This window comes from Adiantum capillus-veneris, chromosome 15, assembly GCF_014529385.1.
Source record: "Adiantum capillus-veneris isolate H3 chromosome 15, ASM1452938v2, whole genome shotgun sequence".
In the NCBI taxonomy this organism is placed as follows: Eukaryota; Viridiplantae; Streptophyta; class Polypodiopsida; order Polypodiales; family Pteridaceae; genus Adiantum; species Adiantum capillus-veneris.
In genome coordinates this window covers 1580107-1652195 of record NC_140945.1, presented here as the reverse complement: position 1 = coordinate 1652195, position 72089 = coordinate 1580107, and positions in this window count along the sequence as shown.

The window sequence follows — 72089 nt, the reverse complement described above, 5'->3', positions numbered from 1 at the left end:
ACCAATTAGCTCCATCATCACTTGTGTTGTCTTCACTCCTTCCTCCATAGCTTGAGTCCAAGAGCTTCCTTATTTTAGAATGTAAAGAATCTACATAAAATCAATACATATCTAGTAATAATAGAAAGGGGTTGAATGAGAACTTATGAATTACAACAAGATTAAGCATGACTTGAGAGGTGATTAGAAGAGGAACTTTGATGGGTTTTTGAGCTTGAGAGAGAGGAGGAAGGAGAGGAGGGTGAGAAGACTAATAGCTGATTTTAAAGAAGGTCTCAATGTGGAAAAGAAAGGGTGTGTGTGTGTAAAGGTAGGGGGGTGGTCTCCACCACAGTTGAAAAAACTGGCGTCCACCATTTTGGCCATATCTCCTAGACCGTAGATGCAAAAATTATAAAAAAAATATGGCCAAAATCGTCAGCTTGTCAGTTACAACTTTGATGAAGACAACTTTTCTTGGATCGGAGTGGAAGTATTTTTTAAAAATTCAACAAAATCATGTGCCTGGTTTCTTCCTTTACCAAGTCTTCCACTTGGGTCCCATTTGTTTGAATCATCATATGGCTCCAAAGCCATGATGATATGAGCCACTCATGACCCTTGAATCATGGGTGCATGGCTCCACAACCACATCATATCTTTTCTTTTCACATTTACATATTTTCCCTTCCCTTTACCACTAGGTTCTCCCTCTACCTTTCACCTCCGGTGAACTAGTCAATAAAAAATCATTTTTTTTTAAATTTTTCCAAGAGGTTGTTCTCACTCTTTCTTTTATTGTAAACCTCTAGAAGCAAGGAAAACCAACAAAATATGATAAACAAAAAGTTGTGATAGGCTCGGATCATAGCCCCCCCAAACCTGGCTAGGGGTATTTATGCCTCTAGCCTACTTTCTTTGATCTTGAGCTGACCTTATCCTGATGTGATAAGGCTTTAGACGCCATCCATTTGTCCTGGTCTTGTGCACTTTACCATCAATGTCTTGAAGTCTGTAAGAGCCATTTTTGAACTTTTTGGTGACCAAGAACGGGCCTTCCCATCGGAAAAGAAACTTTCCATCCTTACGAGTGTCGAAGCGATTGTCATATCGAAGCACCAGAGATCCCTTTTTGATGTCTTTGGATGCTAGCTTTTTGTTGAACTTTTCTCTGCGCTTCTCTGCTTCTTGAGAATAGTGGTTGATGGCTTCTTCACGATCCAATTGCAGCCTCTCTAGATCCATGATCCTTTGATGTACTTTCTCCTTTTGAGAGCCTACCTAGCTACCCAATATTCGAAGACTTGTTAACTTCACTTCAATGGGCAAAAGCGCCTCCTTTCCATAAACCAAATGAAAGGGTGTGTACCCTAATGTGGTTTTGAAGGAGGTTCTATAGGCCCATAGAGCTCCATTCAGGTGTTTGTCCCAATCTTGGCGCCTGGCATGTACCTGTTTGGTGAGAATTTTGCAAATGATTCCATTTACCTTTTCCACCAAACCATTGCACTGAGGGTAGTAAGGAGTAGAGTGTTGATGCTGAATATTTAGCTTCTTCATGAGTTCTCCTACCAAGTCTGCTCTAAACCCTAGTCCTCTATCAGATAGTATTTCAAGAGGGGTGCCAAACCGGCAACAAATGTGGTCAAAGATGAACTGACTCACATCCTTAGCAGTAATTCTATTGGTCGGCATAGCCTCAGCCCATCTAGTCATGTAGTCTATTCCCATGATGATGTACTCTTTACCTGACTGAGTGCGTGGTAGAGGCCCTATGGCATCAATTCCCCACTTCTCAAAGGGCCCATATACCTTTATTGGGTTCTGAGGTTCAGCTATGAGCCGTCGTGGTCCTGCTTTCTGACATTCATCACATGTTTGACACCAATATTTGACATCACGATGAAGACTTGGCCAAGTAAACCCAGCTTGTAGAACCTTTCTACTAGTGACGTCGTGTGCAAAGTGTCCTCCGCACATATCATCGTGACAAGCTTTTAAAATCTCTTCAATTTCACTCTTCAAAGGAACTCTCCTAAGCACACTATCCTTACCAAGACAATACAAGTCATCATTTACTATGCAATACCTGGTAGCCTTCCTAGCTAACCATCGCCTTTCCCCTGCATTCAAGTGTTTAGGAGCCTCTCCTTGCTCCAGAATGTGCATAATATCTTCCAAGTCCTCCTTGCCTTGCTGAAGTGGAAGTTTGATGGCCACTGCTCCCACTATTGACTCATTTAACTTTGATGATGCTAGGTGGTCTGCATCCTTGTTCTGGTCTCTTGGTACATGATGTACTTGTGCCTCCCTAAATCTCCTCATAAGAGCTTTTGCTTCTCTCATTTTAGTAGAGAGACGGGCATTTTTGCAAGCCCATGTACCTTGCATTTGCCTTACCAAAAGCATGGCGTCACCAAAAGCATTTAATCTCTTAATTGAATTATCGAGGCACCAACAAAGGCCATGAATTAGAGCATGATATTCTGCTTCATTGTTGGAGTGGACATCTTCTAGAGTGATCCCTTCACCATGGATCCTCTCTCCCAATGGGGATAAGACCACGATGCCTGCAGCTGCCTTATCCTTGGTTCTCTTGTATGCTCCATCAAAGTAGAGGCTATAAGCATTGACCAAAGCCTCTACAGCTGGAGGTGGTGGAAGTTCCTTTCTCTTCAAATGGCAAACTTTTTCATAGCACTTGTTTGTTAAAATGTCGGCTAAGCATGCTCGAGTTGTTCTTTCAACCTGTATTGTATAATCAAACTCTTGAAGTCGCACCACCCACTTTGCTATTTTGTCAGAGATTTCCATATGTTGTAGTGCATAGGGAAACATATCCTCCACAGTGATAATTACAAACCTCTTCGGCAGCAAGTATGGCCGAAATTTGGTTATCGCAAACATGAGAGCTAACACTAGCTGTTCCATTAGGGTGTAGGCCTTCTCTGTGTTTTCCATGAGGCGGCTAGCAAAATACACAGGCCTCATAAAGGAGGTTTTTGGATCTTTTTGTAGGAGGGCAGCACCAATGGCTTCTTCTCCCACACTAGGGTTTACAAAGAATGTTTCTTCCCAACAAGGTTGGAGGATTACAGGGAGTGACCCTAACATTTTTTTAATCTCTCTAAAATGCCCTTCACTTTCTTCACTCCAAATAAGCGTCTCTTGACGAGTCAGCTGTTGTAGAGGAAATATCACTTGGGAGAGTAAGTGTATGAATCTACTCAAATATCTTAGCTTTTGCAAGAAGGAGATTAATTGTTTGATGGAAGTTGGGGAAGGTAGATTTAGCAATGTTTCTATCTTTTCAGGATTTACCTCGATTCCATCAATGGACACTACATGCCCTAATAGTGTAACCTTGCTTTCCCCAATGTGACATTTGTCCTTGTTTAGTTGTCCACCCAGCTTAGCTAAACGAGTAAATCCTTCATCAATCTTGCCGAGATGCATACTTTTGGAGCTGTAAATACAAAAGTCATCTATGAAAACCCTTATGGACTTACCAAAGTAAGGTTGGAAGACCATGTTCATGAATCGTTGAAAGGTGGCTGGAGCGTTGGTGAGACCAAAAGGCATGACTCAAAATGCAAAACATCCCCATGGTGTGATGAAAGTAGTCTTTTTCTGGTCCTCCTCTACAATGCGTATTTGAAAGTAGCCAGAGTAGCCATCACACACTGTGTATCTCTCATGGCCTGCTACTTCATTTAGAATCTCATCTTGAAATGGGAGAGGGAAGTGGTCCCTCTTTGTTGCAGCATTTAGTGGCTTGTAATCCACGCACACTCGCCATTTACCATTCTTCTTTGGCCTCACCACTACAAGGGAGACCCATTCTGAATCTTCTACTGGGTATATGAATCCTGCTTCTAAGAGTCTCTTCACCTCAGACAACAGTGCATTTTGTTGCACAACTCCTAATCTTCTTAGTTTTTGTACTACTGGCTTGCTCCCTTCTTTTAGATGGATATGATGCTTCACTGCAGTGACACCTGTAATGTGAGTGTAATCAGAAATAAACAATGATGCATGCTTCTTGAGAACATTTACATAACCCTCCTTTTCTTCTTCCTTTATATCCTTGGATAACATCTCCTCTAGGCTGGCATCCCACACATTCTTCATTTGGATCCTTGGGTTGTCTTCTGATGAGGTAGTTTCCTTTATGGTGACGCCCATGACTTCGAGAGTGCTATCACTCTCTTCACTTGAACTCTCTTCCTCGTCCATGGATGAGGAGCATCCACTTGAGCTCCACTCATCAGCTGACGTCTCTAGTTCAAGGTTCTCTTGTCGCCCATTCTTTAGGTTATAAACCACCTTCCGACTATGGCCACCCATGCGAGGCCTCAACTCCAAGTCTCCTGTTGCCCAATCTTGCCTAGCTCCTATACCCATGAGCCAAGGTCGTCCTAAAATAAGGGGGTATCCTTCTCCCTTTACTGGCATCACATAAGCATCAACCTCTATAGTGATTCCAAAAACAGAAACTCTCAAAGCTTTCACTACACCCACACAAGTGACAGAGACATTATTGGCCATTTTTGCCCTAAAGTTTGATGATTCCATTACCTCTAAACCCAATTGATGCATTAGCTTTTCTGTCATGACACAAACCTCTGCTCCACTGTCAATGTAAGTTTTTGGAATCCGTTGTCCCTTGATTTGAGCCTCCACCAAAGGCACTATATCCTTGAGACCATATGCTTTGATTACACTTACTAGCTTACTTCGCTTTGCCCTCGTGCTCACCATTTTTGACCATTGTCGTCGAAGCGTTGGGGAGATATGAAGTAGTTGTGGCCAAGTAATCTTTGGTCCTTGAGAACTCACATCAGCTGTCAAGTCATAAGGTTGTGTCCGAGATCCCATAGGGAAATCATAGATGTCAATTTGAGACCTAGTACGGGTCTTTCTCTTCTTGGCTTCATCTTTAGTTGCCCGAGATGTACTTGCTTCATTGCTTGCATCCTTGCTTGTTTCTTTACCTACTTCATCTTGGACACGCACACGTTTGATAGGCATTGTAGCCACTTCATCTATCTTCATCTTTCCTTTAGCTATTTCTTCCTGGTTGCTTCTGCCCTTGAGGACCTCCTCCATCCTTATGATGCTCACATTTGGTTGAGTGGCAGGGGCTTGAGCTTGAGCACGAGGTGGCTGCAAAATTTGAGGTTGCGGTTGCTCTTGTGCTTGAGCTCTAGCACGGGGTGGATTTACTTGTTGTCGAGGACCTCTGACAGGGTAGTCATATCTTCTGGGATGAGGGCAGTTATACATGCCGTGGCCAATTTCCCCACAATTGTAACACAACATTTCCCTTGCTTGACGTCGCATTGGTGGCCGATTCCCACCATTTCCCTCAATAGGCCTTCTTGCACCGTGCACAAGATTTACTCTCAACCCCTCTAGCTGGTTTGTGAGATTGTTTATTTGTTGGAGCATATCTTCTTGTTGACCTCTATTGAGGTCTGGTGCATTAGGCACATTTGGAGGTATGTGAGAAGCTTCCATAGTTGTGATATTGCCTCCCAAAGCTAGCTGGCCAGCTTGGGCTTGATAGAGAATCTTTCTATTCTTTTCCCTAGCAATTCTTAAGGCATCTTCAAAAGCATTTGGAAATTTGCCCTTTACCTTCTCCCTTATCAAGGGGTACAAACCTGAGATAAATCGATCCTTTTGGAGGCAATTGGGAGCTCGCTCACCAGGGTTTAGTGAGTCTGACCATTGCCCCCAAAGTTTCAGAAAACCTTCCTCATAGGTTGCATAACCATGAGGGTCAACTTGATGAAGGGACAGAAGCCGTTGCCATAGTTCTTCTGCCGAATTGGCTCGTTGAAATCTTCGTAGGAAAGCCACCTTCAATCCCTCCCAATCAATTCTTTGGGTTGGATCTAGAGCCTGGAACCATACCCTAGCTTCTTCTTTGAGCACCAAAGGAAAAGCTCTCAATTTCAATGCTTCGTCATCCCTCCCGGAGACAAGGAAAGCCATCTCCAAGTTATCCAAAAAATCCCCAGCATTTTCCCCACTACGCCCAAAAAAAATTGGGAAAGCCATCATAAAAGTGGGTTGCCTTCCTCTCAATACAGCACAAAGATGAAAACGTCTAGGCCCAAATCATATCTTATTAAGGGTAGAATAAATGGATTGATAGATGCATTAATCTCAGCTAGACGACGAGGGCCTAGTAAGTCCCTTATGATGTTTTGGAACCTAAGCTTTGTGCTAGCTATTATATGCACAGTTTGTCTAACAAGAGGTTGGAAAGGTCCATATAAATCCCTATGATTCATGGAGTATGCTTAAAGCAAGATGAAGATGTGAACATCAAAAGATACATTATACTCCAAAATGGGAAATATTATAGGGTCAGGGGACAGCAATATCTCTCTCAACCTCTCAGCTCCAAAATAGAAGACCAATCTTTGTTGGAAAAAAATCTTTCTATCAATGCGCACATTCACCCTAATATTCTGAACTGATTGAAAGTTGTAGAAAATGGGATTGTTCATTGGTGCATTAATTACAAACTTCCATGAAGCACTTCATTGAAGTTGAGCTCTCTTGGATCCCACCATTTGAGAGATGCGAAGAATTTGCTCACCAGTGATTAGCCTAGCTTTGGTGTGACCATCTTCAGCTTTGTAGAGTTCATAGGGTTCGATGGCTACCCTCTCAACCACCTTGAGCCTTCTTGCTAGTAGTAGTTGGAGTGCATCACCATATGTAGCCTCTTGCCAATACCGCACCCCATTGATGTGTAGCTCCCCCTCCAAAAACTTGTTAATACCCGAGTTTGAGAGTGCTTTCACCACCTGAAGTCGAGGCTTCAAAGGGAGTGTCTTCACACTAGCCACAAAGCACTCAACACAATTTTTTGACCTAGGGACTTGATGACTACAAGATTTTCCTTGAAGCAAAGAAGGGTGTGTGTAGTTAACTCTCTTTACCCGCATACGTGCCGTTTGTCGATAAAGACGCTTCTTTTCTCGAGCTTCTTGGGGAGACCATAGTGGAAGTCTCGGAGAATTTGATGGATCTTCCTTCATAGGATTGATAGAGCGCTGCTTGAGAACTCCTCAGTGGGGGCACCAATTTATGACGAAGGAAATTTGGAATGGCGGCCTCTACACCAAAACAAACTCCATTGCGCCACAAGGGAAATGAGATGAGGGCACCACCTAGTCTTGGAAGCGTGGACTAGGACCGCTACACAAAGAGAGAGAGAGAGAGAGAGAGAGAGAGAGAGAGAGAGAGAGAGAGAGAGAGAGAGAGAGAGAGAGATCACTATGAATGAAGCATTAACCGTGGTGTGTGTACAAGGAATGGATGACTTCAAACACTCCCAACACAAATAGCATATAGATTACCAAACAGTCACTCAAGGATTAGCCAAGATCACATCAAGCACTCTCACACGCATATAAAACATTTCTCTTAATTAACATAAGTAAGAGGAGGAGAGGTTACTAGCATGAAACAATTTGCACTCTAGGATGTGCAAGAATAGAGTGAATGAATGAGCTTATGGGCTCATGGTGAGTGATACAAAGGCTCAATGAGCTGAGGGAGGCTTTAAATTACAAAGGGGAAGGCCTCTATATATAGGAAAGAGAGTGATTAGGAGTGAGGTTAAGATACAAGTGTAATTTGTACAAATGAAGCTTGATTAGGGACATTCAACCAATGAAGAAGCTTCTTCCAAGTGATTTGTTGACCAATTAGCTCCATCATCACTTGTGTTGTCTTCACTCCTTCCTCCATAGCTTGAGTCCAAGAGCTTCCTTATTTTAGAATGTAAAGAATCTACATAAAATCAATACATATCTAGTAATAATAGAAAGGGGTTGAATGAGAACTTATGAATTACAACAAGATTAAGCATGACTTGAGAGGTGATTAGAAGAGGAACTTTGATGGGTTTTTGAGCTTGAGAGAGAGGAGGAAGGAGAGGAGGGTGAGAAGACTAATAGCTGATTTTAAAGAAGGTTTCAATGTGGAAAAGGAAGGGTGTGTGTGTGTAAAGGTAGGGGGGTGGTCTCCACCACAGTTGAAAAAACTAGCGTCCACCATTTTGGCCATATCTCCTAGACCGTAGATGCAAAAATTATAAAAAAAATATGGCCAGAATCTTCAGCTCGTCAGTTACAACTTTGATGAAGACAACTTTTCTTGGATCGGAGTGGAAGTATTTTTTAAAAATTCAACAAAATCATGTGCCTGGTTTCTTCCTTTACCAAGTCTTCCACTTGGGTCCCATTTGTTTGAATCATCATATGGCTCCAAAGCCATGATGATATGAGCCACTCATGACCCTTGAATCATGGGTGCATGGCTCCACAACCACATCATATCTTTTCTTTTCACATTTACATATTTTCCCTTCCCTTTACCACTAGGTTCTCCCTCTACCTTTCACCTCCGGTGAACTAGTCAAGAAAAAATCATTTTTTTTTAAATTTTTCCAAGAGGTTGTTCTCACTCTTTCTTTTATTGTAAACCTCTAGAAGCAAGGAAAACCAACAAAATATGATAAACAAAAATTTGTGATAGGCTCGGATCAGCGTATGATGTCTTTTGTGTCAAAATGGTGCTTTTTGGTTCCAGATAGCTTGTAGATATGTTAATCAACAATCCTACAAAGTTTCAATGAGTTTGGAGTTACTTCAACAAAATTAGGACCAAAAAATCAATTTTATGACCTACTTTGCGTCTTTTTGGTTTTCCTTGGGTTTTCTAGCTCCAATTCTCATGATACTTGGTTCATAGGATGTGATTAACATGTGGAATGAGGCTATGCACTCAAATGTTGAAATGGATGTGAAATTCATGTTGTAAGACATCATACGCGTATGATGTCTTTTCTTGAAATGTTGATCTTTTTGTGCAAAGAATGCTTTGTGCTAGTGTCCTAAGCCCTGCTAACTAGTTTTCAACTTAAAAAGTCATCAGTTTAGCTAAAAAACCCCCTTATAGGCATTTCAATCTCCGAAGTCGTCTTTTTGTCTTGGAGTTGAATTTCTTCAACTTTTCTTCTCGAGAGTTTCATTTCCAGCTCATTGGATATGTTGTGAAGCCATCTATTTGGTTGAACTTGACTTTGGCTCCCCGTTCTCCATCTTTCTCCATTTGGTTGCCCGAAAGCGTCTTTTTCACCATCGGTAAGTGAATCAGCTTTCTTTTGGGTTTTGCTTGCAAACATAAGTCATCCATGTATATTTGAAGCTGCTTGTGAAGTTTCATTTCATTCGGTCGTCAATTTCAGCCGTTATGCCAAAATGACGCTTTGTGTGTCCGCAGCCGAATCGGTTTTTCCGACCTACTTTTGGTGGTCCAAACCTGGAGATACTCTATGGTTGCATTGTCCTCGATGTTGTTGAACTTCCTGTGAAGTTTCGTGTCGTTTCGACAACTTTTTCCTGTTTGCCTCTTGCAGGCTCTGTTGACCTAGGGTTTTTCCAGTCGTTCTTTCTTGAGCTTTGAGTGTTAGAAACCCATCTTCTATACTAGGGTAACCCACCTATAAGTTCTTGCAAGGTTTGGTTAGGTGTTTATGCCCCTACCTAGCATTCTTCCCCATTCCCCGTCTGCTCTTGTTTCTTGGTTTTGGTCAGTTTTCGCGACAAAAGTTAACGATAAGCATCAAAAGCTTATGGCAACGAGTCTACCTCTCATGTCTGGTGTCCTCTGAGCTCTCGTAGCAGTCGTAGAAGGCTGTAGAAGGTTGGATGCTCCTGTGTGCTCTTTGCTCTCTCCAAGAAGGTAATAGTGGAAATGAGCTTGAAAGTGATGTGAAAAATACTTAACTTCGGACTTCTCGGATCACTTGTTACCAAATTTGACATGTGCTCCTATCTTGTCGTGAAATGCACTTTAGGATTTGAAATTTCTCAATTTGGACTCCGTTTGACCTGTTTCTGAGAAATCTGTCCACTTTGCCAAAATTCTGTCATTTCGGGCTTCCCGCAACTTTTCCCGAATTGTACTCAATTTTTACCATGGGTTTCCCTTGTCATTAGGATCATCACCATCTATTCTTTTCTTTTTTCTGATCTCGTTTCACCTGCTTTTTTATTTTTCTTTTACTTTTATTAAGAAAATCATAAAAAATAAAGAAAAATAGCAAATTGAAGCCAAAACATTCCAAACATACACAATAAATAGCTGGTAACCCTGTGTATATGAATATACACTTATTTGTGATTTCTGGACTACCACTTTTTAGCTCCAAACACACTCTTATTTAGTGATATTTATACGTCTAGAGACCCAAATTCATCATTTGATCTCTTCTTGTTGCAAAACAAGGTATATAAGGGCATAAATATTATCAATATCCGCAATCAAACATAAAAATTGCAAAATCATGTAAAACACTGCCCTTGTAATATAATTTTTGTTTTTCTTTATTTTTGTCGCTTGTAGTTGCTTTGTAGCTCCTGTATACCTGTATACCTCCCCCCCTCCTAGTCTGAGTCCTCCTGGACGACTATGAATTGTCTATGGGCGAAGCATTGTAGTTGTTTTGGTCATAAGTTCCCACTGCAATTGTAGAGCGATGATACAACAGTCTTTCCAATAAAGCTGCTCTTTGTTTGATTGAAGGATTGGTGGTCGGGTTTTGGGTTGGTTTTGGCACTGCGGTCGTAGAATCAGTAGATGGATTCTTCTTTACCTTGTTGTTCTTTTGCACAATCCAAATCTGCTTCCGCTTCACTTGTGCTTGCCACAAACTCTTTGCGACCCAAACCTGCTTTGTTCTTTGTGTTGATTTCCTTGCCTTGAAATACCTAGGAGTTTCCGTGGATTGTACTGAAGGGAGTTCCTGTTTAAAAATCCTTGGGATCCAAATTTTCTTGCTATAGCTTTGTGCCGTCATGAACTTCTTTGGAATCCAGATCTGTTTCACTGTCCTTGATTGTCTGGAATCACTCTGTTGTCTAGTATTGAAGACTCTGTTTTCCACCTTTGTGTTCTCTAGCACAACCTTTTTTGGTCTCCATACCAACTTTGACTCCGTTTTTTCCCAAGGTTGAGCTGTTATATTATTGCTTGTCTTCCTTATCCACTGTTGAGAATTCCTTGTCGAAGAGTAATCCGGTTGTATAGAAACTTTTGGTTGCCATTGCTTCTTCTTTTTCTCTGGTTGTTGTTTACCTTTGTTCTTGGATTCTTCCTTTGGAGTTGTCGTTGATCCTTTGGTGAACTTAATTGATTGACTTTCACCTTCGTATTTGATAATCACTGATTTAGAACTCTAGTCAATCATTGCATTGTATTGCTTCTGCCATGGTTGTCCTAGCAATAATGGATGTTGTGTAGCTTGATCTTCAACCACGTAAAACATATGAGGATACACATACTGGTTAATCTGTATATGTAAAACTGTGCATCTGACAGTTTTGATTGAATTCTCAGAGTAACTCTTTAACTCTTGCTTGGCAGTTTATAGTTTAGTGTCATTTGTCAATTGTCTATACAAACTGAGTGAAAGTAGGTTAGTTTGAGCTCCTGAATCCAATAGTGCTCTGGCTTTGATTTGGTTGGTTCCTACTTTGCATTCAATGATGGGTTCTTCTTTGTCATTATCCATTTCTGTTATACTGACTGCGTTTATTCGTATTGCTCCTTCATTGCGCTGTTCTTGACGTAGTAGTTTTCTTTTCTCCATTCTTTCCTTTGCCTCGGCTTGCGCTTCCTCCACAATCTTTTTCTTTTTCTGGACACGCATCTTTTCTTGATGTATTTTGAGAAGCATGTCTTGGGTTAGCGGCAAAAGATACTTTTTCACTCTGCATCCACTAATCCAATTGGGCATTTCTTCTCCGTCTAATGTAGCAAGCTTGACGGCTCCACTTGGTGATAGATCTTTAATCACCAGAGGTCCCATCCCTCGCTTTTTAAGCTTCTTAGCATGCTGTTTCAGAGTGTAAACTAGGACATAGTCCCCAACCTTAAACTCTTTAGTCCGCACATGCTTATCAAAAAATTCCTTTTTTCGCCTTTTTTGAGTGAAGATAGAAGCTACTGCTTTTAGGCGAAGCTCGTCTAGCTTTTCCAGGTCATCTATTCTATCAGAAAGCTCATGCCGTGTCCACTCTAGATCCTTAGCCACCCTTAAGGTTGAAATAAAGAATTCTATTGGTAAGATAGCATTTAGCCCAAAAACCATGTTATATGGGGTCGTTCCTATTGATGTTTTATATGCTACCCTATATGCCCATAATGTTGAATGCAACTTCTGGTCCCAGTCAGTTCTCGACTCAGATACAATTTTCGTGAGGACCGTGCATATGGTTTTGTTTGTTGCTTCAGCTTGTCCGTTTGCTTGTGGATGATACGGGACTGATTTCCTATGGATTACCATGAATTCATCTAGAAGGATCTCTATCACTTCATTTATAAAATGTGTGCCTCGATCACTCACAATTTCTATTGGCAATCCATATCGCACAAAGACGTATTCATATAGAAATTGTGCCGTGGTCCTGGCATCTGCTTTTTGAGATGCCTTTGCTTCGACCCACTTTGTTAGATAGTCTGTAGCCACAACGATGTATTGTGCATGGGTCTTATATGCAGGAGGTGAAATGGGTCCGACATAATCAATCCCCCATTTTGCAAAAGCTCTTGCCCCCATCATTGGTCTAAGCGGCATATCATCTCTTTTAAGTGGTACTTTGGTCCGTTGACAGTCATCACACCGTTTAATGTATTAGCATCCATATGTAATGTTGGCCACCATATTCCTGCGGCTAAGACAAGTTTTGCTATCTTATCACCTGCGAAATGGCCTCCACCTACTCCTTCATGAGCTTGCTCCAGGATTATCACATACTCAGACTCTGATGCGCAAATCCTAAGCTGGTTGTCTTTACCTCTCTTATAGAGTTGATCTCCTATTAAAGCGTAATCTCTAGCTTCTGTCTCTACAGATTTCTGACGAGCTTTTGACGTTCCTTCTGGGAAAGTTCTATTTGTGAGATATTTAACAATATACTGACTCCATTTCGGAGCGATCATTATCTGATATAATTTCGAATACTCTGCTGGCGGTTTTGATGAACATACAATACATACAGTGACATATTCATGTACGTTTTCTTTCATTCGTGGCCAATAGACTCCCGATTGTAACAAATTCCTATATGTGTTCCTTCTTGAACAATGAAATGCACATTCCTGAACATGTGCTTTGCACAGATATATACTATATTCCTCAGGATTGATGCATAGTCGTAAAACATGATCATTTCCCAATTAATACAACCTTCCTGCAACCAATTGAAGATTCTTGGATTGCAGAATAGCAATATGTTTCTGGTTGTATTCTCTTCTATCGAACTCTCCTCCATAGGTTAATAGGTTAACGACATTTTGAGACCACTTCGGTATCATTTCTATGTTGAACAAGTACGCGTCTGGCATGTCGTCATCTACTCCTATACGGTCTTATCCATTCGTCAATCGCGAAAGATGATCAGCTCTAAGATGTGTTTTTCCTTTCTTTACTACTACCGTGAAGTCGAATTCCAGTAAGATAATGAACCATCTCACTATTCTCCTGGTATTGCATGGTTTATTCACTAGGTAGAGCAAGGCTTGGTGATCCGTAAAAAACACAAACTTGTTGGCTAGAAGATAATGCCGAAATTTCTTCACAGCATATATCATTCCTAATCCTTCTTGCTTTGTTGTGGTGTAATTCTTCTCTGCATTCTTGAGCTGTCGACTGGCGTAACAGATAGGAAAATCCATGTTTCCTTCTTCTGGCTGAGCCAGAATGCATCCTATTGCATATGCCGAAGCATCTATATGCACATGGAATATTTTCTCCCAATCTGGTGATTTCAAGACTGGAGCAGTAATGAGTGCCTTTTTCAATTTCTTGAATGATTCCTCACACTCCTCTGTCCATTCAAAGCTCACTATTAGCCTGTAAAGTTGTTGGCCTATTATAGCGTACATGTAAATGAATCGTCTATAATATCCGCAATGTCCCATAAAGCTCTGTACTTGTTTCGCATTGGTTGGTCTAGGCATATCCACTATAACTTTTATCTTCTCTAAATCCGTGGATATTCCGTTTTGTGAGACAATATGTACCAGAATTCTGCCCTGTCGGACCATAAATACACATTTCTCAGGATTGAGACAAATGCGATATGTCCTACATTTCTCAAATACTTTTCTTAGGTGTTCTAGATGCTCATCTCTCAGAAGAGAATGTACACATAAGTCATCCATGTATATTTCTAGAAACAACCTTAAGTATTCTTTGAAAGCATGCGTCATCAGCCTCTAGAAGGTTGCGGGAGCATTGGTCAGACCAAAAGGCATAACCCGATAAGCATAAATTCCCCACTCCGTTGCAAAAGCTGTTTTATGTTGATCTTCCAGTGCTATGGCTAGCTGGTTATATCCTGAAAAACCATCAAGAAAAGAGTATGCTGTTTTCCCTTATACACGCTCTAGAACATGATCAGTTATCGGCAGGGGATAATTGTCCCTGATTGTTGCAGCATTCACTTTCTTTAAGTTGACACACACTCGCAGTTTTCCGTTCTTCTTGGGTACTACCACAATCGGAGATACCCAATCGGTGTGTTCAATCTCGTATATGAATTCAGCTTCCATTAGCTTATCTATCTCTTCTTTGATTCGCTTAGCAAATGTATCATTATATGTGTATGGTCTCTGTCTGTTAGGCTTTGCGTCTTGTTTCAGTGGGATTGTGTGTTGGCATATCGATGGGTCAACTCCCTTTAAGTCCTTATAAGACCATGAAAACACATCCCTATACTCTCTGAGAAGACTCAAAAGTCTCTCTTCCTTGCCTGGAGACAAATCTGTGGCTATGTACACCGGTCTAGGTGTCTCACCTGGAGCTGCTAAATCAACTTTTTTTGCATCCTCCGGTCCGTCATAAGATTCGTTCTCCCTTCTCTCTCGAATAGGTTGGGTTAATACCACCTTCCTATCCTCTATTGTGAATTTCCTATAGTGAGAGGGAACATCCATGTTTTCCTTGATTTTGGCGTTTTCGTCCTCTCCACTCTCAAATTCTGTCGTCCAAACTTCTTTCAGAGTTTTCTTGAGCTCTCTGTACTTGTTTCTACGTTCTAACTTGGACTCCGTGTGTTCTCTATTGCGCTTGTTCTTTTCTGATTTTTCTGTTTCTGTTTTCGTTCCATTCCTTTGAACTTGATTTCTTGAGCCTCTTTTGTCTTTTCGTAAGCTCTTTTGATCATTGCCTCTCATTCTTCCAGAAATCTTGTCCTTAACACAATCTTCCGCCTTTACTAGCATTAGGAATTGATTTTTTCCTCTTATTCTAAGCATCGGATTGGTTCTAACCCCCTTTGTTTTTCTCTTTGCTCTATAGCGTTTCTGGCGTTGTTTAGTTTGGTTCGGAAAATCATAAAATCGGACATCCGTTATAGTTTCTTCGTTTCCGCTTGAATTGTCCGTTGACTCGTTGTCTACTTCATTTCCCCACTCAGGATGATCGGGAATGTCGTGAAACACCTCCTCGTCATCTTCCTTTTCCAGTGTATCGTTCTTTTCAGTTTCTTTTTCGAGTACAGTTCTCAACATGAAGTACGGAACCACGCCGTACCCGTCCTTGTCGCAAAATTTCGTTGTGGGACCATCCGGGATTGCACAAACATCTAGGGTTGCTAGAATGTGTATCCATTCTAATGGTTCAAGTGTGTCCTCTGGAAAGGGTTCTCCTATGTAAGTTTCCTCTTCGATGGCCCTTTATAAAACATATTCTTCTCACCTCAGACTTCCACATTTCGAGGCTCCACACATCCATAACTCCTTGGGCTTACCTAACCAAGCTGGAAATTCGGATCCCGCCAAAGTAGCTGAATCAAACTCCTCTACCAGTGTTCGGTTCACATCTTTGTAGCTATGGTCTCTCAGGTTCACACGTGTAGTGGTTTCCATATTTCTCAGGTATATGTGATCGTAGCCCCAATCTTGGACCATTTTCAACTGTCTCATGAATGGTCTTCCCAATATGATATCATAGTTATTCTCCTTGCCAAAATCGACAATAGCAAAAGTATGTTCGTATTCAATGCCGCAAGAAGTCACTACGACTTTCTCTAATAACCCCATAGGTTTCTCCATGTAACCATCTGCTAATTGGAGTTTCAACCTAGTCTTCCTTATTGCTGGTTTCCCCCATTTTTTCTAGATTTCTTTTGTAGCAATGGCTACCCCAGCTCCGCTGTCTAGTATTGCCATTGTGTTCACTCCTTGGAATTCAACTGGTAAGTTTGTATTCCCCTCTTCACCTTCGCAATACTCTCCGAACTTGTTTAAGGGTACAGGCTTAGCGTTCTTTTGTGGTTTGCTCAGCTCTTGTATACCCTCTTGCAGTCTCGATGTTGGGTCTTTTATCCCAAATTTCTCCAAGCATTTTCCTACAGTGGTCCACATATGTGGTCTTAACCTCAAAAGCTCAGTTAGAGTGATAGTGCATGTCACTGGTGTTGACAAGATCTCTATCAATCCTTGCGAGTCCATGACTTTTTCTGATGAGATTCTTCGTGAGGGAAGTGCTCTAATCTCGGATTTTGCTTCATACTCTCCTAAGTATGAAGGTAAGGTTTTCAATGAATGAGGTTTGCTCTCCATTGTTCTAACAGAGCCCCCATCTCCCCAGTAAGATTGCAGATCCAAGTCCACTTGAGATCCTGCCTCAAATTCCACTATGGGAGGATTCCTGATGTCCTTTTCCCAATTTGTCTGATTAGCTTGGCAACTTAGCTCGTTTGCAAAGTTTGCCTCTCTCACTTGTTTCCAAAATTCATTGTAATCCTCATCTCTTCCGTAAGACCTCTGTATGACTGGATGAAAACTCTCTATCTCCTGATCGGTTGTGTTCAATACTATGTGGTCATCCTTGTGTGTATTTTCAGGCTTTTGTGCACTGGGAGTCTTTTCAGCTATTTGTGAAATGATAGTCTCTTGCTGAATTGGGTTTTCCGTTCCACAATTCATTGTTTCTCTTGGTGGTTCTAATAAGGCTTGTGCAGTCTCGATCATTCTCTGGCACATTTGAAGTCTGTGCTTTTCCAATTCCGCGTTTGGGTATGTCATCCACCTCTGTTCTTGTGTTTGGTTGTTCTTTAACCTAGCTTCGTAAGCTCTCATCATGCGTCCAATGGTTCGTGTACTTTGTCGACTAGCACTGATCCCCCTGAGCTTAAGCTCGTTGTTTCTTTGATACTCTTTTGTTTCGTTCTTTCCGGGATCATCTCTCGTTTCCCGTTTTGACTCTCAAGTTTTTCTAATCTATCTTTAGTTCGCTTTAGTTCCTCAGCTAGAATAGCGTCTTCACGTTCTTTTCTCAACTTCATGCGTGCTTTTCTAGCTTTCCATGTGTTTCTTTGACTCCGCGGTCCTTGACTAACCACTTCGGTCGCTAACTTTCCATTCTCAGGTTCTCTAGTGGTTTTCTTAGCTTGAGCTCTAGTAACAACTTGCGTTGGTATCAGAGTTTCATTTTCAGACCCACTGCTGGTAGGAATAGTTTCTAGCATATTCAATGTCGTCTTTTGCACTTTGTTTGGATTCTTTGAACAATCCTCAATGAAGTGAGTAACCCCACACTCAGTGCAATAAGCGTTAATTCTAATGATTTCCGTATGTGGACAAACATTCATCAGATGGTCACCTCCACACTTGTAACAGGGTCCTAGTGTTGGTCTTGGTCCCATTTGATTCGTCCTTTGTGGATAGGATGGTCTTTGTCCTGTTAACCCTCCATGATCTATGAACATCAATGTTCTTGTGTCCAAATTGTATCTCTCTTCATCAGAAGCATTTATAACTATTGGTATTCCAACATTCCCAATCATGCCCCATGGTTCTGGTTGTTTGGGTTCTTCTTGTGGGTAATACACAGTTGGAGACATGTGTGCACCAGATTCTTCATAATAGGCTTGAACAGGCACTAAGGCTTGTTCTTCCTGATTCTCTAAGGTTGGTGCATATCTAATGCCCACTCGTCTTGCTTCTGGTAAAGGTGGTTGTTGTCCCAATACCTGTTGCGGTCTTTCTATCCCCATAGGTCCTGGTACATTTCCCGTTGGGTATCGAGGTACTGGATGTACCTGAGGTGGTGCTAATTGAGCAGGAGGTGCATACTGACGCTCTCTTACATACCCTTTGTTGTAATAGCACTCCTCTTTTGGATGGTTTGTCCATTTTTGTTCAATAGCACACCATTTCAGTGGTTTTGGCAATGGTTTTTGGTATGGTGCCATCCTTTTTAGAGCATCTTCTATCATTTGCTCTACATTTGGCATGGTTGTTGTTTGAACATTCTTTTTAGTGGTAGTCTCGCTCGCTACGGAGGAAGAGCTACTGGATGCAAAATCTGTATCCGCTGACACCTCTCCATAAACCGTACAGTTATCCACTAAGTACAATGCTTCTCTCGTTACTTGCTCGAAACTTGTACAAGCTTTCAAGTGCAAGTCCTTCTTGAGAGTGTCGTTTCTCAATCCTTCAATAAAGAGAACAGATAGTCTGTCATCTTGTGGTCATTCACGTACTGGACATCTCTCAATGTATTGTTTGAAGCGAAGTGAAGCTTCCTTCACTTTTTCGTGTTCTCTCTGTTTAAAAGCATATATTTGTGAGACCGTATTGTGCTTAATCCCTCGTTTTGAGAATTCCTCAGCAAACTCTCTTAGCAAATGGTCAATGTCATGGAATCCCCCTATGTTCAGTATTTGAAACCATGTCAATGCCGTACCTTCTAGAGTAAGACCAAATCCCTCGTATTGTGTATGGAAATCTGTTATCTGCTCAGCTCTTAAGACTTGCTTAAAGAGTGACACATGTGCATACGGATCTCCTGAACCACCATACTTCTTTGGCATACACTTGGCTACTTGAGATGGTCTCATACGTCTATGGTCTGCTACCAATCTCATTGCTCCTGTGTCCCGGCTAAAGCTTTCTCTAGCATCATGGACTTCATGGGTTACCCTTGTCGGTTCCCCTGCTCTGAATCTGCTACTAGGAGGTAATTGTGATGGTTCCGCTTCGAACCTTGGACCTGGAGTGGTATATGTGGGGATTGGAACTGCACTACCTCGATTCGTATCCATTGACTCTCTGGAATGTAATGATCCCATTGGTCCGGGCTTCGAGTACTGAGGTTGACTGAAAGAGTCAGCATGAGTTCTTTGTCCTCCTGTCGTCATTGGGTTTTGCACTCCATTTGTTGGTGCTGGTCTTTGTGAGCTAGAAGTAACATAATAATGATGTAGTGGTCCCCCAAAGTATGTATATCCTTCTAATTCTTTCTTGCCCATTGTTGAGTATTGCCTCCCATACTTGTCGTAAGCGGCAATTTTCACTTCCGATCCCTCTGTGTAGGTAAAGACATAAAGTCTTTTTTGGTCTGTCAACTCTCCGGTGTAGGGTTCTTCACATCTATAATAGAGATCTTGCTCCCCATTATTATATTTGTATAGCCCCACATAGATGTTATCAGTGTTGATCCTTGTAGTTTCATTCTCTCTTCTTAACCTCGCATCAGGTAAGTTCATTATTGGTGCTTTCTCCTCAAGTTATTCATCTACTTTGTCTTTGGTGCCCATCAATCCCCACTTGTCCACAATGTTAGGGTTTAGGACTACCAAGTACATGGTACCCTCGTCATCTAGATATCTATCTCCGCTATAGCTCACAGGCACTAAGTCCTTGAACTCACTAGGTCTCTCTTCTATCTTTACACAATAGCGGTCCATTCCATCTTTGTAGATCTTGGCACCTTGCTCATTGTCGTACTGGTATTTTATGAACAATAGCTTCATTGTGGCGGAAGGGTTTGATGATCCTGCTGCCATATTTTCTCTGTTGTTCAGGTTCAAGTGTTCCAAGTGTTCGGTGAAAATCTCGTAAGATCTCTCCGAAGAAGTATCAGAAACACTTCCTTCAAAGATCGGCTCTAATGGTTTCACCCAACTTTGGTTTACACTTCCCTCGGTTGATATGACACTTGCTTGTTCCCCTTGTTTTGGTTGGTTATTCTGGAGATTCCTGCCCGATCTCAAATTCATCAATTCCCCTAAAGGACTTTAACTTCTCCGTCTCGGCAATTTGTTTTCCCAAGTTTTTGTGGTCAGAATTGATCCAAACTGATTGATACTTGGTCAATTGTTTAATCTTGTCAGTTGGACAACTTTTGTTTCATCAAGTGAGAATTTTGTTGCAGTTATGCTGAAAAAGACATTATACGCGTATGATGTCTTTTTTCACAGATTTGGACTATTTTGGTTATGCTCACTCTCAGTAGCCCCCTTATGCTCTGTCCACTCACAAAATTCAGTTTGAACTCTGTTTGAGCAAGTTATGGCTAATTTAGGCTTTTCTTGGCAATTTTCCGCTTTTGACTTGTTTTGGGTCAATTGTGATCCAAATGGGATGAAACTTGAAATATAACCTCTAGACAGCTATTACAATGGATCTGTGTTGGCAAAGTATCAAAATATGTCCAAAATTAGGTCAAAGATATCATACGCGTATGATGTCTTTTTCATCAATTTGGGTCAAGACTTGATATTTTTGCTTTCTACAGTGTTTGTAACAATCTTGTCAGGTCAGATATCAAAAATAAGTAGTGGATGTGCTAAAAGACATTATACGCGTATGATTTCTTTTGTCCCAGATTTTGACTATTCTTGGTTTTAAGCCTTCTCCAATGTTTATAATTGAGTTTCAAGTGTTTTTGTCAGGTTTGAATGTAAAAACAAGATCTGAATCCAAAATTTCCTATTCTTTGCGTTTCTTGGACTCCGACTTGTCTTTTTGGGTTTCTTTGAGTGTTAATGCTCTTGTTTTAAGTTGAAATTAGGGTATAACTCCCCCTTTGAACACTCTGGTAAAGTCAAAATTTCTGTTTTGGTCTCTGTTTGGTCATTTAGACATCATACGCGTATGATGTCTAAAGTTGTAGATTTCCAGTTTTTTGGCACAGAATCCTTCCTAAAGCTTTCTCAAGTGCTCGGCAACTCCCAGATACACAGAAAATTTCTCTGACTTTTGTTTATTGCAAGTTTCACTACTAACTCGACGGTTTAGTGATCTAACATGCAATCAACCATATCAAGCAAATGCTCCAATGATTACTAGCTCCAGATCAGGATCAAATGAAGTCCTACCTAAGCTATTCCTAATCATAAAATGGGTTTGGTAATTGTGATTTTAAAGAGATCCACTGCCACTCACGGACTAGCAAATTCTTCTTCTATCAACAACTACTCAACTCCAACAAAACAACAAACAAATCTAAGCTAAACTAAAAATACTGTCAACACGGAAGACCCAGGAATACCCCACTTCCTAGTATCTCTCGAGATCTTCGGAGTCCACCACTCCTAGATCTTTTCTAACTAAAGTATACAAAGTAGTTTATACGACTCACCTCGTAGGATTAGTCTAAGGTCACCTACTTAGGGCTCGATCTCGTCCCCGGCAGCGGCGCCAAATGTTAAGGCGGTTACGCCGCTAGCGGAAGCTAAATAGCGAGAACTCAACCAACAACAGAATTTGTCAGACGAGGACGGAGCTTGACCCGCAGGCGCATGGAAACAACTAGGTGGGTGTCAAATCACCTACTCGACCTTCTAATTACAATCACTACTAAGGAAATCAAATCTAAGTTCTAAAATACGCAAGTGACTGAAATCCGTACTACGAACGAATGCTATACGAAACAGGATCTAGAATCATTGAATCGATCTCAAACTCAGGGGGAAGTCTATACACTAGGTAAGAACAACACCTTAAAAACTTGAACTGCAAAATCAACCTATAATCACTCCGTGCGGTAAACGCGTATGAAGACAGGCCGAAAAATACAGGTAATCGAAACTTGACCCCGATGGTACCAATGTGTAGCTCTACTCGTTGTGGTTCTATAGATATGCTGCACACTCCATTCTGACACACGAGTTGGAAGAAAACTCACACCGATCGTAGGAACTTACCACACATAGAAGCCGATAGCGCGCACTCTTGGTATCTGTGCGTAGCTCTCGCCGTTGCTAACACAATGGCGGTGTCGCTTCTCCAATGGCGGCTCCGTAGCTCGCGTAGCAAGTAGATAAGACTCTCTCTCTCTCACTCTCTCTCAGACACAGTCACGGCGCTCAAAACTCACTTTGATTAATAATTTGAATCCCCTTAGGTTACAAAAACTTTGGCTTATATACCTCAGCCTTGGAGGTGAGAACATCTCTAACTAATTACATCAGCAAGTGAAATTACTTCGGAATTACAAGCTGGAAACTCAATTGGTCCCGTTACTTAATGAATGGCTCCAATCAAAATCAATGTCGAAAAGACATTTATTACAATCAATGGTTACAAAATTATGAGTGTGAGCAAAAATGTGGGTGTGATCCTCTGCTGGCTCAACAGCATCAATGGTATAGATTCCTCCTGATGGACTCTAGTTGATGCCCCATCCTCTATGCACCCCCGGGATAGGTGGTGCAAACATATTAATCAAAATCTTCATCACCAATTTTTCAAAATTGATAATTTGGTAATTGGCATGCATTTTTGAACATGATGGTGAACACCTGGAATTCTTGGTAGGCCGAATGAACATTTTCATGTATCAAGAAAGTTCAATCCTCCTAGGTTTTTCTATTATTTCAAACATTTGCATCCTTCAACATCCAAACATCAATCTAAAAATCTCCCCAAGCTTTAACCTAGGCTCTGATACCAGTGTGAGGTCCTGCTCCCTTTTAAGAGGAGCCGAGTACCTTTGATAGGTCTCCAATCCTGAGAAAGAAAAGCCAACGGATGTTGCTTTAACTACTACGTAACCACGGGCATGAACCGTTAGTGACGGATTGGTCCTATCTCGCTATGGCGGAGCGTGACCACCATAACCCTATCTAAACACTATATATAATCAATTATACCTAAGAGTATAAATCTTACAGTGACCAACCTGTGACTTTTTTTCCCATGTTTCAAGAACACAGCCGCCAAGGTTCGTCTCTTTTGAAATTTATGACTAAAAAAAGAACTTCTAGATTTGGAAAGTTACCCGACTCATCGGGTCAACCGGTCCATAGAATGATACCATGAGGGTATCATTCTCCCATTTTCCACACCGCACTCACCCTTCTTTTGTTACCTAATTACTACCACGATGTTTAAACACATATGTTCCTTTACCGTATATATGATATTCATTCGTTAAAACAGCCATTCAAACAGTATTACAAACAGTAATCAGGTAAGAAGTAGTCCATTTTTAAACCAACAACTTTTGGATTAGGTTCACTTAAGAATCTCTACTTACGCCATTAGGTCCAATTGGCATATACATTATTGATAAAAACTCTTATCATCCTGAGTGTCCCATACCGCTCAACAAGTACTCGTTGTGCCAACCTGGGCGTACTCGCACCACAACAACAATGGCACCAAACCAGGCGTCATCCTCATGCCATGGCAAAACATAACTGTAATATCCAGTTGGGCCATCCTGCGTGTACTTCCACCACAGTATCAGTTGTGCCACCTTGGATGTCATCTCATGTCTCGGCAACTGTCACCTAATGCCATCGCTAATAAGTAGAGAGTCTTGAGGGAAACCATACCGAAAGTATTGTACATACATTCTTTCCTATGGAAAAGAGCTTAACCACACATTCTTTCCTACTTCTCATACATATGCCGAGTTTCACGCGGTTAAGCCCCTTGGTTTCGGTCTGCGTTTTCCTTTCCTAAGGTGATTAATATATGTCTACGGTCTCGCATATGCAATGATGCATAACTTGAAACTGCAATACTAACCTGTACCATAGCTCCGATTGATCCGACTGGTGGAGACATAGCATGTTCCGCAGAAGTTACCCCGTTACTTGTACTAGCTTCATGATCATTAGCACCTTGGGTTCGAGCATGCTTTGGAGCCATTGTTTTGTACTACACTTAGGTTATACACTTAGAACTTTAATTGGTCAATTTCACTAGTAATTTCCTTGAAATCTAAGGTCATTTTTTATATATAAGTAACCTTGTTATTTTTCTTGAATATTACTTTACTAAAAAATTTCAAAGAGAGTCTGTAATTTGAACCCTCACCAATTCGTATTTGCACTTAGTGTTATTGCACTATACCTAATTTCTACACATCAAAATCTTTACTAATCTTAATTAATCAAAAATTAAGTGTGTAAACTACGAGATTGAAAGTTTAGAAATGCATTACTTTTATGCATGACGTTTCTAATCCAATTCTAACTTCAATTTCTATACTTCAACTAAATCAATTTTTAGTATTATTCAAAATACTAATTAATCTAATTGATAATAAAATTGGTGAATGATAATTTCATCATGCATAATAAGAGTGTGATGAGTACACTTACGTATTAAATTTCAATTAACTATGCATAAGTTAATAGTTAAGATGTACTAACTAGAGAGAATATGTATAATTAGAGAGATTAGAGTAAGAGAGAACACACACACACACACACACACACATCTTTTCTAAAGTTAATTGAATCTTACTAATCTATTAGAGAGATTAGAGTACTAGAGAATATACACACATCCTTTCTAAAGCTAATTGAATTTTACTAATCCAGTAGAGAAATTAGAGTAAAAGAGAACACGCACACATCCTTTTCTAAAGCTAATTAAACTTTATCAATCCAATAGAGAGATTAGAGTAAGAGAGAACATACACACATCCTTTCTAAAGCTAATTGAATCTTATTAATCCACTAGAGAGATTAGAGTAAAAGATAATACACACACACATCCTTCCTAAAGCTTATTGAATCTTAATAATCCATTAGAGAGATTAGAGCACGAGAGAATACATACATCATTTCTAAAGCTAATTGAATATTTTTTAATACGTACCTTACTAATCCACGAGAATTGTTTTCTCTCTTAGTGGTTTGTGGTCACTTCTCTCTGAGAGAAGTGACAGGACTTCGTGAGCGTTATAGAGGCAATCTCTATGTTTAAAGTATGAGTATGGATGCTCTATTTATAGCAAAAAAGAAAAATGTCCAACTTTTTGTCCAAAAAATATAACTTTTAAAAATATTTTCAGAGCCTTACAGACTCTTAATTGGCATAATCATGAGCCATACCGTCACCATCTAATACCATAACAACAGTATATATATAAGGGAGGCTACACTAATTTTGGCTAATTTTTGGCTAACTAATAATCATTGTAAACAATTTTCTTTCACAAAAAAACAAAAAAAACGACAGATAATCAACAAAAAATTAATAAGTCAAGCCAAGAAAGTCAGAATTGACTTTTGAAAGCAAACGCCGAAACTAGCAATTAGGACTTCGAACATGGCAAATATGGAAAGATTCGACACAAGATGAATTTTTGAGCCAACTTCTGAAGGATCAAAACTGCAGATTGAACACCATTTGTAAACCAAGTGTCAGAATGACGAACGTTTCGAACCACAGGTGATATGAACTACAAGATACGATCAATGAAGGTAAGTATAAATGGGGCATTCTAGGTAGACTGGGAACATATAGCCCAATGGGGCAACATAAGCTCATTTGCATTCAGAGAGAGAGAGAGAGAGAGAGAGAGAGAGAGAGAGAGAGAGAGAGAGAGAGAGAGAGAGAGAGCCACAGGAGCATAGAGTTTCTGGAGTTGCTTCTGCCCACTACGACCACCTCGGTGGATCTTACTACACCAGATTTGACAGGTATGATCATTAACCTTGCAAGAGCATGTGTGTGTGTCCCATACTGCATCAACAGTGCCAAAACAACAGATCAAAGCAGTACAAGGTCACAAAATTGGCAAACTAATAGGGCCAATGGGGAAGTCCAAAACCCATCAAAAACAAGAAATATTTCATCAGTAGACCCCAACTAACTGACTAAATCAGCCAAGGAAAAAATAGTAGAAAAAAGTGGTGGAACATGGATCCCATGTTCCGATCCATGTTCCCCAAACCCTAAAAACAGGGAAATTTTTACAGGAGTAGCACTAGAGGGTCAGGAACACACTCCTATGACTGGATTTTCAAAATGCTTCCCAACATGGATCGCGATCCATGTTCCGTTTTGCCAAATTCAGGATATAAGTGGCTCACTAGCTGGACAATGTACAAATGGTACTAGTGTTGCAAAATGATCACAAAAAGTGCTCTAAAGATCATCAAACCCTCATGGATGGCTACTTTCAGTCTGCAAAGGGTCTTTTGGTCATTTTCACACGAAAAAAGGTGAAATCCCAAGAAAACAAAACTTAGGAGAGGACAGGTGATGGGATGCTAGCAAGACCTATCAAGAATGGCTAAAGATAAACTCCTGACAAAATTCAAATTACTGCTAAGGTCACTTGGGAGATTTCACACTCTCCTCGGAGTCTATCAACAAGCAATTGTAACCTAAGGATGGTGGTAGGATCAAAACTAAGCAAAAGTTTCTTGCAAAATGGTGAAAACTGCAGGGTTCAGTTTGTCTTCTCAAAAGAATTCAATGTTTGGTGGAATTTGCCAAGGAACCAGGCCAAGCTATGAACTACAGGCCTAAATCATTAGAAATCAAAACAATAATAGATTACAGACAAAACATGGGTCCACAAAGTGGTTGCTAGAAACAGATATGGGTCAAAACGGAAAAGACATGGCCATAAACTGAAAAATGGAGCAAACTAAGGGAAAAACATGTCCAAAGTTGAAAAAATTTCACCAGTGTACTAGGAAAACCTATGCGAACAAATGTGCACAAGAACTATATCAAAATTCTGTCCAACATGGATCACAATACCTTTTTGCCCAATTTCATCAAAGACCATACCATCTGATTTAGTATGTTCAAGAAAGCCAAGCCATGGAGTTTCCAACCATTTGAATCCCAAAATCCACTTCAAAAAGCCCAAAATCTCTAAATCTGCAAATGGTTTCGAAAATTTAGCCCAAGTGTCAAACCAATGATCCAAATCCCAAAAAATTTGGACCAAGGCATAATCTAGATGAACCCTACCAGATGGTATCATCAGATTTCCAAAATGTTGTCCAACATGGATCGCGATCCATGTACCTTTAGCCCTAAATCCAGAGAAAATTGCTCAGTAGCATCTCCATATGCCCAGGAACAACTTCCCAAAGTTAGAATTTTCAAATGCTTCCAAACATGGATCGTGATCCATGTTCCTTTTTGCCAAATTCCATCTATCACATCACAGTCTTGTGCCTATAGTAATCCTAGATGCACTTGTGAAATTTGGTCAAATTTGCAGTCGTTTTGACAAAGTTATGCTCATTTTTTCATTCTATGGTCAAGTTTACACTTTCCGACAATTTTGATCAATGGCTAAAACCTATTTTCACTTGCAAAAATTGGCAACAGGATGTCTCAAAGGAAAACACAAAGGGAGTGGAATGCGGATCCTTATGAGATAACCGATATCTCATCAAATGAGAAAGCCCACCTCACCGAACAGGTACTTGAAGCAATTCCGGTGAACATCTTCATTGGAAGGTTTCAAGCAGCAGACGGAGAAATTGTAAAGGCCACAATCTTTCCACAGGAAATGTGGACTTTGTACCAAAAAGTAGAAGTGCAAGCAGGGGGTAGGTACCTATAGCTAGACAATTTCTTACGACTGCCTCCTTGGGGAACGAACTTCAGACGAGCTCACAGCTCATAAGTTCTATTTAGTACAATGGGGAAGCAAATCTGACAGACAAGGATGGGACAATCGTCAAGGTAAAGATCACAGCATAAATTATCAATGAAGCCCTCCACCTGCCGCAAGGGATGCACAATCTATTGTAGAAAACAAAGGCAATAGACAATGACAAAGCCTTTTTGAAGCAACAAGGCCACAAGCTGACGTATCTAGACCCGATCTACTCAAAAACCGAACTGCCATTTTGCCTTATCTCGCAACATTTCAAGGTGCAGAATGTAAGATTTCCAATTTTTGAAACATTAGAAATTGTACAGAGCCTGATCAAATTAACTTGGTTATTAACAAAACACTGTAGAATGATCCAACTATGGCAAATATTGGTATTTTTGGAACCGTAACCAGAGCTTTACTATGGTTAGAATTTTTCAGAACCGAATTTCTATAAAATCTGAAAAAGTTACGAGCTCTGAAAGGTTACACTATGAATCTAATTAGTTAAGTAAAATTGAATGGTTTCAATAATTATTACTGCTAAAGACTTTTTATCCTAAGGTTCTAGAAATTGCAGATATTTCCAAGTTTAATCATTAAAAGTTAAGAAAAATAGCAGAAATCGATTTTGGAAGTTGGGGGGACTGTGTAGGGCTAAGATGAACCTGCCCAAGACAAATTTAGCAGCAGAGGGCGCCATCTTGAGCCTGGGAGTTGCTTGAGCTGCAAGCAACTGCCTTTTTCAGCCTAGAAGAGCCTGTGAGTGCCAGAAACCTATAAATAGGACCCCTTGCTTCACAATTTCAGATAGACTCGGAGCCTTGGAAAATTCTCTCTCATATAGAGGGACCTCTTCTCAAAAATCACTAGAGAGCAAAGCTCTAGTTGGTTAATCAACGATAATTAGCACTAACCCTTTTTAATTAGTAAAACTATGTTAGTCTATTTATATTTTCTTAATTAATTGAAGATTAAACCAATTTATACTCTAAAATTCTCTCCTAATTCTAAATTATCTGCTGATTATTGAGATTAATCTTAGGAATACTAATCTAATTAATTATTCTATTATATTAGGACTAAAATTACTCATTTTAATCAGAAATTAATGATAATATATTAATTAAATTTAGATTAAGATGAGATAATTATCAGAGCTGTGTTAGACTATCATTATGCTAAGAAAATTATCTTTTAATTTTTTGAATAATTTTTGTAATTATTTAAGCAGAATTATATTGTTCTTAAGAGAAAAGTAAAGGGAAAAATAATCAAATTAATCCAAAAAGCTTTGAGATAATTATCAGAGGTAAAAATCATCTTAGGAAACCTATGATAACTATCTTAACTACAAATAATTATTTTAACACTAGGTTGGTAATGGGACACTTTTATGTCCTGTTAAGTGACCATTTTCCTTGAATTATGTCAAGAGTTTCAAAATGGATTTTGAGGTGCTATCTATCTAGAAAGTTGTCTCATGAGCTGAAAACAACTCGACATTTTTTTGGAATATCAATTCCATCTTTAACCTTGTCCTTGCACAACATTTCACAACCTAAACTGTGTGAAAAAACGGGTCTTGTTTTTGGCTTTTTTCAACTTTTTGCAACTATACCACTCTAGAATTCATGTTTGTGAGGTCTAAAATGCTAGAGAACTATCTTTAGTAGTCCTCAACATGTCCTGATGCTTCTAGGGAAAAATAAATGTTAAAGTTGTAAGTTATGACCAAATTACAAAAATTGTCAAATCCTGTTTTTTAGCCAATTTTAGCTCTTCTATGATTTTTTTGCTGGCTTTCATGATATCCAAATGCAGTTTTGATTTTCTATATCGCATATTGTAACATAAAGCTAATATTCCTTGAGTTTTGGGGCACCTAATACCCTATTTTTCATAGTAGACAACGATGGTTGATTTTTTCAATTATAGAAGAAAACGAAACATTCTAGTATATCAAGTATAGCTTTTTCAATATTGTTAGTTTCTTGTGACAACCACATGCATTTTGTAGGTAGTAACCATATCTAGTCATAAGGATCAAATTTGGCTAGATATTGAATAGTTTCTATGGGATTCTACAACTCATAATGTTGAACCAAGTTTTTTCATGTTTGTTGTATTTAGCACTTCATCTTTGTCCCCAAGATTTACATTGGTAAGAGATGTATTATTCTTTTGACATGCTCCATGGCTCCTTATGAACCTAAAGGACAATAGGGAACTAAGAAAACATGCATATATTATTTGTATTGAGCATGGCTATAGAAACTTTGATGATAGGTTTGCAGAATGGTAAAAATCCAACTTTTTTGTACCTATTTCTTTTGGCAAACAAAAAAAATAGTGAGTGAGAAGCAATCATATGTTCTGATCACCAACCCATTGAAGTTATTTAGGGAATTTATCTCAAGTCCTACAAAAATCCCTAATCTTGTTTTTATGCAACAAAACGTAAGAAATGACTGTTTTGATGAAAATGTACTGGTCCATCAACTTTGGAGGCTTGGTGTGACCAAAAGATGAGAAATTTTACAAGTTTCTTATTTTTTCCATGTGTAGTAGGCCTTGAACTATAACCTCATGAAAGGATTTTACAAAATGAGTGGATCTAATATGGTTTTGGAGGTTCTTTTCAAAACCCTGAAAGGACACTTTTATGTCCTATTAGGTTACCAACCTAGTGTTAACTAATTATCTCAGCAGAAAAACAATGTTCCTGTGGGAAAATAAAAGGGGGGAAATAGCAAACTAATCCAAAAAGCTTTCAGATAATTATCAGAGGTAAAATACATCCTATGAAGCTTGTGATAATTATGTTAACCTCATATAATTAGTTAAACTAATTATCTCAGCAGAAAAACACTATTTTTAAGAAAAAAATAAAAGAGAGAAAATAGCAAACTAATCCAAAAATCTTTCGGACAATTATCAAAGGTAAAATACACCTTAAAAAACCCATAATAATTACCTAAACCTCAGATAATTAGTTTAACTAATTATCCTAGGAAAAAAACACTATTTTTAAAGGAAAATAAAAGGCGGAAAATAGCAAACTAATCTGAAAAGATTTGAGATAATTATCAGAGATAAAGCACATCTTTAAAAACTCATGATAATTATCTTAACCACAGAGATTTAGTTTAGCTAATTATCTTAGTAGAAAAACATTGTTTTTAAGGAAAAAATTAAAAAAAACCAAATTAATCCAAAAAGCTTTGAGATCATATCTAGAACTAAAATACATCTTTAAAAATCTCTAATAATTAGCTTAACTACAGATAATTAGTTTAGCCAATTATCTCAGTAGATAAACATTGTTTTTAAGGAAAAAATAATGTAAGAAAATAGCAAATTAAATTAAAAATATTTCAAATTATTATCAGAGGTAAAAAAGATCTTAAGGAAGCCGTGATAATTATCTTATCTATAGATAATTAGTTTAGCTAATTATCTTAGTAGAAAAACTTTATTTTTAGGATAAATTAAAGGGGGAAATTAGTAAATCATGTGATATGATTACATGCTATTTATCAGAGTTAGATTACACAATAAAAAAAATCGTGGTAATTACATCAAGGTTAGAAAAGTAGTTTAGATATTTATCTAAGTCAAATCATACTAATTCTAGCTGAGAACAAAAGGGGGAAATTAATAAATCATGTGATATGATTACATGCTACTTATCAAAGTTAGATTACATAATAATGAGGCCGTGATAATTATGTCAAGGTTAGAAAAGTAGTATAGATATTTATCTAAGTCAAATTATACTAATTCTAGCTGAAAACTAAAGGGAAAAATTAGTAAACCATGTGATATGATTACATGCTATTTACTAGAGCTATATTACATGATTCAAAGGCCGTGATAATTATTTCAAGGTTAGAAAAGTAGTATAGGTATTTATCTAAGTCAAATTATACTAATTTTAGCTAAAAATTAAAGATGGAAATTAGATAATTAAGTTGAAAAATTAAAAGATAACTATCAAAGGTTAAAAAAAGCCTTATTTACTTTTGATAATTATACCATAGTTAATTACTGAGTTTAGGAAATTATTATTGACCAAAAGTCCTATTTTTAGCAAAACATTAATTAAAATAAGTAGACTTTGCTGTCAAAAGTTTTTTAGGAAAATTATAGTAAGTGTAAACCTATGGTATAAAGTTGAAAATTATAGTAAGTGTAAACCTATGAATCTTTAGGAGAAAATAAATAGAATAAATTTTAAGCTCAAAATAAGGAGATTCCAAGCTTAAAATTCGATGAGAAAATTAGGAAAAAGATATACAAAATTATAAGTAAATTAGGATAGCTTATAAAACCCTTAAGAAAGCTTTGGAAAGAGTTATCATATCTATATAGGCAAATAAAAAATTACTAGGTCAAGAATTTACCAATTAAGACTATAAATTTAACCTAGATTTGGGTAAAATTGGATACAAATGTTAAGTCTAGCTTTTGGATAATCTACCTAATGATTAGACGTCCTTTTTATAAGGATAAGAAGTTATGGCACCTAAAAGGACCCGAGCAAATCCTATATCTGATGATAAGGACGTAGCTTCAAAAAGAACTAGAACGTCGCACGATGACGAAGTTGGGCCTAGTAGTAAGCCTACAGAGGAGAGTCTTCAGGCGCCAACGTAGCATCAGATGGCCGATCAGTCCCAGGTGGGTTTCCCATTATTCAATTAAGTTTTTAAATAGTTTAAGTTCTTTTATAAGTTAACATTGCATACGTAAGGAGTGAGTAAGAATAGAAAAGGAATAATTGACCAAAAACGAAAGTTAACTTTCAACGTGCATTTGTTTATAATGTAGGAAAGAATTGTTTGGGTTAAAAACTGGTTGAATTAGGAAAGAAATGATTGATCATCCTTAAGACAGCTTGTCTCAAGACACCTCCGACTCTTTAGTATAAATTGATGATAATGATGGCTTTTCAGCCACGGATAAGTCGATTACCCCCATGAACGATGAGTTTCTACTCCGTGTCATGTCTTGATGTTTCTACATAAGTTAGGATACCGTTTTTATCCTAGGGGAGCCGTCCGGTTGTATGGGAAACTGGTTTGGTGTATGGGCACCCGGAACCTTGGGTGGGGGTTTATCCACTCCAGATTGTGAATAAGGAATGGGTGCAGTTTTTTCACCCTTAGGTGGTCTTGAGACAAGAAGAGTACCGGTCATGGTTATTATGGACAATATTTTGATTGACAGTACGTTGTCTTAAGTTTAAAGATGTCTGTTTGCTAAAAGAATGCTTTTCAATGTTGTCTTTAATACTTGATTGAAGGAATTACTGTGACGGAAAGTTAAAAGAAACCATTATTTTAAATGTTAAAACAATGTGATAGTAATTAGAAAACAAAAGAATCATGTGTGAGTGCACGGTGGTAAGTGGGGATTGACTAAGGTTGTCAATCATGGACGGGTGGACCGGATTAGTCAGGTAACTATCCATCCCCGCACATTAAAAACGTTTGGAAAATATCTTCACTGGGAAGAGGAGTCCACCAACGGCTGTGCCCTCACTCATGTTGGGGGGGAAAAGTGTTGGTAAGGATACCTTAGACCAATTTGTGGCAGTTATAGGGCCGAAATAGTTATTTGGACTTTTAATACGTTGTCCCGTTTCCGCTGCGAGACAGGACTAGGTTTTCTTCTAAGGCTATAGACCCAAGCCATTGTCAATGGTAAAGGTCTATTCCTTGGATTTTTCTTGTTTAGAGACTCTGATTTTTTATCAGACCTAGAGACCTGCCCGATCTTGGTATTGGCGGGTTGGGGACCTCACACAAAAGCCACCTAGATATACCGAATCCTTGTTGCATATGGCAGTGGTAATGGCGATGGGATTAGCTGAAGGTAGGGTGGCCAGTTGCGACTTTGGCAACTATCTTCTTGACACTATTGTGGAAGAAAACCTGAAGGGAAGTCAACAAAGTAAAGCTTACATGAATGGGAGACCAATACTCACACGTATAGCCTACCAAGCACTGGGAATGATAGAGGATCTACCAGCTGCAGAAGCGTAGATCGACCTGATCCATAGATCCAAAAGAGCTGTAAGATTAGTGCAGGACCCTCTACATGGTCAAAACCAGAAGTCAAACAGACAAGGCAAAGTGCACCGCTCAAGGACTCTGATAGTGAGAAGACCGAGTCAAATGCTCGGAGTAGCCAAGAAGAGGGGTCCCACCCGAGAGACACTCCTTCGGAGTACTAGTTCTCGGAGGAGGAGGAGGACAGCCCATACGTACTTGGATATACCAGGTTGAAGAAAAAGGCTGCACACTTGCCAGAGTCTATACCCATTACTCATGCCAAGAGGACAATGGAAGAGGCTCAGGCATTGAGGGAAAAGCTCTGCCAACAAAAGCAAGATCAGCACCAAACCCAAGGAATAGAAGCGGATGATGAAAAGGAAGAGGATGAAGCTGAGAATATTTTGTTGTTACGCAGACAAACAGAGGCTTTGGAAAGAATCAAGCAACAGAAGAAGTAAGAAGCGGCAGAAAAAAGGAAAATTGCTAGTGCCATGCGGCAGGGCATTCACAATGAGCTCAAGCGAAAGATGGAGCAAAGGCAAAGAGAAGAATCAAAGAAGCCACGCGTCGATGATCTCGAATCATCTGACAAATCTAGTCAACACAAAAAGAAGGAAAGTCACACGCAAGAAGAGGAACAGCATGAGACACAGCATGAGACACAGGACCAACAAGGTCAAGACCTTGGTTCTCCCAAGGATGCTAAGCCCCTTCCAGAGACTTCGAAGAAAGAGAATAGAGAAAGTGGAGGATTGTCAGAGCAAGGGGCAGAGATAAAGCAAAGGATCAAGAAACGGAGTCTGCACACACAAAGCCTGCCACAACCTCTGATGATATAAAAGATTCGAAACAAAGAGAAAAGAAAGTTGAGGTGGTTGAGCAATCGGATCAGGGCCACAAAGACCAGTATAGGCCAAGATCGCCACGCTCACAAGCATCCATGGAGGAAGGAGCGGAGTTGGTCAAGTCCTTTGACATTGACGCTCACTTAGAGCAGATCAAGCGGCAGTTTCAATGTCAGAGAGCTCTTTACAACCTAAGAGAGTTGGAGTTAGAAGACAACAAAAAGGAAGCATCTAGAGTGGCAGCAGAATCTTTGCAGTTAAAGCAAGAAATTGAAGCACTAAAGAAGGCACAACTCTAGACACAATTGGAGTTGCAGAGAGAACAAGAGAATGCAGCTTACTATTACAAGGAAGTGCAACAATTCAATGAGGCGAACTCCGCATTGCAGATCGAGCAGCAACGCCTCGAGGAGGAGTTATCGAGGAGGAGCTAACCAGGGAAAAATAACAAAATGAGAAGCTACAAGGGCCGTATGCAGTGGTTAGCATATCTCTAACTCAGCTCCTGGCCATACAAGAGACCCCCTCCTCCTCAACGACGACTGCAGGATCTACTTCCTTGAGCCAGGAAACCAAAGAGTTGAAAGAAGCCCTGAAACAAGAGAAATATGACAGGCAGATCATGACGGCAAGTCATAGGGCCCTACAATAGGCCAAGGATGAAGAAATTGAAGATTTAAACAGGTAATTGGTTGGGGCAAGAGGGGAATTATCAGCTCTGAGAGCAGATCAGCCAAAATATCAGCAGGCCCCAGGGGAGTTTGAGCAGGGAGCAGAATTCGAACATTCAACGCTTAAAGCTCATCAAATGGAGGTACCCACTACCAGAACTGGAAAAGGCACGCAGGAATCTGCAGATCCAGCCACGACATCCACTTTGGAGTCAGCAAGAGATGAAATTCAGCGCTGGATCTCAGAAGTAAAGGACCCTTCACACAAGGCGTATATGCAATATGAATTGAAAGTGCTGGAATCGGCCGCCCTCCTCATGATCACTCTAGATAAGGTAGTTAAAAACCTTGGGCACGAGATGATCGCACTGCATGGCAGCTAAAGATGCTCCCCAAACTTGAACCAAATAGTAGAGGGGACTATAGAGAGGTTCCTGTTACGGCCCTTCAGATTCAGGCCATCATAGATAATCAGCCCCTCTGGCGGAAAAAGTGGTTCGATCAGCGGTCAACTGGCAAAACATATTACAAGAACACTCCCCAGCACCTCAGGATCAAACCCACCTACTGTACTCCCATCAAAAGACGGGGATCCTGGGACAGTTTTTACATATGGCAAAGCAAAAGACCGGCAGCGCTGAACTACCCGGTAATTACAAAGCCCCTCAATAACAACCCACCATCCGAGCATTACATGAATCAAACTCTTAAAGGGGTCGTCCACATGATGAAGGAGATACCAGATCTCGCATGTCAGATTCTAGTAAAGATTACCAAAATGCTCATCACATGCATTACAGCTTTCAATGATATAGAGGCAGCAGAACACCCCTCGCATATTTTTGTGCAAGGCACAAGAGGGCTCTACTGGAATATGGAGACAGAAATCCCTAGCAGGAATGTTATCATGGGCTTGTATGCAAGAGTCATGTTTCTTCCTTCTCATTACATGCATAACTTTGAAGAGGCTTTCATGACAGGCTTCTTCGAAGTGGACTCTTCCATATTCAACCCAATGACAAAAGATCTGCCAGCGCGCCACATCGTCTATCAAAGTACCCTCATCAATAATCCATTCAGAGAGCTGGTCACCAAAGTCGAGATTGAAGCATGAGCTTAGAAATTCAGAAATCTCACTACAACGCTCAAAAGAAAGCAGTAGACTCGCTCAGAGACAGCTTGCACGAGGACGTGCAATGAATAGGAAGGGGGGAATGTTTGGTGGATACAGGCACATATAGGTGTATGCACACCAAACCCTGTAAACACTCTATTGTTTCAAAGAAAGACATGTAATTCAGCCTAGAATGAGTTGTACTCATGAGGTAATTAGACAATACCCTTTTTACTCCTCTGAGTCTACACCCTTGTAAGAGGCCGGATGGTCGTGGGAAAGCCCCCTTAACTTTTAAAAGCAAAACCCTTAGTTTTGAGGGAGTTTTATCATTAGGTGGAAGGAGCAAAAAACGTGCACTGTGGAGACCTCTTGCTGCTTCAACTCGTAATCTTTTTTCTCCTAAGCTGGTAATCAAAATTCGTTTCCGCATAGCACATTGCGTTCCGTGTCTCTTGCTCTACAATCTGAGTATAATCATTTCCAATTCTGATGTGGTTCACGATGCATTGTTTGTGAGCTAAATGCATTGATTGGAGGTTAGAATGGTTGTTTTTTGATGTTTTGACCATGGATAAGTGTTTCTATGCTTAAGGAAGACCTTCCCAAGTATTTCTATTTCAGCTTTTTTCATGTTTTTTTTTATGGATCGTGATTTATGTACCTTCCCAGATGGTGATAGAACTTGGTAGGATTGAGCCCTTAAGTATTGTGATACCTCTCCTTAAGTTTCATGGTGTTCCGGATTCGTTTGGATGCCGAAAAGGCATGATGACCTAGAGTGATGAGATTGACGCATACTGATTGTCTGACTAGGAAGTGGTTGATTTGCTTGTGTCGTAGATTGAGTAGCCCCTTGAGTTCACTTTGGTGAGATTGACACTCTCATTAAGTCTCTGTGCCCCATCCCAATTCGCTTCCTTGCATATTGACATTATGTGAGTACAAAAGAGCTATGTTGCAGACGTCCATCGCGGCGACCCGCTAACAGAGACGTACTTCTATTGGCCTACCATGAATGTGGACATCCAGGAGTATGTTTCAAAATGTGTGGTATGCCAAAAGATTAAGTATGATAAAGGGAAGCAACTTGGATTACTCCAGCCATTGCCAATCCCTAATTCACCATGGGAGAGTATATCCATGGATTTTATCTTTGGATTACCCAAGTCTATCCATAGGAATACGGGAATATGGACAATAGTCGATAGGTTTAGCAAGCAAGCACACTTTATTCCTATCAAAAAGACTATTAGGACACACCAAATGGCACCTCTCTTCATATCTCACATTTTCAAACACCATGGATTGCCAATATCCATCGTGTCAGATAGAGATCCTCGAATGACCAGTATTTTTTGGAAAGGTCTCTTTCAAAATTTAGGTACAAAATTGAATTTCTCTTTGGCCTATCATCCACAAACGGATGGCCAAAGTGAGAAAGTCAATCTTAAGATACTCGATCTACTAAAGACTTATGTTACATAAGTAAATCAATGCTCACAATGGGAGAAGTACTTACCCCTTGTAGAGTATGCGTACAATGTAATGGAGTTGATATATTTTATTATCTAGTGCAGGTGACAGGTGGAAAAGGATAAGGGTTATGCAAAAGGATATCATCTTTATGGACATTTCATTATTTAAATGCTCTTTATGAGCTAAGGCCTTTTAAGTCCGATCGGCCAATGTGTATTCATTTTTTAGCATTGAAGAATCTATAAATAAATATGTGCAAGAGAGAAATGCTCACTCTTGCACGGGGGGAGATTGCACCCAGTGCTCGTGTGTTTAGTCTTACCTCTCCTCCCTTATCTCTTGTCGTGCAGGCATAGCACTCCGCTCTAGGAGGTGCATCTGCACGTGCTCTTTTACTCTCTCATGCTCTCTATCTCTCTTTGTTCGCGTACATCATCGATTATGTGCTCATGGATACGACAGGTATGCAATTTTATCGGTTTTATGGCTTGCAATGTGTTCCTTTTGGTATTTTGTAGGCCATCGCGTTCTCCGTTTGTAGCAGTGGTATCAGAGCATTGGATACACTCCTGGCTTGGTATGTGGGCTTAGATAGGGAGAACTTCACAATAAATCTACCAAAGCTAAGTGTATCTTATCATTATATTGACAGTTTTTGTTTCCTTTTACTTCGACCTTTCTTCTTCACTAGGAGGCAAGGTGTTTATGCCTGAGAAATTTATAGCTAGGTATGGCTATGTAAACTATATAGCAAAGAAAATTAATCGCTTATGGTGGGGCATCAACAAGAATTCGATTACATTTGTGGTTATATGAAAGTAATACATGTATAATAGAGAAGAAGGGATAGGATGAGTATATGTAGGCACTAATTGAGAATAATAACAATAACAATAATAATAATTTGCTAGAACACGACATCTTTTCTTTCAACTCCACGAAAATAGTCTTGATAGCCGTTGGAGATTAACCGGATGAGTTTGTTTGGCACATTCATCTTTATGAATTTTGAGCGACCTTTGAGGTCCTTCCCATTGTGCGATGTCGGAGGGAGAATCAGGGATTGGCCGAAGCTGCTGTTGAAAGTCGGAAAGATAAGCTTGAAAATATTGTGGTCAAAGAAACCACGAAAAAAAAATACAAACAAAACAACAACACTTCTAGTTTTAATTGCATTACAAGCCATAACAAAACGCTCATCTTAGGTTTGCAGCAAACCACACCCTCATGACAATGGCCAACAACACAGACAACGGTAGCGTGAATAGCACCGTTAGTGCCACCTGGGCTCAGCCGCCTACAGCACGTTGTGTGTCAGTGTGTTGCCCCCCTCCAAGGTTGATTTGACTCCGGCTTGGCATGCAGGGGCTGCGACTACTCTACAGTCAACAGCTCTAACTCGCTCTTGCATGCAATTCATCTCTCTCTTGTAGCACTGGCGGCATGGTGACAGGGAAATGGATGGAGAGGTTTGCATGGCGGCGACTGGTGCGAAGTAGACGAGCACACTCCAGAGCCGCCATTTCTTTTTGTTTGGACAAGCCAGTTTCTATTTACTCTCTCTTTCTAACGATCGTCACTCGTCAGGCCATCCTCCTCTGCACTCTGATTCTCTCTCTCTTTCTCTCTCTCTCTCTCTCTCTCTCTCTCTCTCTCTCTTTGAGTCTCTACCCCTCATTGCTGCAGTACAAGTGCACACCCACTCCCACTTACGCACGGCCATGTCCACTCTCCCCTTAGCCTGCATTGCTACTCGCATGCAACCAACCACTACCTCTTTCTTTTGGGTTCACAAACCTCACAACCGTCACAAGCTCATGCAACTTGACGGCCCTCCACCAGCGCTCCTCCTTGTCCTGGATTTGTGGCATGGCAACCCATACCCCTTAATAGCTTATGGCATCCCGTTTTTTAAGTGGCAACCTTCAACTCCCTGCAACACTCTACTCTCCACCCGCAACACCCGATGCTCATTGTGCTAGTGAGCAAAGCGACCTCCGGTACGTCTGACCCTCTTGAACCTGCACACAACCAGCAGCCTACGGTCCTTTAAATCCAAGCGGCCTTGCCTTGTAGAGCTCTTCTTCTCCCTGATTTGTAGCAGGCCTCGAGGCCCTATTTTCAACACCCGAGGATTACAACCCTCCTCTGCAACTGGTCACCCTTGGTGTGCCCCTCGGCCCTCCCTTTTCCTCCTTCTGCAAGTCTGTCTCTCCCTTCGCCCTCCACCCATATCCCCCTACTCTCTCTCTCTCTTCACTCTCTCCCTCTCATCACGCCTTGGAAGAAGCTGAGAAAGCGCAGGAGGCAGAGAGGCAAGAGGCCAAGAGCCAGGCCGAGGAGGTCGATCTAGAAGTAATTCAGAGATTGAGCAAGAAGGTGATCAGAAGGAATCTACGAAGCAAGAGTTTGAGGCGGCCAAGCAACAGGAGGAGGAGGAGATTGACTAGGAGGCCAAGATTAGAAAATATGGAGGCGCTCATGAAGATCATCAACAGCAGGAGTACTCTCCATTATCGGGAACTAATTAGGTCAAGAAGGGAAAGGTCACGGGTGCTGACGTATATCAGAGAAGACTTGGAGACGCTGATGCAGATAGCCATGCTTGTAATAAACGTAGCACTGACTTGTGCACAAAGCTTTACTGATTGCAAATTTGCAAGGAGGCTTGAGCAAGAAGGACACTAATTAAATATGTGCTACAATTCTCTCTCTCTCTCTCTCTCTCTCTCTCTCTCTCTCTCTCTCTCTCTCTCTCTCTCTCGTCTGTGATACGTGCATACACACCTGCAACCAATACAATCTATAACTCTCTCTTTCAAAGGAAGCATCGGACACAGGTATTGTGGAACGCATGGTGTACTTCTCTTAGTTTGGTTTTAGTACCTATGGATTTATACTTACGGACACTCCCTCATCTTGTGTAGACCATCTCCCCCATCGCAATTGTGTATATATATAGTGTATGCTAAATCTTTGAATCAAGCTTTTTTTTTTTTGTATTTGATACCAAGTTTGAATGTGTGAAACTCTAGCAATCTTGTTACGATTTTTTGATCATACTAACCAACCCATTATCTAGGGCTATCCGGTCCAAAGAGAATAATATTTAGTCTCACTAATTTTGGTTGAAATTCGATCTCCAAAAACAAAAAACCTACAATATATATATATATATATATAGCATTGTTGGAAGTCTTCACTTACCTCATTGTAACAAGAACACTGTCTTGCTATCATCTCCAAGCATATGAGTTACTCAAAGGCACAGAGTCTCTCTCTTTATCTCTTTGTGTGAGATCTCCCTCCCCATAGGGCTCCATCATTCCAAACCTGGCCTCCTCTTTGACATTCCTCTCTCAAATCCCAATAGATCTGTAGGCAAGCATTGATAGTATGTCGAATCTCAAAACATGGAGGACCTCAAATGAGTATGGCTCCACCAAATATGTCTGGAAATTTGAGACTCCTATACATGAGTGGAAAATTGCCCTGCATCAGTTGTATGCAAAGTTGATATGTTACCATTGAAGTATTTGTAGCTTTATATATATATATATAAGAAAAAAAAGGGGGCCTCGTCCAACTTATGTAATGCAATGCTTGTTATTCTTTCTTTTAACAAGTGCACCACAACACATTATGAAAGTCTTTCACTTCTTTTTGCAACCTTGTCAGGCATTATATTTATAGTTACTTTATACATTTCACTTGAACTAGTAGAGACTTATAATCGATCATATCCCCAATGGTTCCAAATTAGTACTCACCTACATTACATAGTCTACCACTCCTTCATCAAATGATGTTATAAAATATCATGCAATATATCAGTAGGGCTTACAATTTATGATACTTACAAATTTATGAAACTTGTGTTCCTTCTATCATGTTTAAAGGACTTATCCTCATATTTTTCTCATTGGTGATTACATTCACAGTAGTTTAACATCTGTAATTTTGTCTGTTTTTTTTCTTAAGATTATTCACTTGTCTATTTTAAATGACATTAATCAGATGATGATTTTGTTGACGGCCATCATTTTTAAGAACTTGTTTAGCATTTGACAGACTTCTAGCCATTTCTTTGAACCACCTCAAGGTACAAAATTTATCATTGTTTTCTAAAGCATTTTTGTTCTCTTTAATGCGTCAGTTCCTAAATAAATCTATTGTGTCATTTGTCTTAAGATCTCATCATTATGATCCATCTATTTTCTGATTGTAATGTAACACACTCGCAACAATTTACAACAAGCTAGGATAATACCATTGGACCATTCAAAAGGAAAGAGATCTTTGCTTCTTTGCATTTTTTTATGGCATGTAACATTAACCATCCTATCGTTGTAGCTTGTGCTTACATTAAATATAATTTCTATTGATAACATTTATCAACAAGATATACAGCCACACAAGAGATCTTATATGCTTTTGGATAGTAAACACAAAAAAAACAATTTGTAAGTACCTTGGCACTTGACAATACTCCAATTTTGTGTTAAACAAGTAGTGATTGTTTTGTTTTTTTTTTTTCCTAGCTTAGTCCATTGGTCACGGACACACAAATTCGTCGATTTAGGCAGTGTATAGATACTCATCCTGGTGCAAATCTGCCGATTTAGGGAGCACTTTGAGAAATTACTGATTCATGATTTTTAAACAATATCAAATGCAGATTCGCCGATTTAGGCAGCACGTCTTATTGGTGTAGATTCGCCGATTTAGGCAATACCAATCACAAAATCATGCTGTAGTGGCTGGCCACCATTGTAACTGGTATGATTTTGTTATCGGGGTACATAATGAAAGTGATTTGGATTTGGACCTATCTTGTGTAATTGGAATTGGATTGGAATTTGGTATAAGATGATTTTTTGTCACGATAGTATTTCTAGAATGGACATTGAGATTGATGAGGATTGATTATTGATTGTGAGTGTGGCCAATGAATCCTGATTCCTCAGGGTATGACATATACTGCTTATTCTAGTGGTATGGGACACTAGAATAGGTAGTACGTGTATGACGGCAGGCATAATCAATGTTGTTTACTCTCATTTTTTTCTTTTACTATGTGATATTTATGAAAAAGGTTTCTAATCACTTTTTTTTGCTAGTATCGTTTGCAGATTTCTTATCTTTGCAACTAAGTACAGTTGCTTTCCAACGGAGAGATATGTAATGGAATGGTTATTTTATTATCTAGTGCAGGTGACAGGTGGAAAAGGCTAAGGGTTATGCAAAAGGATATCATCTTTATGGACATTTCATTATTTAAATGCTCTTTATGAGCTAAGGCCATTTAAGTCCGCTCGGCCAATGTGTATTCATTTTTGGGCATTGAAAAATCTATAAAGAAATATGTGCAAGAGAGAAATTCTCACTCTTGCACGGGTCTTGCACGGTGGGAGATTGCACCCAGTGCTCATGTGTTTATTCTCTCCTCTCCTCCCTTCTCTCTTGTCGTGCCGGCGTAGCACTCCGCTCTAGGAGGTGCATCTGCACGTGCTCTTTCGCTCTCTCCCGCTCTCTGTCTCTCTTTGTTCGACGCGTACATCGTTGATTATGTGCTCATGGATACGTTAGGTATGCAATTTTATGTGTTTTATGGCTTGCAATGTGCTCTTTTTGGTATATTTTAGGGCCACCGCGTTCTCCGTTTGTAGCATACAATAATATTGTCAATACTACTACGGGAAAAGTGCCTTTTGAGATCATAGAGGGAAGACCTAAAAGTCCCTTGCTACTTAAAGTGCATGGAAAGATCCTCGTTGTTGATGAGTATAGCCATGACCTACAAGAATCCTTTCAAAAGATTAAACAGGCTATATCCATCTCTCAACAAAGGCAAAAAGTTGTTGCTGACAAGCACAGAAGGGTCTTAACGTTCAAACAAAATGATTGGATCTTGCTTAATTTTCCCAAGGCTCAATTGAGGCAAACGACGGTCAAAAATCCTACATGCCATCAAAAGTATTATGCTAAGTTAGCAAAAAGATACTATGGTCCTTTTCGAATCTTAAAACCAATCAACGAGATGGCCTATCAACTCAAGCTTCCCAACCATTGGCTCATTTACAATGCTTTTCATGTGAGACTACTCAAGTCTTACAAAGGCAAGCCACCAAAAGAACCAATGGTCAAGGATCCGCAAAGGATCAAAGATCAAGAAGAGGTGTTGCAGCCCCAATCAATTCTGTGAGGGCCCTACCCAGACTCGACCCTACTCACCTCCCTCAATCCTCCAGACTGTTCCAGGGAATGACGTAGATCTATCTGCAGGTATCCCTCCCACTTGGGACCGACACTCAGACAAAACTCCGGCCTATCTCGCACGCCAACCCAATGTGAGGGCCATACCCAGACTCGACCCTACTCACCTCCCTCAGTCCTACAGACCGTTCCAGGGAATGACGTAGATCTATCTGCAGGTATCCCTTTCACTTGGGACCGAAACTTAGACAGGACTCCGGCCTCTATCTCGATTGCCAACCCAAGGGGGTACATCCCTTCATTCAATGATTGTATCCATTTCTCATAATCAATATGTCCTTGACAGCTTTCCGCACCCAGAATCATGGTCTTTAGTCTTAATTCTCTTGATCTTTAACTTGAGGATCTGCTCTTGCTTTCTTGTTCTCCCTTGGTTCATGGCGATAACCCCTTTTTCCTGACAAGCAGGCGCGGCAATTATCACTTTCCCCTAAGAAGAGGGACCTTGCAATCCTACCAGGTCTCGCTCGTCCCCGGTTATCTATTTTTATCCCGCGTAGTCTTAGCGTTTAACATAAAGAATTTTAAATCAACATCCGGCCATCTGACCCTCCGGATCCACCCACATACCGAACCATTTCATGAAAATCCCTTCTCGAGGTAGTACTTAACTACTACAAAATCAGAAAGACAGTAGTCTATCAGACATCATCAAACAACAGGCAGCATGCAATCTGTTGCTTACCCTCGTTCAGGAAAATTCATCTGGTTGTTCCGACCAGATCTTTACTTAGAAACTTTTAATTTATTTCCTTTCCTTTATCTGCTATAATTAGATTCTAACTAGTTTCCTAACTAATCATGTAACACATTTAGTTTGAACCAATTCATCTTGCCTCCCCATTTAGGTCAAGATAATCGGTTACAAGCCATCAAAATGGCAGCACCTTCACAATATTTCCCAAAATTAAGTTTTTGGGAAAGGCTCATCAAGTAATTTAATCATTCCTTCCTAAGCATTTTATTTCGAGAGGTATAGCACCATCTGGTGACAGATGCACAGGATAGCCCCTATATTCCTAGCCTTTCCAGTTCCTTTTTAAGCAACCAAGTTGAAAAAATTTCCTTAATTAAATTCACATCATCCTCCCTGAGTATAACCTTCTCATCCAACTATTGGTATCAGGACATACCCAGATTATGGCCGATTTTCAATAAGATACCGCGAGTACTTCACCCGGCCGGGCAAAAATAAAACAAACCCATTCATCCCTTATCCCTCGGGCATGAATGACCTAGGTATAACAACTTGCCGGTTACGCTGTCCTAGCCGAAAAGGGCCAATCTCCGACAAGTTCCTCAAGAGAATCCTCTCAATGGGCCGGCCTTTCAATCAAATTGACCCCAAGAAGATCCATCTTGGTTCCTGGTCATTTCCAGACAATCTTCAAAACTCCTAGTTAAATCTATGTTTTGCAATGGGCTATCCCTATCACCTCTCGAGATTCCTTTTTAACTCCTAGTTGGTAATTCCCAGGTTCATTCATTTATAAACTTTAATTCCTATTTTTATTAATTATCTACCAGCCAAGTTTATTTAGAAAATATAAGCGAGTTTTTGCCATAGGCAGTTTGATGGTTAATGTCTCTTCGAAAAAGCCAACTTTTTAAATTCAATCCCCGTTTTGTCGATTCCCAGGTTTTTGCAATCCTTTGCCATCCATGGGGCATATCCATGGAAGCTTGTAGAGTTTTCGGTTCAAACAACACGGAGATCAATTCCGCGAAGTTATCCCTATCTCCCCCATCCCGTATTTGCAAACAAACTTGAAATTGAAAAACTTTAGAAATACTCTTCAATACCAAAAATTGAACTACTTCTATCGAGTTTAGACAACTATTCTCTTATTATGGTACCTAGCTTTCCATTTTAGGAAGCTAGAAGGTCATCCTATAATTTATGAGTTTTCGAGCTTTCCATTAAAGCTTAAACTTAGAATACAAGGTAGTCACTAAAGCTTACACCTAAGTGCAAAGTTACCATTAATGCTTAGCTTAAGAGTGCAAATCTACCTTTGAAACTTAACTTAATGATGCATAGATACTCTTAGCACTTATCCCTAATTGCGAGGTTTCCATTAAAGCTTAAACCTAAAAATGCAAGGTAGTCACTAAAGCTTACACCTAAGTGCTAAGTTACCATTAAAGCTTAGCTTACGAGAGCAAATCTACCTTTGAAGCTTAACTTTATGATGCATAGATACTCTTATCACTTGACCCTAATTGCAAGGTTTCCATTAAAGCTTAAACCTAAAAATGCAAGGTAGTCACTAAAGCTTACACCTAAGTGCAAAGTTACCATTAAAGATTAGCTTACTACCTTTGAAGCTTAACTTTATGATGCGTAGATACTCTTATCACTTGACCCTAATTGCAAGGTTTCCATTAAAGCTTAAAACCTAAAAATGCAAGGTAATCACTAAAGCTTACATCTAAGTGCAAAGTAACCATTTAAGCTTAGCTTACTAGTGCAAATCTACCTTTGAAGCTTAAATTTATGATGCGTAGATACTCTTATCACTTAGCCCTAATTGCAAGGTTTCCATTAAAGCTTGAAACCTAAAAAAGCAAGGTAATCACGAAATTTTAAATCTAAGTGCAAAGCTACCATTAAAGCTTAGCGTCGAGTGCAAATCTACTTTTGAAGCTTAACTTTATGATGCGTAGATACTCTTATCACTTAGCCCTAATTGCAAGGTTTCCATTAAAGCTTGAAACCTGAAAATGCAAGGTAATCACTAAAGCTTACATCTAAGTGCCAAGTTACCATTAAAGCTTAGCTTATTAGTACAAATCTACCTTTGAAGATTAAATTTATGATGCATAGATACTCTTATCACTTAGCCCTAATTGCAAGGTTTCCATTAAAGCTTGAAACCTAAAAATGCAAGGTAATCACAAATGTTTACATCTAAGTGCAAAGCTACCATTAAACCTTAGCTTCGAGTGCAAATCTACTTTTGAAGCTTAACTTTATGATGCGTAGATACTCTTATCACTTAGCCCTAATTGCAAGGTTTCCATTAAAGCTTGAAACCTAAAAATGCAAGGTAATCACTAAAGTTTACATCTAAGTACCAAGTTACCATTTAAGCTTAGCTTACTAGTGCAAATCTACCTTTGAAGCTTAAATTTATGATGCGTAGATACTCTTATCACTTAGCCCTAATTGCAAGGTTTCCATTAAAGCTTGAAACGTAAAAAAGCAAGGTAATCACGAAATTTTAAATCTAAGTGCAAAGCTACCATTAAAGCTTAGCGTCGAGTGCAAATCTACTTTTGAAGCTTAACTTTATGATGCGTAGATACTCTTATCACTTAGCCCTAATTGCAAGGTTTCCATTAAATCCTGAAACCTAAAAATGCAAGGTAATCACTAAAGCTTACATCTAAGTGCAAAGCTACCATTAAAGCTTAGCTTACTTTATGATGCGTAGATACTCTTATCACTTAACCCTAATTGCAAGGTTTCCATTAAAGCTTAAACCTAAAATGATGCACATAAACCTTTTTAGTATTAAAACACATGGATTAATTAATCCCTACTAAAAATGAAGATTACCTCCTCTAAACAAGAGGGAAGTGGGGTTGAAGTCCTTCTTGAAGAGATGTGAGGCTCAAGGAGGAAGGAAAGGGATTTATGTTGAAGAGGGAGGAGAGAGAAGCTTCTTCACAAAACCCTCGAAGGTTTGGCCTTCAAGAGAGGAAGAGAGTTGAGTGTTTGTCCTTCAAGAGAGGGAGAGAGCGAGAGCAAGGTTTAATGGAAACCTTGAGTTACTTAAGCATAGTCTTGAGCATGGCAAGTATGCAAGTAGCTTAGCAATATGTGTGTGTAAAAAATACAAAGGAGAGGGGGTGCTTATATAGGAAAAAGGTGGGTGTAATTCTCTTCTCAATTCCTATTGGACCCCAATTTCTCTTCTCAATTCCTATTGGACCCCAATTCTCTTCTCAATTCCTATTGGACCCCAAATTCTCTTCTCAAATGCTATTGGACCCTATTTCTCTTCTCAAATGCTATTGGACCTTATTTCTCTTCTCAAATTCTATTGGACCCTAATTTTCTTCTTAGTTCTTATCTCTTAACTTTACCTTTCAATTAAGTTAGTCCCTTTTTCTCCTAGTTCCCGATCTAGATCAGTTCCCACGCGGCTTTTGACGAAAATAATCTCAATCTTTTTGGAAAATTATAGGGATGACGTAATTTCTTATCCAAAATATCCTTGTCTTTTCATTCTGGTGTAAAGTCTCGTTGTCCACATGGCTTCTTTGTCAGTCTTGCTTTTTCTAAATTATTTTCTAGGCTGAAAAAGTTCCGAATGGCTCTAGGGTTTAGGGATGGACCTTACAAACTCCCCAACAAAAAGAAAGAGCTGTCCTCAGCTCGGGATGTGCTTTAGAGAGTAGTTACTCCATCTTTGATCAAGTTATGATTTAAGATGGTCGGTAACTTTAGGGTATCTAGATTAAAGGATAGTGAATCTGGTATGGATCTATTTTTAGCGCTGTCTCAAAAGTCTTAATCATAAAGAAGTCTTAATGACTCGGGGTTACTTTAATTACTGAGTGTGATATTACTCAGCTAGGTAATTATCCTTTGGTGTGACCGGGTTGTGTTTCTCTTGTTAGGTCTAAAGATCATTTCTTCACTTCACTCTCTATCTAGCCTCAATACGCTTTGGAAAAAATCTTGCTATTCTTACCTAAACTTTAACTTTTTTCCATTTTGAGCGTTGACTCATTTCTCTATTGATATCATCCAACTAATACCATGTTCTTGACAGTTAAAGGATTTCATACTGATCTTTTAATTAATCTTGCAATATCTCCCCTCCTGGTGTGCCCAATTTATTTCCTCCATCCTTATTTCTCTTATGTCTATAGCTTATTGCCTTTCACTTGGTAATCAGATATTTCACGTATCATAACAACTAGACTTGTAAAACACCATAGACGATTTGAATCTCAAAAGAATTGACTGATTAGAGATGCTTGAATTCCATAGTATGACGATTGATTTCATCCACATAAAAATTATATCAAAAGTGTCATCTATATCTTGAAGAATAATTCTAAGTTGTTTCGAAGAACCAACCAAAATATGATCAAGGGTTTGGACAAAAATGGAGATATTGATTTGATTCCAAAAGATGAATTACATGGGCTCATCCTCCAAAACTTGGAAATTGGATAATTAGCTGGTCCCAATCCTCCCAGGAAGCATCTTCAACAGGGTAGCCCTTCCACTTGATTAGTACTTCTCGAATTGTCCTGTGCCACAGTTGCTTCTCTTTAGTTTCCAGAACTTGTTCTGGTTCCATTTGAAATTCTTTCTGATTGACGAGAATGGTGTCATCATGATTCAAAACATGTAGAGGGTCAGCAACATATTTCTTAAGGAGGCAGACATGAAAAACATTGTGAATGTGCATGTGAGGCAGTAAGGCTAACTTGTAGGCTTGTTCTCCTATCTTTCTAAGGATTCCAAAAGGCCCACAATATCTGAATGCAAGCTTACGGAATTTTCCTAGCTTTAAGGAACTGCGTTTGGGTTTAACTCTAAGGAAAACTTGTTCGCCTTCGCTAAAGCTTCTAGCGGAGCGGTGAAGATCAGCGTAGCTCTTCTGCCTATCACTAGCTCTCTTCAAGTTGTCTCTAATGACTAGAAGTTGATGATACATCTCTTCTAGGGTAGACTTAGCGGCAGGAACATGAAGAGCTGGGTCAGCTAATCGAAGAGGGACTAAACATTCCTGACCATACAAGACTTTAAAGGGTGACATTTTGAGGCTGCGATGGTGAGAAGAGTTATAAGAAAACTCAACTAGGGGAAGAAACTTGATCCATTACTGGGGCTGTTGGTTGCAGTATGCTCAAAGCATATCTTCAATGACTTGATTCACTCGCTCAGTTTGACCATCAGTCTTCGGATGATATGCTGAGCTGAGATTCAATTGCGTACCCAGAGATTGAAACATGGCTTGCCAAAAATTAGAAGTAAATTTGGCATCCCAATCACTGATGATTCTTGCAAGGATTCCATCTAATCTTACTACCTCTTTGACAAATACTTGGGCTATGTCGATGGCGGTGGCTGTCTGCTTGACTGGAATTAGATAAGCCACCTTAGTGAGCTTATCTACTATGACAAAAATAGAATCATAGTTTCCAATTGTCTTTTGAAGACTAGTGACAAAGTCCATACTCAGACATTCCCACTTCATATGAGGAATATCTCGGGGTTGAAGCTTTTCACGTAGTAAAGAAGACCATCTGCTAAGGTATAGTTAGTTAAGTGTTCCCTCGGGCTCTGAGCTTGAATCTCTTGGAGAAGAGGGCTAAAATAGGGGTCTACCTGAATTTCTTGTTAAACTTCCTCGGGTAAAGAAGAGCTAAGGAGTGAAATTAGTCAGGGTTGATGAGGACAGGACTACTGGTCAAGAGATCTTTGAGTCTATTGAAGGCAGCATCTCTCCCTAACAAAAAAGAAAGAGTTGTCCTCAACTCGAATAAAATACATAATTGATGAAGCTTCTTGGATACGTCTTGCGACTTAACTTCTTGTTAACGCTTTCAACTTGACTTCTCTTTTACACTTCTTCATCTCCAAAAAGTTTGCTAATATAATATTGGAGTCATGGAAAATATTTCTTAATAACCTATCTTCTTGAATAAGTCATCGCATTTGTGGCTTCTTTGATACGTTACTTCCTCTTTATAAGCTGTTGGAAATCCCTTCTTTCTCAGGACTTGTTATCCTCTTATTTTTGCGATCTTCACTCTCTTGTAACTGAGTCATTTTCTTATCTGATGGCGTCTTGGCAAGAAGACTTAGTTCTTCCTGTATGTATCTCTCACTTGCAGATTGCAGATGAGGCAGTTAAAAGACAGCTTTTAGAGTGATACAAAGATCTCCTCTTTCCTCAGCCAAATTCTTTTGTTGGCCAGACGATATGGAAGACATGGCGACATCTCACAAGAGTGACTCTCTGGGGTAGAGACCATTTCTGCAACAATACCCGACTTGCTATGGTTACAGAAGCTCTGGGACTCGGCCCTCGATACTACTGCTTCAAAAAGACACGAGATCCTAGGTTCTCCGCAAGGTCGTTCTTGCTTGTGCAGTTTATCCCTCATTCCAAGATTTACCTCGATACCATCTGGAGTCTTCCTCTTAGAGGTCCTTTTCTTTTCTCAACTCATACCCGAGAAATTGCTCAAGCTGTTTCTAAGTAGAACCATTCCAGAGGGTGAGCATCCTAACATGTGTGGCGCTTGCGATACTTGGTTATGTGACCATATATTAGAGGATCTTCATGAGTTGTAAAACTTCTTGCCTCTCCGTAATTACTTCCTGCCTCCCTTGTAATCCTTTTTGGCTTTAATTGAAGAAATAACCCTTTTTGAAAAATTTGAGTATTGTCAGTATTTCCTTTTCTTCAAATGTCAGTCTCTCTTCTTCAATTGCCAATGAGTTTTTAATGACTTCTCTTTACTGTGTACTTTTAATTTTTGAAAATGGTCTTTCGTCTAAAATAGTCTTGAATAAAGATTCCCACTTTAAAGTTCTTGGCTAACTCATAAGTTTGCTTTCTGATTCTTCTCAAGTTTTTGAATGATCCACAGAATTTGTGAGCTTATCTCTTGAACTTTCCCATCTTTAAGGTGTTTCTTTTGATCGGACTTAAAAAAAACACTTAATAATCACTTGCACTCTTAAGATTCTTATGACTTACAATTTGGCAATCCAATTCTTCACTTGATAAAAAAAAAATCCTTTTATTTGAAGGTTATCTTGGTACGATTTATAGTATCTTGAATTCTCATGAAGTCCTAACAATAGAAAACTTGGAAAATCCGCAACTCTTGTGCTCAAAAAGACTTCTTCAATTGAGTGGATAAGTACTCAATTTTTCATTGTATTGATGTAAACAAAAATGCCATCCTTGGCATTCCATGTAATCTTACAATCCTGATAAATTCCAGCCTTCATAAATCTCTCATTTATGAGTTTCCTAAAATGTTCCAACATAGCGAGCCTTCACTCTAGAATCACAATTTCCATCTTCTCATAGATAATCCGTTAAATTTCTTATGACAGATCCCCAACCATCTTGAAAATTTTTGAATAATTTATTGGAACATCAAGACTTGATTTTGTAATATAATTGAAATTTGGGTGCTAGATTGAGTTGTTTTTCTCTCATGCATTAATCTTAAATCCAAAATTCTAAATTCCAAGGTCCAAGATTCAGAATTAGACTCTGATACCACTTGTGACGGCCCTACCCAGACTCGACCCTACTCACCTCCCTCAATCCTCCAAATTGTTCCAGGGAATGACGTAGATCTATCTACAGGTATCCCTCCCACTTGGGACTGACACTCATACAGGACTCTGGCCTATCTCGCACGCCAACCCAATGTGAGGGCCATACCCAGACTCGACCCTACTCACCTCCCTCAGTCCTACAGACCGTTCCAGGGAATGACGTAGATCTATCTGCAGGTATCCCTCCCACTTGGGACCGACACCCAGATAGGACTTCAGCCTATCTCGATTGCCAACCCAAGGGGGTACATCCCTTCATTCAATGATTCTATCCGTTTCTCATAATCAATATGTCCTTCACAGCTTTCCGCACCCAGAATCGTGGTCCTTAGTATTGATTCTCTTGATCTTTAACTTAAGGATCTGCTCTTGCTTTCTTGTTCTCCCTTGGTTCATGGAGATAACCCCTTTTTCTTGACAAGCAGGCATGGCAGTTATCACTTTCCCCTAAGAAGAGGGACCTTGCAATCCTACTTGGTCTCGCTCGTCCCCGGTTATCCATTTTTATCCTGCGTAGTCTTAGCGTTTAACATAAAGAATTTTAAATCAACATCTGGTCATCTTACCCTCCGGATCCGCCCACCCACCAAACCATTTCATGAAAACCCCTTCCCGAGGTAGTACTTAACTACTACAAAATCAGAAAGACAGTAGTCTATCAGACATCATCAAACAACAAGCAGCATGCAATTTGTTGCATACCCTCGTTCAGGAAAATTCATCTGGTTGTTCCGACCAGATCTTTACTTAGAAGCTTTTAATTTATTTCCTTTCCTTTATCTGCTATAATTAGATTCTAACTAGTTTCCTAACTAATCATGTAACACATTTAGTTAGAACCAATTCATCTTGCCTCCCCATTCAGGTCAAGATAATCGGTTACAAGCCATCAAAATGGCAGCACCTTCACAATATTTCCCAAAATTAAGTGTTTGGGAAAGGCTCATCAAGTAATTTAATCATTCCTTCCTAAGCATTTTATTTCGAGAGGTATAGCACCATCTGGTGACAGATATTGCACAGGATAGCCCCTATATTCCTAGCCTTTCCAGTTCCTTTTTAAGCAACCAAGTCGAAAACATTTCCTTAATTAAATTCACATCATCCTCCCTGAGTATAACCTTCTCATCCAACTATTGGCATCAAGACACACCCGGATTATGGCCGATTTCCAATAAGATACCGCTGGTACTTCACCCGGCCGGGCAAGAATAAAACAAACCCATTCATCCCTTATCCCTCGGGCATGAATGACCTAGGTATAACAACTTGCCGGTTACGCTGCCCTAGCCGAAAAGGGTCAATCTCCGACAAGTTCCCCAAGAGAATCCTCTCAATGGGCCGGCCTTTCAATCAAATTGACCCCAAGAAGATCCATCTTGGTTCCTGGTCATTTCCAGACAATCTTCAAAACTCCTAGTTAAATCTATGTTTTGCAATGGGCTATCCCTATCACCTCTCGAGATTCCTTTTTAACTCCTAGTTGGTAATTCCCAGGTTCATTCATTTATAAATCTTAATTCCTATTTTCATTAATTATCTACCAGCCAAGTTTATTTAGAAAATATAAGCGAGTTTTTGCCATAGGCAGTTTGATGGTTAATGTCTCTTCGAAAAAGCCAACTTTTTAAGTTCAATCCCCGTTTTGTCGATTCCCAGTTTTTTGCAATCCTTTGCCATCCATGGGGCATATCCATGGAAGCTTGTAGAGTTTTCGGTTCAAACAACACGGAGATCAATTCCGCGAAGTTATCCCCTATCTCCCCCATCCCGTATTTACAAACAAACTTGAAATTGAAAAACTTTAGAAATACTCTTCAATACCAAAAATTGAACTACTTCTATCGAGTTTAGACAACTATTCTCTTATTATGGTACCTAGCTTTCCATTTTAGGAAGCTAGAAGGTCATCCTATAATTTATGAGTTTTCGAGATTTCCATTAAAGCTTAAACTTAGAATACAAGGTAGTCACTAAAGCTTACACCTAAGTACAAAGTTACCATTAATGCTTAGCTTAAGAGTGCAAATCTACCTTTGAAACTTAACTTAATGATGTATAGATACTCTTAGCACTTAACCCTAATTGCGAGGTTTCCATTAAAACTTAAACCTAAAAATGCAAGGTAGTCACTAAAGCTTACACCTAAGTGCAAAGTTACCATTAAAGCTTAGCTTACGAGAGAAAATCTACCTTTGAAGCTTAACTTTATGATGCATAGATACTCTTATCACTTGACCCTAATTGCAAGGTTTCCATTAAAGCTTAAACCTATAAATGCAAGGTAGTCACTAAAGCTTACACTTAAGTGCAAAGTTACCATTAAAGATTGGCTTATAAGAGAAAATCTACCTTTGAAGCTTAACTTTATGATACATAGATACTCTTATCACTTGACCCTAATTGCAAGGTTTCCATTAAAGCTTAAAACCTAAAAATGCAAGGTAATCACTAAAGCTTACATCTAAGTGCAAAGTAACCATTAAAGCTTAGCTTACGAGAGCAAATCTACCTTTGAAACTTAAATTTATGATGCGTAAATACTCTTATCACTTAACCCTAATTGCAAGGTTTTCATTAAAGCTTAAAACCTAAAAATGCAAGGTAATCACTAAAGCTTACATCTAAGTGCAAAGTTAATATTAAAGCTTAACTTACGAGTGCAATTCTACCTTTGAAGCTTAACTTTAAGATGCGTAGATACTCTTATCCTTAACCATAATTGCAAGGTTTCCATTAAAGCTGAAACTTAAAAATGCAAGGTAATCACTAAAGCTTATATCTAAGTGCCAAGTTACCATTAAAGCTTAGCTTACTAGTGCAAATCTACCTTTGAAGCTTAACTTTATGATGCGTAGATACTCTTATCACTTAGCCTTAATTGCAAGGTTTCCATTAAAGCTTGAAACCTAAAAATGCAAGGTAATCACTAAAGCTTACATCTAAGTGCAAAGCTAACATTAAAGCTTAGCTTCGAGTGCAAATCTACTTTTGAAGCTTAACTTTATGATGCATAGATACTCTTATCACTTAGCCCTAATTGCAAGGTTTCCATTAAAGCTTGAAACCTAAAAATGCAAGGTAATCACTAAAGATTACATCTAAGTGTAAAGCTACCATTAAAGTTTAGCTTACGAGTGCAAATCTACTTTTGAAGTTTAACTTTATGATACGTAGATACTCTTATCACTTAACCCTAATTGCAAGGTTTCCATTAAAGCTTAAACCTAAAATAATGCACATAAACCTTCCTAGTATTAAAACACATGGATTAATTAATCCCTACTTAAAATGAAGATTACCTCCTCTAAACAAGAGGTAAGTGGGGTTGAAGTCCTTCTTGAAGAGATGTGAGGCTCAAGGAGAAAGGAAAGGGATTTATGGTGAAGAGGGAGGAGAGAATAGCTTCTTCACAAAACCCTCAAAGGTTTGGCCTTCAAGAGAGGAAGAGAGTTGAGGGTTTGGTCTTCAAGAGAGGGAGAGAGCAAGAGCAAGGTTTAATGGAAACCTTGAGTTACTTAAGCATAGTCTTGAGCATGGCAAGTATGCAAGTAGCTTAGCAATATGTGTGTGTAAAAAATACAAAGGAGAGGGGTGCTTATATAGGAAAAAGGTGGGTGTAATTCTCTTTTCAATTCCTATTGGATCCCAATTTCTCTTCTCAATTCCTATTGGACCCCAATTCTCTTTTCAATTCCTATTGGACCCCAAATTCTCTTCTCAAATGCTATTGGACCCTATTTCTCTTCTCAAATGCTATTGGACCTTATTTCTCTTCTCAAATTCTATTGGACCCCAATTTTCTTGTTAGTTCTTATCTCTTAACTTTACCTTTCAATTAAGTTAGTCCCTTTTTCTCCTAGTTCCCGATCTAGATCAGTTCCCACGCGGCTTTTGACGAAAATAATCTCAATCTTTTTGGAAAATTATAGGGATGACGTAATTTCTTATCCGAAATATCCTTGTCTTTTCATTCTGGAGTAAAGTCTCGTTGTCCACATGGCTTCTTTGTCGGTCTTGCTTTTTCTAAATTATTTTCTAAGCTGAAAAAGTTCTGAATGGCTCTAGGGTTTAGGGAAGGACCGTACAAATTCTTTGGCATGAAGACAAGGTACTAGGACATGGTAAGATTATCCGACGGTATCTTATTAAATTTAAAAACTATCCTTTGGAAGATGCTAGATGGATGCAAGGAACACAGCTTATGATAGTATGAACCTTGTCAATGCTTACAATGCTACACTAGAGTAAGCAAATGTAAATGCTTTATAAATGAACAATGTTTTTGTCTCATAAAACTTATTCTCTTTTGTGCACAAATTTAACTAGTATGCATGCTTAGAATTATGTTTGTGATGACGACGTCACTCAAACACCAAGTAGAATTTGTCACTCTACTTTGGGAGTATGATATGGACTAAAATCTAGACATGCTTGTGATAGCTAAGTCTCCCAAACACCAAATGGACTAGTCATCCATTCTTGAACGATGTCGTAGGGCAAAAAGGGATCCTCTACCCGATAAGAAACATAGACTAATGACTAAGACTTTATCTTTTCTACCTCATAGTTGAGGATGACTATGGTTTCAAGAGAGAGGTAATGTCATAGAATCTAATATCTAACCAACACAAATAATTTTCTCATATTAAACTGATCATTCAATGTGGGAGAATAAACGAGAACAAGGGTTAGGATATAGACATGTGCTTATAGATCTATCTCAATATGGGGCTAAGGTAAAAGGGTCCAAATGAGAGATGGTATGTGAAAGAGCAATGCTAGCTAATGGAGCTTAAAGACCTTAAAGTTAGATTCATTAAAGACCTTCAAAGGTTAGTGTTAAAAAGTCCTTAGACCTAGGACCATAAGCAAGTTGGGGCTGACCTTGAGGTGGGAACCCTACCCAAGCTTGAGGTGCTTATTGTGCTTACTTACTAAGGTGCTTAAGGTGTTTGTGGGAACCTTGGCCAAGCTTGAGGCTCTTGTCATGGTTAAATGACTAAGATGCTTGAAGTGTTCAATTCAAACATGATCTCTCAAGAGGCATAAAAGATTGTCATGCTTAAATGACTAAGGTGCTTGAAGTGTTCAATTTAAACATGATCTCTTAAGAAGCATAAAAGATACATGTCAAAATCCTCTCCATTTTTCCCTTATGATGTGCTTGAATCCTATTGGATAGTCTTTAAAGGGGTCCAATGAGAATTTGGATGCATTTAAATAAAGAATTAAGCTCTTTCTCTCAAAGAGGGAAAAGAGGACACTTGTACAAATGATATATTAAATAATATAAAAGAGAGAGAGAGGGGGAGGGGGTGTGGACCAAGCATGAGAGGGGGGGCTAATTTGGGCATCCATATACTCTCCCCCCCCCACACACACACACACTCTCTCTCATTGTGTGAAGTGCAAAGTGTACGAGCTCCATCTCATTCTCCAAGCTTGTTGAGAAGTTGAGAGCCTACACTAACACTCTTGGCTATGAAATGCAAATCCAACCAAGATCCATGCTTCAATGCTTAAGCTTGACATCTTCTTCATCCTCGTTACTATGCTATTATGCTATGCTAAGCAAGAAGAATGATAAGTGAGGAAATTTTTCTTTCTCCTATTGAATGCTTCTTCTTTCTCTTCCCTACCCTCATTTCCCACTAGCTCTCTCCACCTTTGAAGATGTTTGAGGCCTTGGGACTGAGGCCGGGGATGGTTAATGCTTTTACAAAGTTTATGTTATGCTCGTGATGCATGAAGCTTTCCATCTTCATTGCATCACCTAGATCACAAGGAACACAAAGATTGTATTGTACCAAGTCTCTATTGATGGGAGAATTTATAATACAAAAGCTTATTGGAGGGGGAACCGGCTCCACATAAATCTGGTCCTCAACTGTTGTCAAGTTCTCTAAACTCCCTCTCTTGCAAAAGAATTGTTCATGCCAAGTTAATTAAGTATTATGGTTATGTTGCTACCACTTATTTCACCCTCTATGTTCTCCAAGTAGTCTCACAAAAATGCTCACTCAAATTCTATTAATTCCGCTATCCTCAAAGTTTATAGGCCATTTCCATCACATATGAGCTCCTCCATGGCTGTCTACGTAGGAGCCTGTTGCTCAAGAGCTTGCTCTAACACAATAGGCAAGAACTTTACTGTGGAAGGTGATCGGGAAGGTGTACAACTGGTTGTGGCAATCTAGGTAGCCACATGGGAAGGTAGAGGTAAAGGGGTTGGCAGACTTCTACTTGGGATGAAGGGTTGACTCTTTTTCTGGTAGTACTTCATAGGAATTAGTAGTGGGATTTGTCGCTCTTTTGATTTCCTTGTATGTGGCATGCAGTAACCATAAGCCCACTCAAGCTTTGGGCACAAAGACCTTTCACTTTCTCTCGGGGCGTCCACTAGGAAATATGTAAGATAGCACTTGGAGGATTCCATGAATCCCTCGTCTCCAAAGGTCTCATCAAATTGTTGGATGAAGGCCAATACTATTGTTGGTGGCACCAAAGGTGCCATCATAGGTGAGAAAAGAGATACTCTTTCCTCCCCCTTTGAATTTCTTAAGCTTTTGGGACCTTTGCTATGCAAGGTAAGTTTTGCAATGTCCTCTTCTCTTGTATTCTCTAGGAAAATAGCTATTGCTTTCGTCGGAAGAGGAGGAAGGTGAAGAAGAAGGAGAAGAGGGTGACCTCTTTCTTACCTTTTTCTTCCTTTGTTTCCTCTCTTCCCTTTTAGAATGACGCGGAGAAGGACTATGGGTTGACCGTTTCCTCTTGGGAGGAGTTGACGATAGTCTAGACCACCGTCTTCATGGAGCCACATCTTTAGAGAAACTTAGGGATTCATTTCTTTCTTGTTCTTTGGATTCCTCCTCTCTTATGGGAGAGAGTATTCTTTTGGGAGTCTCATCAAGAGACCTCCTAAACTCTTTCTCCTCTTGGGGAGGAAGGGAAATCCCATAAGCACAAAGTTGTCGGGTAACTTCAGCTTGCAAAGTAGGGTTGCCCATAGCTCAATGCAACCTAGTAACGAGATAATTGCTAAACATGGGGGCATCATCATTAGCACCTTCATGTACAAAATCAAAGTTATCAATGTTCATTCTACTCTCTTGGTTATTGTCAGCCATGCTAATTATAATTATGTGTTTACTTAGTGTATCCTCTTGGCCTTTGAAAAGAAAGCACATAAGTATCTACACCCATGGCTCGAATTGGTTAATTATAGAGAGTAGTGGTGTGAGTCTAACATAGCAGAATTGCCGAGGGATAGCTCCTTTTAGACTTCTTATGGCTCAATAATGGTAAAGCCGTAGGCAAGTCTAAAAAGACCCCATTATTAATACCAAAGCTCCCGAGGTGTGTGTCATATCCCACATAGTGGACTCAACAAAACCGATAATATATCCCAGTCCCACTTACCCTAATATAATTAACAAAATCAACCATTAATAGGCTACTTAAGGACCTCTCTTCTTAAGCAAGAAAAGAGAAACCAAATGCTATGATACCAATGTAATGCGAATGGCCTATGAACTTCGAGAATAGCGGAATTAAGAGAATTAAGGTGAGCATTTTTGTGAGATCACTTTGAGAAAATAGAGGATGAACTTAATTGATGATAGCAACATAAACATAGTACTTAATTAACTTGGCATGAACAATACTTTTGCAAGAGAGACAATATTAGAGAACATGACAATAGTTGAGGACCGGATTTACTTGGAGCCGGTCCCCTCTCCAAAAGGCATTTGTATTACAGATTCTCCCATCAAGAGAGACTTTGTTACAATACAATCTTTGTGTTCCTTGTGACCTTGGTGATGCTATAAAGATGGAAAGCTTCATGCATCACGAGCTTAACATAAACTTAGTAAAAAGCATTAACTATCCCAAGCCTCAGTCCCAAGGTCTCAAACACCTTCGAAGGTGGAGAGAGCTAGCATGGAATGAGGGTAGGGAAGAGGAAGAAGAAACATTCCATAGGAGAAAGAAATAGTTCCTCCCTTATCATCACTCTTCTTTCTTAGCATAGCATAATAGCATAGTGATAAAGATGAAGAAGATGGAAAGCCTAAGCATTGAAGCATGGCTCCTGGTTGGATTTGCATTCCATAGCCAAGAGTGTTGGTGTAGGCTCTCCACTTATCAACAAGCTTGGAGAAGGAGATGGAGCTCTTGCACTTTGCACTTCACACAATGAGAGAATGTGTGTGTGTAGGAGAGTATACCCTTCTCTCATGCTTGGTCCACACCTCTCTCTCTCTCTCTCTCTCTTTCTCTCTCTCTCTCTCTCTCTCTCTCTCTCTCTCTCTCTCGTATTATTTTATTATTTCATTTGGACATGTGTCCTCTTTTTCCTCTTTGAGAGAAAGAACTTAATTATTTATGTTTATGTATCTAAATTCTCATTAGACCCCTTTAAAACCTATCCAATAGCATTCAAGCACATCATGAGGGCCACATGTTTGAACATGTGTCTTTTATACTTATTAAGTCACTTGGTTGAATTGAATACTTCAAGGACTTAGTCAATCAAGCAAGAATGTGTCTTTTATGCTTCTTAAGTCATTTGTTTTGAATTGAATACTTCAAGTCTTAGTCAATCAAGCATGAAAATGTTCCTCCTCTTGAAAATTTATCTTTGAATTTAACATTTCAAAAACCTTAGTCATTTAAGCATAAGAATCACCTCAAGCTTTGTGCAAGATTCCCACAACCACTTTAAGCATCTTAGCACCTCATACTTGGGTAGGATTCCCACCTCGAGGTTAGCCCTAGCTTGTGGAAGATCAAAGAACTTTTTAACACTAACTTTTGGAGGTCTTTAATGAAGCTAACCCTAAGGTCTTTTAGGCTCCATTAAATGCACGTTGCTCTTTAATAGACTACCTCCATTTGGACCCCTTTTGAGATATAACCATCTCTCCTCGTGGTCCCTTGCTGAGGTAAATCTAGAAGCACTTATTGCACATTGCTCTTTGGTAGACCATCTCCTTTTGTACCCCTATTGAGATGCAACCATTTCTCCTTTTGGTGCCCTGTTGAGATAGATCTAGAAGCACATATAAATATCTTAACTCTTGTTACCCTTTTATCTTCCCATATTAAGTGATCAATTTAATATGAGAAAATCATTTGGTAAAGTTAGATATTATATTTTATGACATCTCCCCTCCTTGGACTTTTCTTGGAAAGACTTGTTCAAACCAAACATACTCACACATACTTGCTAACTTGACATAAAGCAAGTTTGTGATACTTTGGACATGAGGTCTAGCCAAGCTTACAAAAGAAGGACTAAAGTCAACTTTCTAAATAAGGAAGCATTGATCTAACCTTAAACTTTAGATTTTATCTTTCACTTATTAAAGCCATAAACTTACCCTTTTATTTACCTAGCTCCGGTGCAAGACCTTTGCACAAACCTTTGGAGGCTTTATGAAGTTGACCCGGACTAGAGCCTACATGCTAATTTAAGACCTACTAAATTAGTACGGACGTTGGTAAAAGTAAAACTCACCCTTGCACTTTAGTGATTCACCTCCTATGCAAAACCTTAGCACAATGCTTTGGAGGGCCACCAAGCTGATCCCAAAACCTGCTAAATTTAGATTATATTTTTATCATAAGGCTTCCTAGAATTCATACTTGAAGTTTAAAGAGTTATATTAATTACTTGAACTTAGCACATCTACTTTTTATTTTTAGACTCATATATTTGCTTTAGGTAATTTCCTTTGTGTTGTACCTTTGATTAAGGCTGCTCAAGTTATAATCATCCTTCCTTGACCTATACCTATGAATGAGATTACTAAACAACAATTTTCCTTGCTCTTGAATGGACATCTCTCCTTTTGGTCCAAAGCCTTTGACCAAGCTAGTCCATAAGCATTTAAATCAACTTCACTTATTCTTTTTTATTTTTCTTAGACTTATATGGCCAAATTAAGATGAAAAAATACTTGTAGAAAGTTAGAAACTAGTTTTCATGACCCAATGAGGTGTTTTTCTCCTTTGATTTGGGTGCTTCCACAAAAGCCCTTCCTTTAAGAAATAATCATAAGCCTTCTTGCATATCTGTTTGAATTCTTGTTCCCTCCATCCTTCTTGCTTCATCAATGTACTCCAATTTCATCCAATCAAGATCCTCCTTCATACATCTATTTAGAAAAAGTCTAAAGCATATAAACCAGTTTTCCACAATCTGCATGCAATTGTGAGGAGGTGAAAAACATCAAATCTACATTTTGACTTCTAAAATCATATCCTCTTTATCTTCAAACCTCGCCTTAGATAACATATCAACAACAACTATATTCTCCTTTCCTATAATATGGTGATATTTAAGATTTAAAGGCTTACAATAAGTAATCCAATGTAGCAAGACAATATCTAGAGTCGAACAAGTCGCAAGTAGAGGTAAGAAATCCATTTCAACTACCAACAATAGCACCTAAACTCTTTATCACACCTCAAGGTGATTGCAACATGCCAAAGTTATCTCTTTATATATGGATGTTCTCTTTGCTAAGCACTTAGCACCTTTGCATCAAATCTTATAGCTTACCTCTTACCATGCTCATCATCATGTCCAATTGCCCACCCAAAACTTGTGGGGTTAGTATCAATAATCACAATAATCAACCACCCACACTTGTAATCTACTTTTCTTGATGTTTACACCCTTTGTAGCATCTTTTTTAGCTTCCGTATAGCTTTTTCATGACCATTTAGGCAATATTGCCAAGATCATGGAGGGAGTACGAAAAAAATTTATAAGAAAATAGTCTTGAGGTAGATGCATTAAAGTCAAAGTTCAATAATAACTTTGGCATGAAGGATTTGGGTGAAGCAATCCATATTTGTGGCATGCACATTATGCAAAGTAGGTCAAAGAGGATTCTTTACTTATTAGAGAAAGAGTAAATTTCTCATGTATTGAATCATTTCAATATGGAGGGGAGGAAGCCATTGTCCAGTCCATTGTCTCCATATGTGAATTTGAGCAAAGAGGACTACCCTAAACTACTTAGAAAAAGGTTGAGATTCCAAGATTCCTTATGCATTTTCAATTGGTTCATTGATGTAAGCCATGATTGGAATTTGTCCATTTTTGGATTTTTGGCTTTATTGCATGTCTTGGTATGTACCATCCTTTGTCTATTGGGGATGCCTAGGTAGCTAGAAATAAAAGGGCCTAAAAGAGTACCCACCAGTTCTCTGTGGATTTGGGTTGATCTTGACCTTTCTATGATGCTAGAGGAGATGCTAACTCTATATTATGAGCCTCTTTGTACTCATTTCCAATCAATATAATTATCATTTTGTGTTTACACAATACTTTACTAGTATGTGACTCGTGCGTTGCTACGGTCAAGGAAACATGGCATGTATTCTCATAGGGCTATCTTATGTTCCAATTAGAACATTATCAATACTCTCTTTCTACATGTATAGTCTATTGTATTTCTAAAAATGATGCGTAACACAACCTCTTGATAGATCTTAACAAACATGAATATATGTAAGATGCTGCAAAGAATTGTTTAAAACCAAGCTTTGGAGCTTCTCATAAAAATTATCTTTCATGAGGTGCTAGCCTTTGTTCAAGAAACTTAGGAGTGCTCTCCTTCTATTGGGGTGGGTAGAGAGAGAGAGAGTGAGAGTCCTCCTTTTGGTCTATATGTAAGATGATGCAAAGCATACTTTAAAACCAAGCTTGGGAGCTTCTCATAAACATTATCTTTCATGAGGTGTTAGCCTTTGTTCAACAAACTTAGGAGTACTCTCCTTCTATTAGGGTGGGTAGAGAGAGAGAGAGAGAGAGAGAGAGAGAGAGAGTCCTCCTTTTGGTCTATCTTGATCTAGAAATGATACCAAACTTGATGATAGAGATTAGATAAGTTAGCATGGTGTGAAGAGATGAATGCTGAGCGAAGTCAATGTGAATATTTTATTTTTTTTGAAAATGGAGTGGGTTCACAACTTGGTTTCAATGATAGGAACACAATTGGATTTAATGTATCTACTCCACTCTCTTACTTGCTTCTATCCTTGCATCTTTCTTATGAGCAAGACATGGTAGTAGAGCACATCATAATTGCGTATATAATAAGAAGGATGTCTTTTCCTTGGTCTACCTAGGGTTGACAAAAGTGCTACCAAGTCAAGAAGTACAAAGTGGGTAAACTAGCAAGTTGTTAAAGATGAGGACGAACGACTGCTACATTATGTAAGAAAAGATTAGGGCTCATAGTTTCCAATGTACCAAGAAAGTTTCAAGTTTCAAAGAGACAAGTAGGATTTCTATTAATATTAAGAATGTGATTGTCCCTTCCATCTATGTTTCTCTCTAGATGACTCGCTTGCATCTCTATCTATGTTTTCTGCACAAGCATAGTAATGGTTTAAATCATCGCCTAATCACAATAATGCATAAGCAGCTTAATACAATAAGGTTCACACTATTTATTCATTTATACTTTCATGTCATTTGCATCTTTAAATGTGATAGAACTGAAAGTAAAATAAGGTTGCTTAGTTGTTTATTTTTGTAAGACTTTTGGTCATTATGTTAAACTGAAGGAGGTGGTGCAAAATGAAGTCGATGACCTGAAATCATGCACGCCGTTGATTTTTCTCTCCCTCTCTCCCTGAATTACAAAAGCATGTTCCTCTTTGTGAGAGCATATTGTATTCAACCATTTACATGCCTGAGACTGTTCCCTTACACGCAATCTATATCATACCAACCATTTGGCTTAGCTCCTTAGCTCCTGGTCCCTTACATGTGAGACCGAACATTGAGGCAATGTAGGAGAGCGTCTTTTTGTATGCACATTACATCCTTTGAAAATTTGAGAGTACGAATATCATACCCTAATTTAGTGTTCAACTTTTGATCACGTCAAATTTATTTTTTTACATTTTAGCCTGGATCACCACCTACATTTCTTTCTCTCCTAGAAACTTCATGGACTCAATTTGTTAGTTTCCACCATTATATCCATAGTAGGGGAGCATCTTCTTTATGGAAACTTTAAAGATGCCACCATTGACATTGATACTGGTTTAGACGCACCGCCCTCTAGCACAGCTAAAGAAACTGAAGTCGGCCGAGTTTTCAAGATCAAAACCGTAAAAAGCAACCCATCCATGAATCCGGAGTTAAAGAAACAACAAAAAGATAGCATTTTTCTTATTATTATTGCCGCCACCAACCCACGCACAAGAAGTAGGCAGCCGCGTCTCCTTTTGGCACCACACACACCCCTCTCATCTTTTATTTCCTCTCTCTCTCTCTTCCACCAAGCCCCATAGGGTGCATAAAACAACTGCCTTTGGTTTGTCTTCCAATGGCGGGCCGCCGTGCTTTTACAAAGTCTCCCTCTCTCTCCTTCATTATTTTCCACACTATCTCTCTCTCTCTCTCTCTCTCTCTCTCTCTCTCTCTCTCTCTCTCTCTCTCTCTCTCTCTCTCTTACCTGTATCTCTTGTCCATACTCCTCTGGTGAGCCACCATACCTCTCTCCTCTCGTTCGCACTCCCTCAACTCACTCTACCCTCCCTCTCTCCCCTCCTGTTTTCCTTCCACCGACGGGCCACATGACACTCTCTCTCTCTCTCTCTCTTTCTTCTCTCTCTCTCTCTCTCTCTCTCTCTCTCTCTCTCTCTCTCTCTCTCTCTCTCTCTCTCTCTCTCTCTCTCTCTCTCTCTCTCTCTCTCTCTCTCTCTCTCTCTCTCTCTCTCTCTCTCTCTCTCTCTCTCTCTCTCTCTCTCTCTCTCTCAACCCCGGCTGCTCTCTTCCCCACCGCGTTGACAACCCCCCCCCCCCCTTCCCTCGCTCTCTGTCCGCCAAATGCCGATGTAGCCCTCTCTCTCTCTCTTTCTCTCTCCCGCTCCCGGTTCAAGCCCAAAGGTAGCCATGCACCGAGGCCCTCTCTCTCTCTTATCCACACACACACACCTACTCTCAACTCCCTCACCCTCTCCCTCACCTTCTCATCCCCCAGGGCTTCCCCTCGCTCACTCTCTCACACTCCCTCCCTCTCTCTCTGTGTCGGGACAGCAACCCATGCGTCCACAATGCATTTCTCTCTCCATATCTCATAATACACACACACACACATACACACACACACAATCATACACACTCTCCCCTCCCCTCTCTCCCCAGCACCGCCCTCAATATCTCCCTCTCTCACTCTCTTTCTCTCTCTCTATTTCCCTGCACACCAAGCACGTAAATATATATATATATATATATATATATATATATATATATATATATATATATATATACACACACACATATTTTACAAAATTACACCCCTCTCTCTCATTCCCACACACACACACTTGTTTATACACATTACCCTACATACATACATATATGCACACACACACAACACATAAACACATACATACATGAGCACACCTATACAAACGAACATAAACACACCGATCACATGCACGTCATACGCACTCACAAGGAAAAAAGAAAAAAGCAAAAAGAACTCAAAATCGACAAAGGAGAAATGCCAAAAGCACGAACGGACACCAAAACAAAAAAATGCAACGAAGGCATGCCCCGGCCGGCACCAAGAGGAAGTGACACGTAGCATCTCGGCTTCACGTAGCAAATATCAATTTTGGTAGCCTTAAACCTCACACCGACCACCCAAACCATCAACAAAACCCCTTGTAAACACCCCTAACTCCACTCTTCCCTAATAACCTAGCCAATTGCTAGTGGATTGAAAAAAAAACTCTCCCCATGCCACTCTTTCCTCTCTCTCTATCTCTACCTTCTCTCCCTTTTTCAATTACTAGAGAGGCATCTAGACTCTCTACAACGACCAGTGGATATTTGCAAGGACCATTAGGTAAGGACCACCTCTCAAGCCTATATAAAGAAGCCTCAGCTAAGCACAAAGAAAGACATAAGTGAAGGAGGAACACACTAGCTCCATGCACTCTACATTTTAAGCACCATGAAGCACATAATGCACCTCCCAAGCTACGGAGCTCATGGCATCATGTTTTGTTGCAAGCATGGGCATCTAGCATTGACAACGTCACCATTTTCCCCATTCTCCACCACACCATGGTTGAATTACTAGTCACGACCACTCCATGCACATAAGGCAGTCACTATTTCTCTGCAAGTCACTAGGATTGAATGCACCGACACCATGCTACCCCGGGCCGCTCTTGATGTTGGTGATTGACGTCATCAATGGCTGCATTGTCTTGATGTTTTCCCTCAACTAACCTCCCGTACTAACCTCCCGCTAACTCCAACTTCGCCATGCACCATATGGTGCTCGCATTCCATCATGCATCCCTAGTGCCAAGAGCCAGGTTTGTAATAGTTAAGACCACCACTTGTAAGTATCAACATCACCAATAAAAGTGTGCAATGCTATCTTGATCTTTGGGTCCATTCTCTGTTCTCCTTATCTTTGTTTTTCCACATTCATGGGATGTTTCATCTCTTGTATATCACTCTACTTGTGCTCCATCACGTGTGGCCTCTCTAGTCTGTCAATATGCTCCATTCCAACCTTGTCACATACCTCTCTCGTACACACACTCTTGACTGTTGACTAGGCATTTTCTACATGTGGACGTTTGTTGTATCACCATTTCATGTTGGTTACCTAGAGGGTATCTCACTTTTGCTACCGTAGGTCATGTATGTCTGCGTCCTAGCCACACTTATGCTAGGTGGTGCCCCCTCTCTAGTGATAGGATTACTCCTACCTTGGGGATGTTTAGGCCATGTGTGGTGTAGAGGCCACCCCATATGGCATGTCATTTCCGACTATCATTTTCTTGGCGTCCCCACCGAGGATCCTTTCATGAAACCCTCCAGTTTACAAGATTGAAACCCCTAAACTTTTGTGGATGGATGAATGGTTAGCAAGGCTCGCTAACTGGACAACAGAAGAAGAAGAAGAGCTCGAAGCACAACTAGACGAACTCCACATCTCCATTGAAGCGAGTGCCAGGCGTAACGGTAATCAATTTGCAGTGGGAGATTCAACCAACATGCCAGACTCAATGGATATACATAGGCCGGGTGCCAAGGAGAAGAAGGAGGAAGTTGACACCATGTCTACAACTTACAACCAATCCGCAACAACAAGATGGAGGGAGCTCTACACAATAGAGAATCAATACTATTCTACTTCAAGAATCGGGTAGCTCAAATCACCGAGGTAATTATCACAGTTAGTTTCCAAGTCGCGTGTGATGCTGCAGCATAGATAACGGAAGCATATGCTCATGCTCTCACTAGAGAGACTAGGGATCTATTGAGCTTGTTTCAAGAAAGAACACCACCCTCTCCCACAAGCTTGGACAGTGACTAAGCACCTCTAAGCTTCACATGAATCAGTACAACTTACCTTAAGGTAGATCACACATTTCGATATGAGTACGCTCAATCAAGGTAATACTGGACTGGAAGGCTCACTACGAGCACGTCATCGCACCATGCTAGGTGGGGAGTGCTTCTTTGAGGTTCTGGAATCAGATCAGCCATTTTTCTTACCTTTGGTACAAGGCAATGTACCGTTTGAGATTTTAATCTATGTTCTAGAATTAAAAGGGTATACACGCTAAGCAGTGTGTCATTCTAGCTCTCTCTCCCAGTAATCATGGCAAGTGTGGCATTTCCAACATTTAAAGGAAAGAAGGGGGAGGATTTGGTAACAGAATTCCTAGATGACTTTGAAGTAGCATGTGTAGTAAGCAACAAAGATACATATAAGTCCCGGGTTAGAATCTTTAAGCATCTCATGAAGCTAGAAGCTAAGTTGTGGTACAACACACTTCCACAAGCAACTAAGGATGACTGGGAACCCTTAAAAACTGCTTTTAAGAGGCATTTTGGGGGAGGTACCACTTCAGAGAAGCTGTGGGACAAGTTGAGAGACTTGAAGCAGGAGGGTCTTTTAGAATATTCCACCTATGAGTCCAAGTTTGTGGATTTGTAGGAACGGTGGGTTGAGTCACTAACAAGAGGGGAATCTACATCCGATTTCCTCAAAAAGAACCGGTTCATGCATGGCTTATGGCCGCTTCTCAAGGAGAAGGTGAAGGGTAGATTCCCGGCTACGTACGAGTTAGCCGTCGAGATTGCTCGCCTTAAGGACAAGAAGCTGCGGATGAAAGCCAAAGAAACCGAGTCAACAGAAGCAGGAACATCACGTCGACCAACAACCACCATTCCTCCACCACCACCGGCTCTTGGGGTAAGAAATGACCAACAAGATATGTTGGCCCACATTACTGACCAACTGCAAAATTTGTATGTCCACTTGATACAGCAAGGAAGGAACCAGGAAGAGATCAAGACCCGGGAAGAGCACGACGATAAAACAGGAAGTATCACTGCTACAACTACGGAGAAGATGGTCACGATACATGTACTATTGTCCCAAACCGTGACAAAACTATAATAAAGGAGGTAGGAGAAACCAATTGTCACCCCTAGAGAGAGAACACCCCCACCCCGAGCACCAGCCCCACCAACAAAAATTCTACGTCCACCCCAAGCACCACCACAAGCACCCATTCCACCTTTTCCACTAGCACCACCACATGATCGCATTGTAAACATCATAAGGTTAGAAGAGAAAGGAAAGGCCATAGTAGTGGATCCACCTAGAGTAAAGGAGAGGGATAAGGGTTAGGAGAAGGTAACCTTTGTAGAACCATTTGAATCCATGACTCTAAAGAGAGCTAGGAGGGAGAAAGCTACACAATCTGATGATGAGAAGCATGAAAGGAGAGACTAGAAAGAGGCCACGAAGGAAAATAGGCATCACCGACTTCCAGTTAGAGGAAAGTTCTAGGCCCTATGATCTAACATTGGATGTGGCAGAGCAAGGACCGAAGATTACATGGCCACAGTTGCTACATCTCGCACCAAAGGTAATGCGGCAATGGTCCAAAATGGTAAGTAAGTACAAGGCACTCCAAAGCAAAGGTAGCCAGAGGAATTTCGGGTTGCAACATGGATGACATCCTTCCAATTGTCGACGTCGACATAAAAGGTAAAAGGGTTTAAAACACCTACATTGATGGAGGTGCACAAATTTGTATGATGAGAGAAGCTATGATGCTTTGGCTAGGGCTCAAGGTTGACAGGCCTTCTCCATGCAAGGCAAAGATGGCAAACAATGCAAAAGTAAAATGTGCAGGTGTGGTAAGTGCTGTGAAGATAAAATCTTTCAACATTGAGGTAGAAGTAGATGTTTTTGTGATTCCTACTAAGGGGGAGGGCTATCCATTAATCTTGGGAAGGTCATGGTTGATGGCCATGAAGGAAAATCAGGACTGGGGCACTGGCCTTCTATGCATGACTGGTAAGAAAGGGGAGACAATCTACTAAGACATGAAGGCTGGCAAGCAGAAGCAAATGGACCTAGAGACATCAGCAAATGAAAACACTAGTGAGTCTTCCACTTCTGAGGAGGAGACCACATCCACCGACGAAAGCGATAGTTCCATCAATGTGATGGGTATCATCATGAAGGATATACAAAGGGTAAGCACAACTGGCGACCCATCACCAAAAGGGCAAAGCAATGAAGAGGAAAGTAAATCACCTAGCCTAGGAGAAAGTAGGCTGAAGGGTATGTTGTCTATGGAGTTAACAATTGAAGAGAAAGATAAATTTTTGTAGACATTGATGGGAATTTTCCTGACCTTTTCATTGACAACTATGAAAGAATTACAGGTATTACAGTAGTGGAACATCATATTAAGCTGAAGGAAGGGGTGAAACCAATTATGCAAAAGCTACGACAGCTGGGGGGTCATATAAGAAAAGGCACTCCTTACCAAGGTAAGAAAGATACTAGAAGCAGGGTTCATCTATCTTGTAGAAAACTCAAAGTGGGTGTCACCCATAGTAGTGACGCCTAAGAAGAATGGTAAGTGGAGGGTCTGCGTTGACTACAAACCACTAAATGCAGCTACAAAGAGAGACCGCTTTCCTTTCCCTTTCTTGGATGAAATTCTAAATGAAGTGGTGGGTTTTGAATGCTACACCGTATGTGATGGTTATTCCGGGTATTTTCAAATATGCATAGCCTTGGAAGATCAGCTAAAAACCACTTTCATTATGCCATGGGGTTGTTTTGCATACAGAGTTATGCCTTTTGGTCTCACAAATGCACATGCCACATTCCAAAGATATGTCACATATGTCTTTCAACCATTCTTTGGAACATCCATAAGAGTGCTCATTGATGATTTTTGTATATATGGCCCTCACATTTCACACTTAGAAAAGGGAACTGAGGGTTTGGCAAGGTTGCAAAGCGTAGATGGGCAATTAAATGTAGACAAGTGCCACATTGGGGAAAGTAAAGTCATTCTTTTAGGCCATGAAATTTCAGCAAAAGGTATCAATGTCAATCCAAGTAAGGTGTCCGCACTCATAGCCCTACCTTCACCAACAACCGCACGTCAACTCGTCTCTTTTTTACAAAAGGTGAGGTACTTGAGTAGATTCATACATCTACTATCACAACTTGTTCTACCACTACAACAACTCACACAATGATCAAATTTCACCTGGGACAAGGAGAGCGAACATCACTACAACAAGGTAA